Consider the following 72,089-nt stretch of genomic DNA (forward strand, 5'->3'; position numbering starts at 1 on the left):
TACCTTGTAACTGCATTGATTTCCCTTCCTTATTTATGACAGGTTCGTGTATCTTCCTTTCTTTACAGCCTTTATTTATTTCGTTCCTATTTCTCTTTTTACAGCTGTCAGGTCCGGGTTTTTTCCTCAGCATAACCCCGTGGATGCTTCTCCCGTGCCTTTTCCGCATTCTTTAACTCGTCTAATTAAGAACGCTACTTGTCCTTATATCAATATTCCAAGTATCATGCTCCGTCAGCTTGTTTATCGCCCACGTGTCATGTCTTTTTCCACCAATACATTATGGACTTGAGAATTGAATTTCAGTACCAAATCCATTTCCAATAGACCCTCCAATATCAGGTGGCCAGTTGTGTAAACTATGGAGTATTTTTTTCTTCCTTTTTCACACTCACTGGTGTATAATCTCGATATGGCGGTAGATCTAATAGACTTTGCGTTATAGTTTAGAAATATGAATGGTAGATTTTATGATATTAGCTTTTTTTATTATTAAATTGCGACATATTTGAATGAAAAATATAAAAATAGAAGATTCAAATAATTGACCACAAAATGGAATTGAGCTGTTGTTATTGTAGTAGAGTTTCAATCTGCTTCATATTTTTCTTAGTGGGATAATTTATAACTTTGATTGTTAAAAAACTTCTACGTATTTTATTTTCAACATATTTCGAATTTAAGAAAGAAAAAGAAGTCAATACTTCCACACTGTTACACTAATCTAACGGCCACGATCCACCGAAGAAATTGTGTACTTACACGCTCCACACCTTACAATTCCCCCCATTCCAATTTCAACTGCATCGAAAACAGAAAAAAAAAACGCGAAACCATAAACCGCTCTCTCATGGCTAACTCATCGCTCCTCACTCTGTTCCTCACCTCTCCATCATCTCCACCACCAATGCCGCCGTCAACTTCACTAGGCCCACCACCAAAGCCACTTCCACCGCCATCAACTCCACAATGCCCACCACCAATACCAACACTACCGCCACCGCTGCTGCCGTCAACTCCTCAATATCTACCGCCAACGCTAACACCTCCACCACCGGTGTCAAATCCACGATTCCCTCTACAAATACCACTGCCACCGCCGCTAACTCCACAAGACCCACCACCAAACTCACCGTCACCGCTGTCAACTCCACAAGACCCACCTCCAGAAACAATACCATTACCCCACAAGAACTGGACACACTCCTCGGAAGGTGAAGAGTAATGAAATTAACGTGGAAAGGAAACAAATACATTAGAGTCTTTTGTATAACTGATACGGGGTAACTATCGGTTAATGTTTATAATGAAATGAAATAAATAGAATGGGATATGATTAATTGTCCACTTATTAAATAATGGCGGCTGAAGGGTTTTTCGTTAGTTCTGATAATAACTACTGAAAATGTACTTATTCTTAGTCTATTAATTAACCAATAGCATTATGTTTACTTGATTTAATTACAATTTGTAGTAATGACTATTTGATCAATTAATAAGATATCGTGGTTCATGTATTATGGCGTACACTGTTTAATCAAATTTTAAAAATTCAATCAAATTAGACTTTTCAGTATCAAATGTTTAAAACGTATGTATGAGCTAGCTTAGTTCATATTCTTTGCCAATTCATGCCTAATTCTATCACGGACCTCCAAATCACATTCTGAACACGCTCCTACGTCCAAAATCACCTAACGGAGCTAACCGAACCATAAAAATCCAAATCCGAGATTGTTTACTCATAAATCAACATCCGGTTGACTTTTTCAACTTAAGCTTCTAAATAGGAGACTAAATGTCTCATTCCACTCCGAAATCACTCCGGACCCGAACCAACCAACACGATACGATAGAATACAGCTGAGAAATACAAAAGGAAGCGGAAATGGGGGGAAACGAGACTATAACTCACGAAACGACTGGTCGGGTCGTTACAAAATTATTAAAAATATTAGTGATCGCGTGCAACTCTAGTCCTAAAAAGGATAAGCGGTCGCTGCAAATATAATCCGGTCTAAAAGTCTGGAGTCGAATCCCACAGAGAACTAAGGCTTAGATATAACTGTTTGATATCACTAAGAAGACAAGTTTGAACAATTTTCTAAATTATAAAGATTGAAATTTATATTTCTAACTAATTAACTAGCAAATACTATAAATCGGTAAAATTATCAACTAACGAGACAAAGGGTTGGAGACTAAATTAAGGAGGTCTAGAGTTGTGATTTTCCCAATTGTCGAAATCTTTCCAGCTATATTTCCTACAATTTCGCCGATATATTTTCTACTGATCGTGATCACTTTAGGTGTCGTAATTCTCTCTCGAGCAACTACAATAATTTACTAGACGTATTCTCTCGAACTACGCTAGTTGGCTTCATCTAACCGCTCACTATGACCACGCTTGGCTTTGTTATTTCTGAACCTACCTTTAAACCCTCCGTATTGATCTCTCACATACATTAGGAGTGATTTGTTCAACAACTACCTAAATATATACTCTCTCTCGAGCAGTACACACTAAATAGGCACAGTCAATTGATTGTCATTCAATCAACAGTAACAAACACGTAGTTGAACATGTAGAGAAATTCAATGGCTCAATTATATAAAAACACAACAAGAAATCAGAATTCATCCTCCAAGAGGTTCCATCAAAATCCCTAGATAATAAATTAGCTATTCATAATAGTATGCAAAAATATAATATTAGAATTCATAACCAATAATAAAAATAAGAAGAAGGAAGTGAGAAAATTGTAGAAGAATTTTCCGCCTTGCTCCTAGTATGTTCTTGTCTCCTTAGGTCGAATCTTGCTCTCCTTAGCCTCCTTAGCTCTATATTATGTCAAAAGTATGTCAAAGGTGCTCAAAATACCATATTTTCATGTATATATATCAAGTAGGGTCGGGCCCAAACAATTATACCTTCTCCTACGCGAAAAAGGACACTTTTCTAGGTCAGGACATCCGCGGCCGCGGATTCGACCGTGGATTTTGCATAGTGTTCTGTCCGCGACCACAGATCTGACCGCGGACTGTTTGGAATTTGGAAAAATGTAAAACATAAAAGTTGTATCCCTTTGAATTATCTTTCCAACCATACATTGTGGAGCCCAAATGGAGTTCTGAGTGAAAAGTTGTGTGTATTTTATTAGATAGTGCGTAATATGCTACTCGATTCTTCGTTCGTTCTTAACTATCATCCGTTGATCCCCAACACGATCCCGACTTAATTCCTTGGGCGTTTACTCATACTTCAAAGCTCCAAATCACTTGAATTCATTCCATAACATCTACATAGCTCGGAATCACTCCTACAAGGCATAAAACACACAATTAGTGCAAAACACTAGCGATTAAAGCTCAAACTCAATTAAAGTGCAATAAATTAGAGTGTAATAAGCAACTAAAATACGTAATTATAGCCTATCATCAATAAGTACTCATAAAAAATAATAAAAAGGCTTATCTCTTTATACTTTTGATGAATTCATAATTAGAATTTGGTAAAAAAATATATTATTTAAATTTTCAGTAAATATAAAATGAGAAAACTAACCAAATATTATAGTATAAATGAATGCAGAAAAAGAGGTAGATAAAGATGATTTTATAATATTTATATTTTGAATTAATTAATAAACAAAATATAAATAAATAACACTCAAGAAAATTATTGATAAATTTAGACAATTGAAGAAATTTAAGCAGTATAACATAAGTATAAAAATATATATATTCAGAATAAGAAAATATATACGTATGTTCTATTAGAAGAGAAGTAGTATCAACATATTAAGCCAATTGACAAATTAATAAAAAATTACATTAGTAAATGTATAGTACTAAGTACTTACTAATTTAATAAAAAATAAATAATGAATAAATAATTTATTTGATTACTATAATGCTTTGTATCCTTTGATTTTTATAGATTTTATTATATATACGTACACTACATTACATAGTATAATAGTAACTAATATTTATTAAAATAATATAATATATTAGATCATAATTTTATAAGATTAATATTCCGTCAAATTATCCATGCATCTGCCCGGGTTCTAACACTAGTTTAAGAAAGAAAAAGAAAATCAATACTTCCACACTGTTACAATAATTTAACGGCCACGATCCACTGGATAAATTGTGTACAAATACACGCTCCACACCTTACAATTCCCCTCATTAAAATTTCAACTGCATCGAAAACAGAAAAAACCGCCAAACCAAAAACCTTCTCTCATGGCTAACTCATCGCTCCTCACTCTGTTCCTCATCCTCTCCATCATCTCCACCACCAACGCCGCCGTCAACTTCACAAGCCCCACCACCAAAGCCACTTCCACCGCCATCAACTCCACATTACCCACCACCAACACCAACACTACCCCCACCGCTACTGCCGTCAACTCCTCAATATCCACCAACAACGCTAACACCTCCACCACCGGCATCAACTCCAAAATACCCACTACAAATACCACTGCCACCGCCGGTAACTCCAGAATACCCATCACCAACACCACTGCCACTGCCGTCAACTCTACAAAACCCACCACCAAAACCACCGTCACTGCCATCAACTCCACAAAACCCACCACAAGAACCACCTATAAAAACAATAGCATTACCCCACAAGAACTGGACACCCTCCTCGCAGCCTTAAGGTATCGCGGTTACCCTCTCTTCAGCAACGCTATCGACACCTCCGACGTCCAATTACAAATGCTCTCCACAGTCGCCGACACTTCATCGGCATTCACTATCTTCGCTCCAAAAGACCATTTCCTTTACACCCTCGATATGGCCTCCGACGCCGATGCTTACGTGGCCGCACTCATGTGCCACGTCATCCCTTCTCGCCGACTCACCATCACCCAACTCCGTAACCTCACTTCTCCTTATCTCGAGACCCTTTTGCTCCATTACAGCATCCTAGTCGGGAAGAGCAAGAGCGACGACGTTTTTGTTACAGTTGATGGGGTTCGGGTTTCGGATCCGGATCTTTATCTCGGGTCAAAATTTGTTGTTCATGGGTTAGATGGGATTCTTCTGACTGGGTTTAATATGTATGAGGACACTCTCAGCCATATGGGGAAAGGATTCTTTGCTCCGGAGATGGGGGAATTCATTGGTTCTCAAACTGGAGGGAATTCTGCGGCGGCGACGCCTAAGAAAGCGTCGTTGCCGGCGGCGAAGATTGGAGGATTTTCGAGAATTATGAGGAAGCAACGGAGACTGCAGTATCGCCGGATTTGGAGGAGTAATTACAGTTTCCGGCGTAGCTATGATGGTAGTCGCAGTGATGATGATTTCTAGGGGCATTACTGTAAATCTCAGCTTTCTTCTGGGGCAAATGTGTCTTCTATGAATGTTGCAACAGAAGTGAAAATTAGTGAAAATGTAGAAAATGTGAATTCCCGATTGAATATCAATGAAATCGATAGGTAATTGTTGTGAAAATTCTCATTTTTGTATTTGGAGATCAGAAATCACTCTATTCTCTCACTTCTTATCTTCTATTTATTTGGGAATTCTGTACAAAATGAAAATGAACAAAGATCCACTTAATCCTCTTCGCTGAAACATCTTTTTTCTTAATAAAAAAAACTAATTAATGGAAGTTTATATTCTTTTTCAAATTAATCTTTGACTATATTCGTTTCTTCTCATTATGTGAAAAATAACGAAGAAAGCAAACTTGTTAAGTATACCGCGAACCACTTATTTCCTCTCGTTAATCCCATTCCATTTTGTTTATATATATTTATCAAATTTATTAATGAGCGATCTTATTGAAACTCAATGTATAATTCCACAATTTTGCTTCAATTATACAAGCAGGAATAATCATATAATTAAGAGTTTATGACCAAGTAAGCTAATGGTCATAAACTACCCCATTAGCTTTCGTAAGTAAACAAAGTAACATGACAAGAGAAAAAATGTGGAATAAACTCAAGCATCAAGCATGTTAAAGCTTTATATATTAATCTTTCATAATACTTGTGATAGATAAAAAACCCTTCATTTTTGTTTTGCAACATTAAAATTAATTGATTATCGAGCCAAAGGAGATGGTATCTCTGGGGTTGAACAAGACTCACTAGCATCACAATATCCATGTAGAATATCTCTTTCTTCGGATGTGAAACCAATGGATCCAAGCATGGACGGCCAACACTGGCGTTCAATAGTTCGTATGGCACCACAACAGTCGGGTCCGAGGTAGGTTTCACCATTAATGAAGAAAAGCACGATCTCCCCGGTGCATGTTTGGAGCTCCAACAATGAGTCCCAACACTGCGACGAACCTTCTTCGTCTTCTACCTTTAAACGTGCCAAAAGAGTTGTACAAGAAGCAGATTTATTAGTGGTTGAAGGTCTAGCTTGAAGAATATTGATCCATGAAAATAGGGTAAGTAGTAGTACAACTTTAAAGACCGTGAGACTCTTCATGTTTGTATAAGTTACAGTATATAACTAAGGAGTGGGATATATTCGTGTGATGATCGTAGGAGAAAGGAATTGTGGGAGCTGTTATATATATATATATATGTGTGTGTGTGTGTGATTTGTGAAGAAGAATTTTCGGAATTTATGGGGATCGGAAGGTGAAGAGTTATGAAATTAATATGGAAAAGAAACAAATACATTAAGTCTTTTGTACAACTGATACGGGGTAATAATTGATTAATGTTTATAATGAAATAAAATAGAATGGGATACGATTAATTGTCCACTTATTAAATAATGGCGTCTGAAGGGTTTTTCGTTAGTTCTGATAATAACTACTGAAAATGTATTTATTCTTAGTCTATTAATTAACCAATAGCATTATGTTTACTTGATTTAATTACAATTTGTAGTAATGGCTATTTGATCAATTAATAAGATATATATCGTGGTTCATGTATTATGGCGTACACTGTTTAATCAAATTAGACTTTTCAGTATCAAATGTTTAAAACGTATGTATGAGCTAGCTTACTTGGAGACACCGACATAACTGTCGTTGAAATTGTGCATGTCATTTTTTCTTTCTTTTTTTTGTGAATAATTTTTTTTTTATAGTATGAATATATAGATGAAGTAAAGCATCACTCCACCCTAGCTCGCATATATAGCTATATCACTACAAGAGAACAGGCCATTAGCATGGGAAATTAGCGTGGGACTTCAGTTCCCTAGCTAATATAAGCATCTACGCATGTAGCTAGAAAAGTCCGATTTCCATGCGAATTTTTTCGATTAAAAATATAGTCACAAAATAGCTAGGAATCAACTAGGACTATTCCTTGCTAAATAATAGCTACAGTTTTTTCCTAGCCAAATTTATAGCTAATATTTAGCGGGAATTCTAATTTGGCGCTAAATTTATTTTTCCAAAAAGAGCGTAGTTTAGCTAGGGACACAGTCCGTAGCGCATCCCTAGCAATGCACTAGCTAGGAAAGTCTCCTTAGCTAATCTATAGCCAAATATCAGCGGAAATCCTATTTTGGCGCTAAAAATTTTGCGGAAGATTTGTCTTTTAGCTAGGATTACATTCTGTGGCTAATCCCTAGCTAAAAAGTAGCTACAAATGTTTCCTTTTAGCGGGAAGTTAAATATGGCGCTAATCTTTTTTTGTCAATTTTGGTTGTTTAGCTAGCAAAGTAGCAATGAATCCAAGCTAGTCTCTATCAAATTATTATTATTATAAAAGTTTAATTACGGTCTTTGGACTTTTGGTTGAAATCCCTAAACTAAAGGCAGCCGTTTCCTTAAATTTGTAAAGATAGGCTTAATAGTTAAAATCCTTAGTAATCTTATTTTAGTTGGACTTTTGGTTGAAATCCCTAAACTAAAGGCAGCTGTTTCCTTAAATTTGTAAAGATAGGTTTAAAAGTTATAATCCTTAGTAATCTTATTTTAGTAGAATTACAGTATCTCAATTCCTTTAAATCCGCTAAACACCCACGCACTCTTCCACGTCTCTTCATCTTTATAAATCCTCAACTATCATCTTCCAATTCAGTGGAGGAAGAACTCATATTATCGTTGCCGCTTGTAAGCTTCCGTGAAGGTAAGAATTTCTCTTATACCTAAAGTATTTGTGCAAAGAGGTTTGTTGTGAGTGTTTAATTTGTTCTGTAATTATCACTTTTAATTTAATTTTTTCATTTTAGCAAGATACTGATTAACAAAATATCATCAAAATTCAATGAATCCAAACCTGTGGAAGATTGTGAGTGTTCATCAGTACCTTTCTTGCACCAGGAACTCTTGTCATTGTTTAATTTGTGTTAACTATGGAATTAAGAGAGGGCAATTTCCCCAACGATTTGCATGTGTTCCTACCTTGATATAGAAATTGAACTTTCAGTAATGTTTTAAAATGTTTCTACTTATATGTTTTGTTTGGTATTTGTTGTTTATAAAATTGTTATCCTTATATTTTTATTGAACAACTATTTTCGGGCTTGAGAGGAAAGTAATGAAGATTTATTGTTACTATTGTAAATCAAGTAAAATTATTTTAGACGAGGGCAACATGATAAGTGAAGAAGAATAAAATTAATATAATATTATACTTTTGTATATGATTGGAAAGAAAAAAAGTTTATATGCCCTTTGTAGGTTTAATAGCAAACAAAACTGAGGTGAAATAGTAAATTTCACTTAAAAACATGTGTCTAATAGAAAACAAATTCAACCTCTACTAGTTGTCTTGAAGTGATTTTTCTCTTAATTAAACAGTGATTCTGAATCCTTCTCAATTTGCTATTTGTGGTGTTGTTAATTTGTTTAAATTGGTGAACTAATAATATAAGAAGGTTTGGATCTCATTTACTTGGTAAAAAACTTACCCGCACTAGGTATCTACACCGGTTTAGTTAAATTAACCACACAAGACAAACTAAGGTCTAGAGGCATATTTTAAATAAAGAAAAAAATAAAAAACAAAAAAGAAGCGAAGTCATTAGCCTAACATTTACAATCGTTAGGTTGCCGTCAACGTTTGTTCTTCTTCTAGCGTTTTGGTATATTCTGAAGCTTTGGGTCATTCTTTCTTCAGTTTATTATTTATTGATTGCAATCAAAAGCCGTAATTCCAAAACTACTACTTGGTTGGAATTTTTCATGTAGAATGATTTAGTACTAGTATTTGAAACATTTGGGAAAAGAAGCTTATCTTTTAAATTTTGACGGTGTAATTTACACATTTAAGAAAATCCTTGATTACTTTTATAGACTAATAAAACTTTTTAGGAAACCCTTGGATGCTTTGTTAGCTAAATTAAACGGCCAATTACATAATCAAAGTTGCGCCCTTGACTTCTTTATATCGCTTGTTGAGTTTGTGAATGAAGATGTACCTTAAGTTTTTTGCTAGAAAAATTTCCCGATTTAAATGATTTTATCCTTTTAACTACTAGTTGCACACATTCTCATCTTAGAAAAAACAAATTCATTATTGCAAATTTTTTGGTTATTATATTCAGGTAGAACATTGGTTACCTATCACATATCATATTCTTAACTAAGTTGACGTTATGATATTGAAAATGAAATAGAAGTATGATAAATTAATATGATGATAAGTTCAAATTAACTAATCTTAGGATGGACGTAAATTCATGTTCATTCTGGTAACGATAGAGTTTAGTGGCATAGGAGTTTTATGAGATTTAATATTTCTAGGGGAAGTTTTTAACTACTGGAACAAGATGATGTGGATAACTGGGTATGCATCAAGATTTCAAAAGCACAACAGAAAGAACAAAAATATAACAAAAGTCGCATGTAAATAAGTTGCCGACATTTAGTTACCGTTGGATGTTGATTATTTTATATTGTTAGTTAAAATTACAAAATAGATGATAGTTAACTATAGTTATTCACTAATAGTTATAGTTAAATACATTGCCATTTGTCAAATATTTATTAGTCGGGTGTAAATACTCGGTGCGGATAAATTTTTACTCATTTATTTTGAATATTAACTAACTAATATATTATTACTGAAAATAGTATTTTGTCATTGTCTGAAGGAGATCTTACCCGAAGATGCTAAGTTACCTAATGATTACTATAGAACTAAACAAATGGTTGCCAAACTTGGGCTAGGATATGAAAAGATAGATGTATGCGAGACGGGTTGTATCCTATATTACAAGGATAACAAAGACAAAATAAATTGTCCAAAGTGTGGTCAACCACGTTATAAGCCTAAGAGAGGAGGCAGTGAAAGGCAAAAGGATGTTCCATATAAAGTACTACGCTACTTTCCTATAACTCCGAGATTACAAAGGTTATATATGTCAACAAAGACTGCTGAACATATGATATGGCACCAGAAATCTCGTCGAGAACCTGGGGTAATGAGTCATCCAAGTGATGGAGAGGCATGGAAAAAGTTTGATCAATGCCATCCTGAATTTGCAGTTGAGCCTCGAATTATTAGGCTTGGACTTGCAGCTGATGGGTTTAGTCCGTATGGGCAGATGTCTCATCCTTATTCTTGTTGGCCAGTAATCATCACACCATACAATCTTCCACCCGGAATGTGCATGAGTAGCCAGTATATGTTCTTAAGACTTCTCATTCCTGGTCCAAAAAGCCCAGGGAAGAATATAGACTTATACTTACAACCTCACATTGATAAATTGAAGCAATTATGGGTTGACGGGGCTGAGACTTATGACTCTTATAAGAAACAAAATTTTCAAATGTGAACTGCACTTATGTGGACTATCAATGATTTTCCAGCTTATGGAATATTGTCTGGCTGGAGCACCCACGGTCATTTGGCTTGCCCTTGTTGTATGGGAAAAAGTAAGGCATTTCATTTAAAAGATGGAAGAAAGGCTTCATTTTTTAATTGTCATCGTCAATTTTTGCCAGTAGATCATTCATTTCGTAGGGATAAAAAATTATTTTTAAAAGGAAGAGTTGAGCACTCTGCTCCTTCTCCTAGGTTGTCTAGTGAAGACGTTTGGAACAACGTGCGTGACTTGCCAAAGATTTTCGATAATTGCACCTCGGATAAGTTGCCAAGATTTGGGATCAGCATAATTGGACAAAACAAAGTATTTTCTGGGAATTACCATATTGGCACACTAATATTCTTCGGCATAATCTCGATGTGATGCATATCGAGAAAAACGTGTTTGATAATATATTTAACACAGTAATGGATGTAAAAGATAAAACGAAGGACAATTTAAAAGCTAGAATGGATGTGCAGACTTATTGCAATCGTCCAGAGCTTGAATTGAAGGAGCATCAAGGGAAACTTTTGAAGCCAAAGGCAGCATACTCACTAACAAAATAACAAAGAAAGTTAATATGTGAATGGGTGAAAAGTTTGAGGTTTCCAGATGGTTATGCCTCCAATTTGTCTAGATGTGTAGACATGGAAGATTATAAATTATCAAGGATGAAGAGCCATGATTGTCATGTATTTCTAGAAAGGTTGCTACCAATTACATTTCAAGATTTTTTGCCTGAGCCAATTTGGAATGCATTAACAGAGATCAGCTTATTTTTAAAGGTTTATGTGCAACTGTTTTAAAAGTAGAAGATCTACAAAAACTTGAAGAAAGCATAAAGATTACAATTTGCAAGATAGAAAAAATATTTCCTCCTGGTTTCTTTGATCCCATGGAACATCTGCCGATTCATTTAGCATATGAAGCAATAGTTGGTGGTCCAGTTCAGTTTCGGTGGATGTATCCTTTTAAGCGGTAAAAGTCTAAACTTAATCTTTGATTAGATAATTAATTTATTTACTTAAAAACACACTAAACTATATTTTAATTATAGGGAGCTACACAATTACAAAAAGAAGGCGAAAAATAGAGCTCGTGTCGAGGGATCAATATGTGAAGATTATATCATTCAAGAAATTTCAACTTTCAGTTCCTATTATTTCCAGCCTAACGTGCAAACTAGGCTAAACAAAGTTACTCGAAATGATGATGAAGATGAAGTTGATGCACCTGATGGTTGTTTGTCCATCTTTTTGCATCCAGGACGTGCAAATGGTGGGAAAGATGGTCAGTGTCTGACTGATGATGAGTGGGATGTGGCACGTTTATATGTTCTGTTAAATTGTGAGGAGGTTCAATAATTCGTCCAGTAAGTTAATTTTTTTACCTATTTAGTGCATACATATATATATGTTGCATGAAAGGGCTAGCATAACTAAAATTTTATTACTCTTGTAGTATTTTTTAAGCTGAATTAAGAAGGGATTCAGAAAATATTAGCCTCGAGCAAATTGAGAAAGAGACAAATAGTAAATTTGCCAAGTGGTTTGAAGCTTATGTGAGTAAATTACAATTAAATAAAAGAATTCGTAGTCTTTATTTGTCTTGGCTTAAAATTTATATTTAATAAAACATACTATTGATTTATTGTTTTATTAATAAGTTCTTAATGCAGCTAATAACATAACTGATGAGTGATTGAAAGACTTAGCTTCTGGTCCTTATAGGTGGGTGCAAACATGGCCTCAGTATTTTACGAATGGCTATAAGTTTGACACTTTTACATACGGCTCTAACAAAACAACTATGAATAATGGTGTGTGCATCAAAGGAACAAGTTGGAGTGACTATGAAAGTGACTACTATGGATTGCTCGTTGAGGTGATACAACTAGAGTATTCTAATTCGACAAAGAAAAGAATTACTCTCGTATTGTTCAAATGTGATTGGTTTGATCCAACAATGGGCCGAGGGCTGAAGGTCCATAATCATTATGGTCTAATCGATATCAATCATAAGAAAAGTTTCTCGAGCTATGCCTATGAACCTTTTGTGTTGGCTGAACAAGCACAACAAGTATATTTTGCAGAATATCCCAGTAAAAAAAAGATAGGGCTGAGTGGTGGGCAGTGTGCAAAATAAAAGCTAGAAGCCGTATTGATTCTCCAAATATCCCGTACCAAGAAGAAGAGGATTTACCCGCGGTACTTCCAAATGTCACTGATGATCTTGACCATTTACTTCATGAAAATGGTGAGCTGGAAGTACATGACTTTGAAAAAGAGACTGCTGAAATCGAAAGAGCACATGATATCGATGATATTGAAAGTGATGAAGAGATAGAAGAATCTGATGAAGATGAACAAAGTGATTGAAATTTGAGCTAAATTATAGTGAAAATAATGACATTGAATGATAACAAGGTGTTGAGTATAACACATGACTTTTACTGCAATATTTTTGTTTGTGTTCTTTATTGTGATTGCTGATATTTTCTGCATCTTGATGCCATTTATAAGTACAGATACTTAAGTTTCTCAGTCAAATTAAAAATTTACTAATATATATTCTTTTGAAATCTCTCTCTTTTCCACTCTGACTATATGTTCTGCTCTTGAGGCCCTCCATTCTCTCTATAAAAAGAAAACTTTGTCATTAGGTCCCCACCAGATTAAAATCATAATCTATCTCCCGAGTAGAAGCCTGGATATTTTCTCCCATTTTGCAGGGATTTGCTGTTGGTCTTATGCTCAGCATATCGTTCTTTTGGTCGGTCAGTTTTTTGCAAGTGTTATCTTTTTTGCTCTTGTTTCACATTTCATTCCAGAACCTACACTTGCACCCATTTCAGGTGCCAAAGGCAAAAAGGTATGATTTTAATTTGTTTTCCAAACTCAGAGAGTCTTGTTCATGCAGACTAAGTGAATGTGAGATTTTAAGATTCTGAGTGCTAAATATTGAGCGGTTGTTCCACACATACAACTTATTTACACGAGCAAGCATGCAACAGGTTACTGTAATTGCAATGTTAGTGGATGTTACAAGAGCTAATTCTATTTGTACTCTAATTAAGTCTTTGTTCCTTATTATTCTATTTCTTCTGGATAATAAGTGTTGTGCTTTCTGTTACATTTTCTTTCAAAATATTACATGTGAGGTACTACTGTAATTGTAGCGTCCACTGTAGTCTTGCTTGTGAGTCCTGCTTTTCTGCCTTTTAGTAACTAAAGTGTTTGCAATATTATGGATAACCATGACTCTGAAAATCTCCTCATGTTGGCTACAGTCAAAGTTCAACAGATACCAAACTTGACTTTATCTGGACAGCTTACCTTTGGATTTTCTAGATACTTTTCCCTTTCAAATATCTGCGTTAGACTTGTTTAGCTGCAAATTTCTTGTGGTTATTAAAGTGTTTTACTTTTCTGCTACGCCAAACTCAAATCTATGATATCATTCTCTACATTTTGTATTTCAAAACCTTATATTTTCCTAGTACTAGGCTACTAGCTGAATTCGCAATTCGCGCTCATAACATATCTTGTGAACAAAATAGACACCAAATTGTGATCTATGTTATTTGAACTCTTCAAAAATATTGTTGGGTGTGTATCGGATCCTCTAAATTTAGTGTATTTTTGAAGGATCCGACACGAATACGAGATTACTTTTGGAGAGTCCGAGCAACATAGATTGTGATAATCATCTCAAAATATCCATAAAATGTAACAGGCAAACTATAAACCCCTCTCCCACTAAAAGACAGAAAAATATCAGATCTTATCGAAGAAGATCTATTTAAAAGGCAAAAAGTAGGTGAATTGTTTTGCTAAAAGGTCAAATAGAGAGGTCTCTATTATGCTTGTTCTTGCAAAATATTTGGATGGTTAAATTTTTATATTTTATATGTTCTGTTATGCTTGTTCTAGCAAAATATTTGGATGGTCAAAATATTTGGATGGTCAAATTTTTATATTTTATATGTTCTGTATCGCTAGTGTATTATTATTATTATTATTCTATTCTTCTTGTCATTATTTGATCAGGAAGCATGACAAGGGGAAGAGGCACTAAGCTAAGTTGGGGAGCTCGTGGGGGCATGTCTAACAAAGGGAGAGAAGGCTACCAACAACTATCGAATACTTCTCATGCCAATATTAGTGAACCATCAACCCCTACATCTCAACAGGTTAGTTCAAACCAAAATATTATCTCGTCTCAAGATGTCCATGCTCAACAAACATCTTCTGCTTCTCAAAATGTTGGTGGTCAACAAGCAACTCCTGCTTCTCTGAATATTGTTCATCAACAAGCACCTCGTTCTTCTCAGTATGTTGGTTCTCAACAAGAAACTCCTTCTCAAGATGTTTCTGCTGAACAAACACTTGCATCTTATGGAAGTAGTAATCCACTGGCAAGACGAGATACTACTCATGGCATAAGATCTTTGAAAGTAAACGGAGACACGTAAGTAAATCTAATTATCCAAGTTGTGGTTAAATTCATTTTCATTTAATTTTATTCCAATAAAATGTTATATTAATCATTTTGTAGATTTTGCCCACATGAAGCTGTTCGGAATGTAACAATAGCCTTTAAAAAAGCTTCTCTGGATCATGGCATTGTTGGAGCAAAGTTTCGGAGCATGTACGAGATAGATGGTTCAATGACTTCGAGGTATTTATACTTAACTGTCGTAATTGACTTAACTTGATAAACGATGCCAAACTGAATGTTTACTTTCTAATTGCAAAAAAATTATTCTTTTCCTAGTGAGGATAAAGTTATTATTCGAAGGACTTTTGAGCATGTGGGGAGCGAAACGTTAAGTGATAGTTTGGGAAAAGCAAAAAGAAAATTTTCAAAAACAAAAGAAATGCCGGGATGGATTGCTAAAGATCATTGGGATGTTTTGATGCAATATTGGAACTCTGAGAATTTTAAAAAAAATCAGAAATCAACTCGAAGAACAGAATGTCATCTAATAATGGAGAAGGTCCTTCCTTACATACCGGAGGATCAACCATTTGCTGACTACAGAAGAAGACATGTATTTTTTTTATCTTTTAGTATTAATTAGTATTAGTCTAATTTTATTCTGTGATATGTTATGTTAATTAACAATATTTTTAATGATTGTAGAAGGAGCTAACGGGGAAAGATCTCCGTAATGATGAATTATTTCTGAAGACTCACAGAACCAAAAATGAAAAGAAGTGGATATGTGGAAAGTCAGAAAGGATGTGGGTACGTTTTTATCTCATTTCTTCAGTGCAACACCTGCTGAGTCTTCTACTTTCTCTCCTTTTTAATTGTCAATCTTGTCTTTGCCTTTATCTGTGTTAGAGAAATATTTTATTACACTGTCCTTTTTTTACTTTTGTAATATACATGGTCCACATTTTCATTCTGATTGTTGTTCTCATTATTTTGTGAATAACTTTGATCCTCAACAGGCTTCCCCGTTAGCAGCTCCTTTCACTTTACTATCAATAAATTGGTTATCAGCTACTCTATTTGTTGGATTCACATTATCATCTTCATAAGCCCAAGGAAAATTTAGCATCTAAACTAATGAAAAAATAAGAGAATATGATGGAAAGTATAACCTGAACGAAATGTAGGTCTAAAACACATAAGTTTATCTGATACACTTCTTTGCAGAGGAATAGAAGTCCAAGTGAAGTTCAGTATTTAAAGTAATGAAAAAAATAAAAGACAATGATGCAAACTGTATACTTGAACAAAGTCTGAATCAAAGTCAAACAATTAAAATTCACTTGATACCTTTCTTTGCAGAGGAAGGAAGCCCAGTGAAATTTAGCATCTGAAACTTAGCTCTAAGACTTCCACTTGATACATTTCTTCCGAAAGAAATGGAAGACCAACAGGAATTAGAATCTAAACATAAACTCTATGTCGTAATAACTCAATTTATTTTTTCTGAAAAGAGACGATAGTTACTATATGACGATATACTTCTGCATCACCTATAAAACGATATGTAATGTATTAACAAAGCAAATAACGGAAATAATAGGTTTCTAGGTCTGCAGATACAAGGAATATTCTAAAAGGAATGAGTCAAAAGTGATTGGTCACCGCAAACTATGAAGAAGACACAACAAAATACAGGATATACAATACTTATATGCTCTAAAAGGTAGATTAATCCATGATTTTTTGTTTATTTTACACTTCTCAAATTGAGAAAGTGAAAGTGGTTCAAGCTATCATTTTCTTCTATACATGTCATTTCATATATCCTTTCTCAAATATTTATGTATATGAAAGTATCCTGATCCCTTGGCATGATTTCTTATGTTGGCAATTGATTATTAATCTACAAGTGATGTTGTTGTTATTGGAATGTTGAAATCATGGAGTTATTGAATGAGTTAAGAAACTGGAGTTTTAGGCTACTATTGGATTCTGAGAATCTTGATGGTCTCTTTGGTGAGCATTGGCGAGTGTAAAAATCTGCTATAATGATACTAGGCTAGGAAGAAAAGTAGTAGGCAGCTTGTTAGGTGAAGTGGGGCAGTTTCTGGTTGTGACGGATGATAACAACCTTAGTCGTAGAGTAAGTTAAGCCTGGGCATGGAACTAGAAGGGTATTTAGATAGACTTAAACGATAGACATGTAGATAAAGTCAGCTGCCTTTTGATATCTTGTGAAGCAGCAATTTGATATCTTCTTATTGTTTGCCTTATTATTATGATGCCTATGATATACATTCTTGTGACAGAAAGATAACAATTTATATTTTAAGTACTTGTTGAAAAATAAGTTTGTTAAGTTAAAAACAACTTTCTTGCCAATGGCACTGTTTATATATATATATATATATAACTAAACTTATACATATATATATATATATATATATATAAACTGAACTTATACAAACGACCATACAACTCTGAGGTCATATTCTGCACTTGAGTGATCTCTTCTCTGATTTGCCAAAGTGGAGTGATGTTGCCATACAGAGGTTGTTTGCGGTAGACCCTCGGCTTAGGATAAAAAAATATTGCAACTGCTTATATAAACTATTAGAACTAAGCTTACGATGCAAAACAGCGGGACAGAGGATCTTGAGTGATGTATGGTACTGACTGCAATAGTGTCAGCTTAATGGATCTTAAGTGAGGTATGGTACTGACTACATAATAGTGTTAGCTTGGTCCATTAAGGTTCATTATTTGGCTTTCCAGCAAGTACTACAGTGTAGAATGGATAATATCTGGACATCACCAATAACAACCCCTAGAAACCAGGAAATCAGGTACGATATCCAAGATGATTACGTGAACTTCAGGTTTTTATTTGTTTTGGTTATGTGATCAAGACAAAGATCTTCAACAGAGATGTACATGAAATTACATATCTTTACTGAAAACTTATTGTCACATGCATGTTTTCCTTATGATGAGTGGATGAATGTCCTTGAACTAGTCGGAAATAAAAGATCAGTGACTATTTGGATAACTAAAAGTGAGTTAGATTCAATAGATTACTACGGAAGTTCTCTTATTAGTGACTAATATTAGTATATCACACCATTTTTTTAATGTGATCTGACTAGATATGTAACTTAAGACATTAGTATGACCCTTTTTTAGTCATAAACATGGTAATTAATTTTCTTTTGAGTATGGTAACTGAACACACACACGAAGATGCACACTTGTATAAGTTATGTGCATGTAAATGTATACACTAAAGCTGCAAGAGAGCTACCAATTATGTGCTAGATATGCCTACAGGGGTCCTTTTCTTCTGTCCCAAGAATGTTCTTTCATTACAAAACAATCTGACTGCTTCACACAAATCTATTCTATGTAACTTTGTAACTTTTCCATTCTATGTAATAACTAATTACTATAATTCTTTTCAGAATACATTTACAGATATTATTAAGGAGAAGGTAGGTGAGACTTCAACTTCAAGGGATGAAGAAGGTTTTGAAGTAGGTGATGAAAAGATGGAAAGAAACATGGCAACAAATGGAGATGAGGAAGGAGAAAAAACTAGCGAAGAAACTATTGTGGATTTGTTGAAAACTATACCAGATGAGCAACTATTGAAAACTTGGATTGAAACAGTTGGAGGCGCAAAAAAAGGAAGAATTTATGGTCCTGGTCCCAAAAATTACAACTTCTTGATCGTTCAATGGAGCAACGGATGGAGAACATGTTGGCATGAGTGCAAGCAGATATTCGGGAGGATATGCAAGAAGAAGTAAAAGTTGCGGCTCGTGCTGTCGTGCGTGAGATGCTTGGTTTACCTTTTCAACCACCACCAAGCGGCTCTGGTTGTCCCCCATCTTAGAATAGTAGACTTTATGTTATTAATTATTTAAGTTAAGACATGTTTTATTTACCAATAGACATATATATACTTCGTTGTTCTAGGTTTAATAGTACTATGATTATGCTTACGTTCAAATTAATGTATTTAATTACTTATTTCGTCTCATGGCGAATTATGTAGAAAATTACATTCGTATTTCATCATTTATAACATAGGAATTATTCCTAGCTAGATTTAGCCTGGAAAATATCCTAAGCCTAACAAAATATAGGCTAGGATATTTATCAAATTAGCTACCAAATTAGCTATAGACAAAAATCCTACTAGTAATCTAGCTAGAACGTTTGTAAGTTTAGCTAGGGCTATTCCTTGCCATGTTGTAATGAAATCAACGCTCACCACACAAAATTTGCTTGGAATTTAGCTACCTTAGTCGTAGCAAATATTAGCATGGAATAAGTCCCTAGCTAATAGCCTAGCTAGACTTCAACAAAGTCAACATTGACCAAACAAAGTTTGCATGGAATTTAGCTACCACATGTCCTAGCTAATGATTGCGAGGGATTAGTGCCAAGCAAATATCCCTAGCTATATTAACAACGGATAACATAATTTTCTAGCAAAAATTTAGCTAAGAGCATATTAGCTACGGAATTTAGCTAAGGACAATTTCCTTTAAATAACACTCTTTAAGGCCAAGGGCCTTCGCCAAAAAGAAGAGTTCGACCTTGATCGAACGACGACGGGTTACTATTTCGATAAGTTCGAAATAACACCCTTTAAGGCCAAGGGCCTTCGCCAAAAAGAAGAGTGTGACCTCGATCGAATGACGATGGGTTACTATTTCGATAAGTTCGAAATAACACCTTTTAAGGCCAAGCGCCTTCGCTAAAAAGAAGAGTTCGACCTCGATCAAACGATGACGGATTACTATTTTGATAAGTTCGAAATAACACCCTTTAAGGCCAAGGGCCTTCGCCAAAAAGAAGAGTTCGACCACGATCAAACGATGACGGGTTACTATTTCGATAAGTTTGAAATAACACCCTCTAAGGCCAAGGGCCTTCTCTAAAAAGAAGAGTTCTACCTCGATCGAACAACAATGAGTTACTATTTCGATAAGTTCGAAATAACACCCTTTAAGACCAAGGGCCTTCACCAAAAAAGAAGAGTTCGACCTCGATCGAACGACGATGGGTTACTATTTCTATAAGTTCGAAATAACACCCTTTAAGGCCAAGGGCCTTTGCCAAAAAGAAGAGTTCGACCTCAATCGAACGATGACGGGTTACTATTTCGATAAACTCAAAATAACACCCTTCAAGGCCAAGAGCCTTCGCCAAAAAGAAAAGTTCGATCTCGATCGAATGACGACAAGTTAATATTTCGGAGAACATCTGTTAAGACCATAAGCCATCGCCAAAGAAAAACTACAAAAAATCTGGGACTCGCTGTGCAGAAATCTATCTCGCACCGAAATCATGCGAAACGAAAACAAGGGTAGAATACAGGACAAATAACAATGAAAAATTCTTCTTTATACAAAGTCTCCACGCAAATGGTCGCGGATTACATAAGTCCCAAGTCAGCAACACAAAAAAAAGGAACTACGACAATCGACTACGAACGAAAAATGGGAAAGAAAATAACAAACGGAAAACAGATCAATATCACTGTCCCTCTACTCTGCATCATCATCGCCACCCTCTCCACTGACATCTCCGTGAAGTTCTCCTTCAGCGTCTGCGCCCCCATTGGCTTCTAGCGTCATCGCGTCATATCTGCAATTAACGTGAGCCTCCCCCACCTCTTCATATACAACCTCAGTCGCATTACCCGCCTCTCACAAACTCTTGTATATATCCCACCGGGCTTCGGCGTAAACCCAAAGCTCGTGCATATGACGGGGAACAATGGTGGAGGAAGATTCAATCTAAGCCAACAATCGCTCATTTTCTACCTCCAGTGCTGTGACCCGATCTCCCAGAACCGATGCCTCTCGGCTAATCTCGCTAATGCGCTCCTCAAGCCTTGCCTCCATAAGGGTGGTCGTCGCTCTCTCCGACTCCTGCTCGGACTGGACGACGCGGATGGTGTTCTCTAGGGCCGCCGCCCTCGACAAAGTCGCGGACCAAGCACTCTCGATGCTCTCCAACCCAGCAACCTTGTCCTCCAGCCAGCCAATTTCCCCATCCATTCCGCGCTCAGTGCCTCGACCTTGATCAAGTTATGATCCATCTCCGACTGCATTGACCTCAATTTCTCCTGCAGATGCTCGCACTCTGCGGTAACCCCCTTGACCAACTCGAGCTCCTCTTCCTTTATTCGAAGTTGCTCCTCAAGCACACTCTTGCTGCAGATAGCCTGCATCAATTTCCGGTCCCTTTTCTCTAACTCCTAACCAAGAGCCCGATTACCGGGGTTTTCCTTCAGCCGCTCATGCATCTCACGACACTTGTTACGGTAGCGACGATATTTCTCCAACATCTTCAAGAAAATCTTGGCCCGAATGTTGGCCATGCGAATGCTCTCCACTTCCACCATGTACGTCTAAAAAAATGAAAGGACGGGTTAGAATCTTATCATCAAGAAAGATGAAGGAAAATGAAAGTAAGCGTAACATACCCTTAAGACCATAGCGGCCACCTCGTCCATCAAGTCAGCATCGAGAACGGTCCGAAGGGCCGCGTTCTCGACTGTGGAGCATAGCATGCTGAACTGCAGCACCATATCCTCCGTTTCCCCCAAGAGATTGACATCCGAAGGGATCTTAAGAATACGGGACGAGCCTCTCGCACGAACCACCAAGTGAGTAAGGCCCTCCTCAAACATCCTGACATCATCGGGGTCGAGGTCCGATTCGGATTTATAATCATCGACCACCACGCCTTTTCCTCTTTTAGCAACTGAAGAGGAAGCACGACCAACTACGGAGGACGAGGGTACGTCCGAAATTACAATGGTGGCCCTAGAAGTCTAACCTTCTGCCACGACAGGTTGCTGACCACTGACAATGGTGGGAATCTCTGATTGAGCCGAGGCAACGGCTGGTTCCGTCCCTACGGGGGGAGCCATGACAACCCCTTCTCCAGATCCTGTCGTAGGAGAGTCGTCTAGATGAATCACTGTTGGGGCGCTGTCTTAAACTCCACTCGCCGTCTTTTTGATGGCCCTTCTTCTTCCCCAGTAGGTGAAGATTCACCCGTCGGGCGAGTGACACGGGTTAGAACTTCGGCCTAAGAAGCGGACCTCGCGGGAGTAACCACGGTCGCAGACTCAACTGAAGCATCCCTCGATGAAGGCCTGGCGGTGGGTACCGCGATAAGGCGAGTAGATGAGGCTGGCTGCCAGAAAGCTAATGGGGGAGCCCTCACTCTCCGCACTCTCCCTGACACCAACGAGCAACACATAAGGAATTAAATACAAAGAGGGAAAAGAGAAAAACGATGAACGGAAACGACATCTTACCAGAAAGGGGCCTGCGCCCATACTTGTCATAAAAGGCCGCCCACGTGCGGACCCCTGCCGTATGAGGGAGAATAACGTTCGTTGACTCACGGATATTTTTGACAGGTGGAGGCAGTAATTTCTCACCTGCAAGGACATAACAGGGTTTAGTACTGTGACGTAAAACGGTCGGGTATATCTCCAACTAGAAACATGAGACTTACGTGCAAAGTTCCATTTCTCAGGGAATCCCGTCGGATCTGCCACAATGTGCTCAGTTCGCACATATAAATAATTCTCATAAAAACGACGGTTAGTCCTGCCGTCCATTTTCACCACTAGATAAGTTGAAGGGCGAAGATACTGAGCAGATGATCCAAAGTGACCTCACGACCGGTGAGTTCTGCAAACTTGAGCAACATAAGGAACAACTTGTATAGGTACGGTGACAGTTGGGAGAGGTATACCTCATAAAAATGGCAGAAGTCTACCACCAGGAGAGGGAGAGGAAGTGTGTACCCAACAAGGAAGGGGTAGGCGTAAAAGACACAGTACCCAGGACGGTCAAAATGAACTATATCGTTTCATACCGCCGGCCGCATGTCGACGTAGCCGGGGATCCCCCATCTGGTTTTCAATTCTGCAATGCCTTCTTCTCTCATAACAGAAGGGACAGGCTCCGGCTCCGCCCCGACACGACTATTGAAGTCAGTCAATTCTCTCCCAGGGCGAGGCGAAATCTCAACTATCGACGGGACTTCCTCGTCTTCCACCGCATCTGCCCCTCCAGTGGCCTGAGCAGCATTTTCCGGTACCGGAATTGTGATAGGGAGATCTGTGCGAGAGAAATCACCAGCCATTTTGTCCAGAAGATGCGGCAAAAAGACAACGAAAAGAAAGGATGAAAATTTTCAGTCAACTATGGGCAAACGAAAGCTTGGAATGTCGGGAAAAAAGTATATTTGCATAATTCTTTCAAGTAAAAGGCAAAGATGTGTGTCAATCGAACGATAAGTTCCTTCTATTTATAAGAGACATAAATTCCCTGAGCACGAAACCCAAGAGTCGCTAATCGAACCTGATAGGGCACAAAATGTTTCAATTCCCCAGGAACGTGTGTCATAATGGCGGTAACCACGAAATAACGCTTCGATGCCAAACGACATTTCGGCTCCGAAACAGACACAACGATTCACGGGTATCGAAATAACGTCGCCACCAAACCTAAAACCCAAGTAACGTGACTAAGGAACGAGAAGTCAGATTTCGTCCGAATTCATAGCAATCATGATCCGTCTGCCGGGCCCGACAGGGAACGACCCCGACAGATGGAGGGACTAGCTGTATTGGTCAAAATCTGACTGTCACAGCCAAGCTAACCAACGTCCTGTCTAAGTGGCCGGGTAGTAAAATATAACATAGCCCACTCTACATCTCGTTCTCGACACCCGTCGAGCCATAAGGAGCAATGTGTAAAAGAACGACCAAGGCACACCTGGTGCGAGAGAACGTCGGACCAAGTAAATGGCAAGGATGCCCGACTATATATAGTGGAAAAAACTCCTGAAAAGGGGCGGTCTCCTCCCCTTTTCTCTCTTACAAGCTCTTTTCTTTTAATCAAAGAAGTAATCTACAGAAGAACATGTAAAGATATTTCCTCCATCGATCGATGGGAGTCACAATGTTGAATTTCAATAAAGATCGACTATATTTCTTTCACCCTATGTATTATCTATACTATTAGCTCTTTGATCTAGAATTTATTAAGTCTGACTAAGATTACCCCTTCACTTTTTTTGATTGATTTGTTCAAAAAGGTTTCGATATCTTTTGAGTCAAATGGTTATTGTTGTACTTTCCATCTATTTCGTGTTTCTTATGATGCTGTTATTTTTTCTATGATTTTATGATGGTATTAATATATCGTCTCTTTTTACCTTCTTGAGCTGAGGGTCTCCCGAAAACAGCCTCTCTGCCCTTCCGGAAAGAATAAAGTATGCGTACACATTATCCTCCCCAGACCGCACTAGTGAGATTACACTGGGCCGTTGTTGTTATCGTCGTCTTCAATTGTATCATAATCTTTAGTTTCCAATTGTTGGGGCAAATTGGTGCATGTTGGAATTGTCTTCACTTGCCGATGGTTGGTCTGTATACCTTTTTACTCTAAGAGGGTGTAATTAGTACTTGTAGTATAACTAACATGTGTTTTACCTTCTAAATATTGAGTGTGCAAAAAGCTCACTCTTTCAAGTTAGAAAAGTAATTATAAGTAACTTCTTATTCATAATAAATAAAATAATAAAAGAAGCCAACCCGCAAAAAATAAGACAAATAATATTTTATATCTGCAGGTTAGATTATGGTAATAGCATACTTTTTTTTACTACACCAACAGTGGGTGTAAATGAATTTCTGAGTAACATTGGAGTATTTGAAAAATGACAAATTCGATGATTGATAAGAAAGACACGAGGCAAGACGTGCATATCAAATTTTATCAGTTACTACATTTTTATCTCCGAGATAGTAAACCAAATTTATTGTGAAAAACGAGATAGCACCATAATTTCACATAATTAATTAACAGCCATAATATATTGGAGCTAGGGAAAAATACAAGATTTTCTCAACAAAACTACAGAAAACTCATTGGCATCCAAACCATGGTAAGAACATGGTCCTTAATTTGAGACTCCCTAATCACTCTTTATGTCCAAAGGCAGCACCAATGGAGAAGGAGCAGAACTAGAATTAGAAGAAACATTAGTAGTTGCAGAATTAGAAGCATCACAATAACCTCTCAAAATATTTGTTTGTTCAGGAGTGAACCCAAGGGTACTAAGCATAGCAGGCCAACAATGATGTGTAATGACAGAAATGGCTTGACAACAAGGTAAGTCAATATCAATTGTGCCAATTGTGAAATAAGCAACTATTTCATTTGTGCAAGATTTTATCTCCCCAAGTGCATTCCAACACTCTAGTATACTTCCTTCATCTGCTTGGTCAAGTCTTGCTAGTATTGGTCTTTCTCTAGCTGATTTAACTGGGCTTAAACCTGTCATTGAACAAGTATGATTAAGAAGACACTGCAATATTTCAAAGCCATTGTTGAAAAAAAATGAATTAATGGATGTGTATTATATTTTTCAGAAGGAAAATATGAGGAATATAATGTTGGATGTAAAATAGGGGATTTTATAGGGGTTTCGGGGGAGAGGAGAGGACTCTTTGAGTAAATGACATTTTGAAACTTATGTATTATTTGGTGTAATTGCGTCGCACCCAAAAGCCATGGAAGAAGATTATGGGATGCTATAATTAAGTAAACATTGAATGAGAAGTCCTATTACTCGGTAATGACCTAAGACATCCTATTTTGCCTCAAGTGCTTGTGTTTTGTGTTTGTTTAACAAGTGCGTGTTAAAGGGTGATATTTCCTCTAGTTGGGGGATTACATATGTTAGGAAGTATACAAAAAAAAATATACTCCCTCAGTTCATTTTTACTTGTTCACTATTGACTTTGCACACCCTTTAAAAAATAAAAAATAAAGTGCATAATTTACCATGATACACACATTAATTGGTGTATAGTCATAATGGATTTGGAAAATAGTTTGGAATGAGTAATTAATGCTAAGGGCAAAATAGAAAATATAAATTATTTTTCTCTTGATGCGAAAAGTGATAAGTAAAAATGAAAATTAATTTTTAGAATACTTGACAACTAAAAGAGAACGGAGGGAGTATATAAAATTTTGAAATTTTTACATAAAAAGCCTACTGAATGCAGAGCTAATTTTTTTAGCCGGTATATATAAATTATATATGATTACATATATTATACATAAATTATACATTCATCGATTATTTTTAGTTTAAGTGGTTGGGTTAACGGCTATTTAGGTAATTTTATAAAATGTGGGCTCTCATCAATTAGATTGTTGGGCTTTCATCAAGCTAGCCCCAAAGTCTTATTGGGCTTATAGCCCATTATTGAACAACAAACAAATTCCTATAGATCAAAAGAGCTCCTGCGCGAAACTGAAAAACTCCATTGTCGTTAACGGCAAAGATGACCGCTGTACAATTGCCAAAGCAAAAGGTACACGTGCTGGAAGGGCACGCCGGAGCTGTATTAGCGGCGAGGTTCAACAGCAATGGTGAGTACATCTTGAGCTGCGGCAAGGACCGTACCATCCGGCTATGGAATCCTCACCGTGGAATTCACATCAAAACTTACAAAGCTCACGGCCGTGAAGTCCGCGATGTCCACGTCACTCAGTAGCATTCTTCTCCCTTTCCTTTTCTTCTTCTCTCTTAATTTTTTTTCAATATCTGTATGTTGTGACTAGGCTGGGAATTAGTATAATATATAAACTTTCTTTTGAATTGCTTATTTTGTTGAATATATTCTTGATCAAGGTCAGTTTAACCGTACAAAAAGCAATTTAAAAAAAATGGAGAGAAAGGAATCATAATTTGTTCAGCTGGAGAATGTGAATAATCACATTTTTTTTGGTTCTGTAGTACAAAGTAGAGAAAAATAAAATGTCTGGACGATTATTAAAGGGTTTCCCTCGGAAAACCTTTTAGGATTATATTACATGTGATTATGTGAATACTTTATTCTAGCAAAAGTGGACATAATTCTGATACGAACTAAAAGATGAAATGTTGACATTGAAATACTGTTTCCATCTTCCCGGGAAAAAATAAATTGACATTGTATTTGGATCGAGGAAGTATATACTTCTTCCCTCATATCCACCTTTGGAGGGTTGAAAAAAGCTGAATATAGAAAGGTATCCAATCCATCACATATTCACTTATCCTCCTCTTTTACCTATAGAAGCAATATACCAAAAAAGAAAGAACCTACACCAATATATGGTTCTTACAAAAGCCTCCCAATAATCTATACAAGTAGTCGGCGCACCAAAAAGAAATAGCTCTCCTTCCACCCTTCCTCATTTACTCCAATCAAGCTCAGTGTTAATGCATAAGAAGATCCATGGATGTTTTACAAGAGCTGGTGAGGAAAACCTGAGACTTAGTTTTATTCCTGTTTAGATTAATATTTAGGTGAAACCTGTGAGTAAATATCTTAGACGGAGTGTGGCAGGTTCAGCACCTGAAGATAGAATATGAGTTGCTGTTTCATCTTGCTTCCAGACTTGGTGAAAAGATAAACTTTTTTGTATCAGTAACAAAAGCAAAGCACAGCACTAAGTAGTGCGTCTAAACATAATTACAAATTGTTAAGATCCCCATCTTTATCTTTTATGAAGATCAGATAGCACCCAAAAAAAGAGCAAAGAAAGATTTCTCAACTTAAGGCTAAGTGTATTTGTTGATCTGCCTTCAAAAACTCTGTAGTTTCTTCTTTCACAGAAAAAAAAAAGTTCTGTAGTTTTTGCCGTCCAAATCGTCCACTAAATTGCAATGGGAATCATGTTCTAGGTTTTTTTTTTGATTGAATGCTTAGCCTCTATCTGTTCTAACTCTTCAAAAACTCCACAGTGGAGTTTTGCATAGGCCAAGCTACTCCCAAAATACCAAAGAACATGATCCACAGCATCTGAGTGACCTTACAATGCAAGAACAGATTACCGACATCTTCAGGATGTTCTTCGCGAACGAGGGCATCTGCTACAAAGTTGGAGACCACATAAGGTTTATTTGAGTGAGGCAGGCTTCTCTAACCACTAACCAAGTTAAACAAGATACCTTCAGGGGCATTGTGTTGTGCCAAATCTTCTTCCATGGCCAAAATCTCTATTGTCAAAAGAGGATAGCCACTTTTAGCATGATTTAATCGAATAAATACCATTTTTTTAACCCTCCAGGTAATGGAATCAATCCTTAATTGGTTCAGAGAGGTGTTAGTGTTACCAAGCAAATGTAGAAGTTGACATGTACTTTGTACTTCCTAATCATTCAAGTTTCTTCTGAGAAGAGACCCCGCCCTTGAGCAGTAGATAACTCAGCTATCACAGCACTATGTAGAGAGGATATGATGTAAGTCTCATGAAATAAGTCTTTTAAAGGGGAGTGCCCCAACCAAGCATCTTCCCAAAATCTAATTTTCCTAACATTTCCAGGTGAGAAACCAGAACTTCATTAAAGTTGCTCCGAATGAGTGCATGTGCTTCCAGATTCCTACTCCAAAAGAAGCACTTGAACCTTTTGTTACCCAGGACTTTCAACTTTTCAACTAGAACCTGGTATAAAGCTTAAATTTCTAAGTGCTATACGTTTCTGTCTTTGTCAACTGGTGATTTGATAATGAATAAAAGAGAAAAGACAATCTACTGATTAAAAAGGGAGAAGTCAATGCAAAGAACAACATTTTGAGTTAAGAGTAGTAAATAGTTGTATATCATGCACACTTGTAGAAAAATAACAATAGATCATGCATGCATTTATATGTTTATGTTGGATATTATCTCCTGTTGTATAATCAAGTATTCAAGTCCCTAGATTTTAGCTTTTATGGTTTATTTTTATCATTCGTTTGGCCTGATTCCAAAGACGTTTTGGTGATGCAAATTTTTGATGGTTCGCATGTTTCTACTGTTTTAATATTGTAGGGATAATTCAAAACTTTGTTCATGTGGTGGCGATCGACAAGTATTTTATTGGGATGTATCAACAGGTCGTGTAATTCGCAAATTTCGTGGCCATGACAGTGAGGTTGATTCTTATTCCTAATTTAGAATGCAAAGAAAGCTTTGTTGGAAATTTTAATGAGTATAATACTCGAAGGTCTGTTCAAATGAGTATACTATATGGAGGCCGATCTTTTTCACAAACATTTTCTGAGAAAGTATCAGGTATAACCATTGAAACAATTTACAGGTAAATCCCTTAAGAAGGAATCTGTTAAAAAAGAAGGGGGTGCAGGGTGGGATTGTATTGTGGCGGTTTCAGGAAATATAGGTTGGCATTAAAGCTATACTAGGCGGTGATGGAGTGGTGACAGTGAATTGCTGATGATAGGATTAGCTGTAGAAGATTGTGTTAATTTGTAGCTGATAATTCTGATGGTCCATTGCAATGCTTAGTGGTGGTAATGGTGATTACTGAAGACGAGTCTTAGTATGAATTCTATTAAGAGCAAGCACGCAATAACTACCACTGGAAATGTGAATCACTATCCTTGTCGTGGTGTAATAGTTTCTTCACTCAACTTATCGAAATGATAATTATAATAATAATAGTGTCTTCATTACTTCATAAAAAAATAGTTTCTTCGTTCAAAGAGATTGTCCAAATAAGGCAACTAAGTTGTAGAAGGTTCTTGGAAGGGGTAAAACACATCTGAAAACATTTACACCATCATAAATGAAGCCGATGTCAAATAGGGTTAAAGTTCTTGATAATCTGTGTGTTCTAAGTTATTCAATGTAAACAGGTGGTAAAATGTCAAAGGTTCATGGCCCAGGAGTATATTTATCTTACTGTTTTAAGATTCCACTCTTTTGTGTGTGCTTTGATATGTTTGTTATTATGTTTGTGATCAAATTTCAATTTCATTTCGCTGTGGAGACTTCCACAACTGGATCACATTTAATGTGGTCCTTTCTTGATTACTTTTAGTATTGAAGTCTTAATCATGCTTGGTCTTATTCAGCACTGCTTCTTGCTTTGGTTAGCATGAACTTTAAATAAGAATCTGAAATTCGAATCTGGCCTAGTACGTAGACAACAAAAAATAGTCAAGAAGACAATACATCTACAAATTTATGCTGCACTTTTTGACAGTCTTAAGCTTCCTACATATCAATGTAGAATATGTACATGAATAGAAAGAAAACCAGCATTTTGTTAAAATGGCTGACTAGAAATTCTTTTAGGTATTCAGGTATATATTTGGCTATTAATTTGAAGGTATTGAAGCTATAGCTATTCTATCATCCTGTATCTCACAATAAAAGAATTTGATGATTACCTCTTTTGTTTGATTCGTGTTTGCTAACTTTATTAAAAAAACAGAAATTGTATATCTTGTTTGCCTTGAAGAATCAAGTTGTTACTAGTATCCTCTATTTGGAATTCTTTTACTTTATAACCATTACTTTTTCAAGAGCTTGTAATTCATATTTATGTTTTTGTAAAGCTCTATTTTACTTTTATGGATGCTTCAAAGCCTCAACTTTGGGTTAATCCTTGTGAATGGGTTCTTTGTGCTTTTCAAGTTCTAGGGTGAATCCTGGTGAATGGGTTCTTTTGTGCTTTTCAAGTTCTAGCAACAACAGCAAATCTGGCCCGTATTTGTTTCAATTATACTCATACCTTTTCCTATTGGCATTTCCTTCGTGATTGGGGCCTTGGAGGTCATTTTTCTGTAACCTTTTCTGAACCTTTCAGCGGCAGTTCTGATAAGTGTTTGTTTCACTATCTTAATGTATGATCTTATAATGCACAATTCTAAATCAAACTAATGTGATTGTGTATCAGCACCTTAATTTAGCTCAGAGTACTTGTAAGAAAAAGAGCCCTTCAGGTTTTTAAAGAGAGGCTATTTTGGTAGGTTTTGCTAGAAGCCAGTATCTTGATTTTAAAGCATAATCTCTAATTGTCTACCTTGCATCTAAATGATTCAGCAGTGCATCCACTGGTTGGGTAACAGTTTTGTCTTCTTCCATCTCTGCCAGGTGAATGCTGTGAAGTTTAATGAGTATGCTTCTGTTGTAGTATCAGCAGGATATGATAAATCATTGCGTGTTTGGGATTGCAGATCTCATAGCACTGAACCAATCCAGGTGAATAAATTCCTCTTTGATTTGCAAGATCTATCTAGGTAAACATTCTCAGTAGAACTAGAAAGTTAGGATCAAACTTCAGCTAAACCAAATAAGTTTAGATCTGAGGAAATAAATTGAGTGGACAATGAAGTGTAAAATCTTTTCTTGTTAAATATCATGTGTAGGCCGATGTGATTTGAGGATGGTTGTTGAGTTGTAAACGGCGCTTTGATCTCTTCAAGTGTTTCAGATGGAAGGAAGGACTTGTTCCATAATTGAACCTCAAAAACACCCATCCATTGCTGCCCTTGGAAGATTATTATCTCTTCTACTTCAGTGCCCTGTAACACTGCAGGGACCAGCACAGGAAGTCGGGAAAAAAAAAAAAGAACACATCTTCAAATTGGATTATGTTAATACTCTGTTCCTCAACTAATCTACTTTTTAACTTAATTTAGAAGTAAAACATTACAGGAAGAAACAAAAACTACTTGATCTTTAACTGGTAGGACGGTTCGGAAAAAAAACTCAATGCATAATGTAGTATAAGATACAGTCCATGGACTATTTTCAGTTTCAACACTCCACACTCAATGCAGAATGTAGTATAAGATCCAGTCCATGGACTATTTTCAGTTTCAACGCTCCACATGTAATCAAATGGGAACAAGGAAAACTGAGATGTGGGTTCACGTGAACAAGGAAAACTGAGAGTGAGTGAGATGTGGGTTCACGTGAACTCATGCTCCTCTTCTAAAACCATGTATAACAATGTTATATCTATTTAAACTTACTTAGATATATGTGTGTGCACCCAAGCTCAAAGACTCCTATGGTACAATAATTATTGGGTGAACCTCTACAAGTGAAATTGACGGTTCAAATCTCGCTCCAGACGGTCTTGTTTTCAACACGGATTATAGATATATATGTGAAAATCCTTATCAATTTAAAAGGAATATAATTTTGATACTATATTTTCAAAAGTGTAATGGGTTCATGCTAAGAACCTAAAGTTAAACTGGTCCAATGTAAATTCTATATCCACCTTTTCACAATAGTGCACTCATCCTCTTGAAATCCTGGATCCGCCTCTGGATGGATGGATGGATTTGGCCAAGATATGCCAGATTCCACGAAATGTACAAAGGAACATAGTGACGAAAATTTGTCGCCATGAGAAATTGAACAAAGGACTATTAAATTAGCCTACTTTTTGGGTGTCGAACAAATTTTCCTCCTTTATTACAAGGCTCTTGGTGGCCACCTTCTATTTGCTGGCTAAGAATTGAGCTCTTTTTCTTTGGTCTTTTAACGAAACACATATTTGAGCTTCTGTTTTGTTAAATTTGCAGATCATTGATACCTTTCTGGATAGTGTCATGTCTATTTGTCTCACAAAAACTGAGATAATTGCTGGAAGCGTTGACGGAACTGTTCGAACATTTGACATCAGAGTTGGTAGGTATGTACTGCCTGTATGTTGAAATTGCAAATTTCCTTTCACATTTCTGCTCTGGGATGTTATATTCGAAAAGGATTGTTAGTTAATGTAATGTATATTTTTACTGTAGAGAGATATCTGATAATTTTGGGCAGCCTGTCAACTGTATCTCTCTTTCAAATGATGGCAACTGTATATTAGCAAGTTGCTTAGATTCAACCGTTCGACTTCTGGATAGGTAATTTCTTTTGCAAGTCTGTCATCTTGTTCCTTTGCCTTTTGGTAACCCTTGTTATTCATACCATCTTGTTTTTAATTGCTTTTGACAGGTCTAGTGGCGAACTATTGCAAGAATATAAGGGCCATATTTGCAAGGTTAGGATGGAAACCTGGTTCTGAGTGGTGGTCTATTGTTCTTATAGCAATCATTTCTTCTATCTGTTACAAAAAGTAAAATAAATAAATAAATAAATAGGAACTGTTTTCTTAAAGGTCCATTCCCGGCTTTGGCACTTTGGCGGTTCTCCTTTTGCTTTTCTTGATTTTGTCTACTTTCCATGTAAAGTGGTGTAATAGCCCCTAGCTTATTCTGTTGTACTGTTTTCTCCTTGCAGTCTTTTAAAACAGATTGCTGCCTTACAAACAGTGATGCAAATGTGGCTGGCGGCTCGGAAGATGGCTATATTTACTTCTGGGATCTGGTCGACGCGTCAGTTGTGTCCAGCTTCCGAGCTCATGATTTAGTGGTAAAGTATTATTGTTGATGCATCTAGCTACACAACATATTCTATTTCCTGTAGGATCCCGCACCTGATTAATTAGGAAATAGCAATTTAATCCCAAACGTGGCTAGTTAGGAAAAATCAATTTAATCTCCTCATTGGGGCTTATTCTATTCTTTGCGCTATTTACTTCTGTTACACCAGATAGGGTCTACCGGAAATAGCCTTTCTACTTTCCTCAAGGTAGGGGGAAGGTACACACTACCCTTCCCAGACCCCGCCTGTGGGATTACATTTTTTTTTTTTTTTTTTTTTTTGTAGTACACCAGATAGCCTTGTATGCCTTCATCTTAATCATTCACTTCTAGTAAATTGTTAGAGCCCTTTAGAAGAATAATTTTTCTTTTGATAATTCATATCACAATATAATATTGGCTGATATGAGCTTAAATGGAAAGTTTGATCAGTAAGGAACTAAGGATTCATATAGCCGACCCAAACTTGAGTTTGGGGTTGAGGCTTGGTTGTTGTTGCTGTAATTGTTCAAATCACAAAAGCACCTTCCAACAACATCCCAGCTATTCCAAAAATATAAACTTTGTTTATAGCAAAGGAGAAAAGGAAGTCATTTGTAGCTTTTGTTCCTTTCTGTTTTGTTAATGGATTTAGGAATTCAAAAGCTTAAAACATTAATTGAGTAGGCAATTGTTAATTTTTTTTAAAAGAGCCTATTTGGTCTGCTTCATTAAGGATATGTTGACGTGTTAGATGTTCTTACTCAAGCTATTCTTACCGAAAGAGGTGAAAGAGTTGGTTCAGCATCGTAAGGTAGATCACCCACTACAAAAGAATAGAGAAGGGTAAAAATTAAAAAAAGATATAGGCTTTAGAGATAGAAGTTTTGAGTGCTTCTGATGTCCTTTATCCAATATATACTTGCAGATAGGCACCTAAATCTGTATGCCCCTACATGTGGCCCTCAGTTAGCTCCATCCATTTCAATGGCAGCATGCTGTGTATTGTGTACTGTATTTGGCATAAAATACTCTATACTTGGTTATCCTTTGATCCTCATAAATTCTTGGTCACCATCTTCTTACTTTTGGTTGAAGTTTTCTGGTCGACAAGTCAATAAGTTTTTATCCTGCAAATATGGGACAAGCCCACATACTGAAAGTAGAAAGAAAGTCCCTTCTGGCTAATATATGAAATATAATCATGCATTACTGCTTTCTTAACCTTCTTCCTGATCAGTATATTCAAAGTTCAGTCTGATGATTTCTCGATCCCATGGTAGAAGCTTTCTGACCTGAAGAAACTTGATTAAATGGTTACATTGTGCATAAGATTTTCAGGTGTTACATGTTCACACTCATCTCAAGTGGTCCAACGTGCTATAGGAATGATAGAAAAGCTTAAATAATTTGGAGTAATTTTAATGCATGAAGAGATCAAATAGTTGCTTCTCCATTGCAGGTAACTAGCGTAAGTTATCATCCGAAAGAAAGCTGCATGATAACTTCTTCTGTAGATAGCACAGTCCGAGTTTGGAAAACATGAGATATGGAACCAGATCTTTTTCTGATAACCGTACATGAAGAAAGTTGTGTACTCGAATCAAACCAACAGTGTATGTGAGAATACCACTCACATAGTCGTGCATGAGAATCATAGCAAAGCTAACACCTCAATGCAATCTCAAAGGTGCCAATCTGGACTTTGAACTTACAAGTTGGTGAGCTTGATTCTTTCCATTTCAAGTTTGTGATTACTATTTATGTGGTTCTAATGTGATCCTTCGTGATATGGTTTGTTTTTTGTGATGTAGAACTTATTGCACAATTTTTTTAAACCTCTCATTTCACCCCTTCTCTTCCCCGATGTGTGATCGGGGAGGGTGGTGGTTTGTATAGGATGATGTAGCTTTTCTATGATTGTGTAAACATAGAAAGTAGCTCTCTAACCAATGACAAATATAAAGGAAAACAAAGATTTAGACTTCCTGAATTTTTCATGCTATTGCCTATTAGTTCTGCTATTTTTGAGTCTATTCATTACCTCATTTTTGCCGTATGCCTCTATGATTAAACAAGTTATGACACTATTAGAAAGCCTAGCTGTTGAATTGTCCAAGAAATTGTGGTCTTATAGTGATGGTAATACCGTAATAAGCTGGAAAAGTATAGCTTCATCCATAGTTCCACACCATGCTTTTGGGCCTTCGGGTTCCTTCTCTGGGCCTTTTTGTAGAACAAAGGTAAATTAAAAATGAAATGAATAAAGGAAAGAATGGTCTAGTAGCATTCGTTTTAGCCTTCCTAAACTGTCTTATTAGCTACTAATAAATTATTGAGGTACCAGTTTCTTGTTTGTTCCAGAATTTTCTCACGTGCCCTCAACTATTTCACAGGGTACCTGTTACATCCCACCGGCATAGGTATTTGGTAACTTTATCCATCAAGATATGGACAGATAGAGTGAATCACCTAGTGTTCTTATTCTCCGTTGGGATTTGAACCTGAGATTTTATAATTCTCTACCTACTTTATTGATCATTAGGTCACACTCTTTTTTTAAAAAAAAAAAAAAAATCAAATCGAATCACGATTTTATTGCCACTTGAAAATAAATTACAGTTGTTGAAGCATTAGGTCACACCCTTAGGTGTATAGAACATATAAAGAATTTTCTCACGTTTCTTTTCTCGTTTTTGGATACTAAAGTGATTTACCTCACTCTTTGTTTTTTCTAATTATACTTTTTATACCTCCGACTCCGACGTATTGCTTTGTAGAAATGACATTAGGTAGCCACTTTGAAGGGCCGCTATTTAGGACCTAGCTTGTGTATCCTGAATTTTAGTTTTTTAGTTTAATTTTTAGGACAAAAATATCATGAATTGTCCGAAGTATTTTAGTTGAAAATTTTGGCTAATTCAGTACTGATGATATTTTTACTTTTTCTGCCAGACATATAAGTCAGGTACTTTTGTAGAGCCCATATTAATATTGTATGCCAATTTAAATACTCCTAAAAATGGTCTATTTTGAGTTCGGCTTCAAGGGAAATCTCACACTCAGAATTTGGTCAAGTTAATATAGTTGCACTAGACTTCGCCAAGTCTATGGCATCAAAGTCTCAGATTTTTGCTTCTATGAAAACTACATAAGGGAATGGAAATAGAAAAAAGTTAGAAAGATGAAGGAAGATAGCGAAATAAAATACAGTTCCTTTCCCTTGTTTTGTTCTATGAGAAAAATCACAAAGAACGCAAGTATTTAAAACTAATCAAGAAAGGAGAAAGTTTACGGCCACACCAGGTAAAAAGGATTTTATCATATAAAGAACTCCTAAAATATATTGTGACCAACAATTTTTTTAGTAATATCTATATTTTAAGTATTTGTGACCAAATATCAACACTATATCTAATTTCAAATGTCTAATATCGTAATATGCATCATAAAGCATCTAAATTGAAGTGGCAAAATAATTTATTTAGAAGATTATATTAAATTCTAAGTCCCAAAAAAGACAACTTTTTGTGACATATATATATATATATATATATATATATATATATATATATATATAGAAACGTGATGTAAGTTTTAAAAGATACTCTTATTAAATCGAAGAGGTGGGGTTTGGAACTTAGGATTGTTTAAGATATTACTTAACGGTCTGCAAGACTAATAAATTGGGGAATTTTGTCAACAGCATTCTTCTGTTTTTTTGTCTTTTTAAAATCTTTGACAAAGAGAAGCAAAAGCCTTTTGTTTTATAACGTACTTTGCAATAATTGGCGGAAAATCATTCAGCTTAGCACAAGGAAAAAGATCGGTCAATTTGTCACATTCTCACATACCAAAAGTGGCTGGAAATTGGACCGTTACAGCTGTTTTCTTTTTGGCAAATTGGATGGTGGCTGAATTAGCTGACCTTACACTTTGTTTTCTTTTGGATTGATAACATTCCTTTTAGTCAATTACAATAAGGAACTTTTAATCAAACAAAAAAGAATATTATCATAATTCCCTCTGCATCAAATTGTAGTGTAAAGGTGTAATATTCCAGGCAGATCTATCAATAAAACATGAGATGTTGTGTATATAAAGAAGTATACCTTAAACTAGGGTGTGCAGAGGAGACCGATAAACCGCACCAACCCGATAATTCGAGTCAAACCGAGAAAAAATATTCGACTATGGTTTGGTTTGATTTGGTTTGGTGTTGGAAAAAAAATTCGACCATAATTAGTTTGGTTTGGTTTTAACTAAAGAAAGTCAAACCGAAACCAAATCAACCCGACATTACATATATAGAAATTTTAGATATATTTAATACTATATAAATATACTTATTGTGATGTAATTTATAAATATTTCTTAAAAAAATTTATAATTTTATCTTTTAAGGTATTATTTCAAGGTTGGACTTAGAACTTTTGAATGTTCCAATAAGTTTTATAGCCATTAACATTAGTACATTAAATAATGCTAACAAAAGCCGAAACCAAAATCAAATCAATATTAATGCTAACAAAAGACATTCAGTTCAATACTACAAATGAGAATGTATTGAATATCTATTTTTTGTTTTGCAATAATTTAAATAAAAATGCATAGCCTATTTTTATTTTTTCTTTAGTGTTTAGTCATGTAATTAATACCCCCTTATTAGTCTACTTATTTTAGCATGAATACATTAGATTATGTTTATTTTTATTGTGGCTTTTTAATTAGCAATATTTATATTACATAATTTTATTGTCTTTATTGTTGAATATTTTAGGATAATACCATGACACATCTCTTATTTTGTATTATTTTCTTGGAAAATACTTTATATAGTTGTATATAGTTATATTAAAGAAATATTTTGAGCACAAATTATATGTTTTGTTCTACGAAGATTTTACCGGAAAAAAAATCCGAAAAAATCCGAGAAAAAAATTCGAAAAAACCCGAATAACCCAAATCAAATCGAGTTTTATTGGTTTGGCCTGGTCTTTAGATTTAATAACCTGACACAATTGGTTTGATTTGGTAATTGTAAAATCCGAACCAACCCGACCTATGTACACCCCTACCTTAAACCATAGTTATGTGTATTAAACATGTGAAGGCCTAGGCTCAAAGTGAACAATATCATTAATGGGTTGAGTTGTTACAAATAGTACTAGAGCTACTTCGGTCCAACCTTGGGCAATGATAGGACAAACCTCAACGTTCAACTGAGTTTAAGCAAAATCCCAGTAAGGTGAGGCAAATCTCAACAAGGATGCTGAGTCCTTAATGGGGGTGTATGTAATAGCCTAGGCGAGTCTCACATCGGCAAAACACAGGAGATATGCTGAGTATATAAAGGAGCATGCCTTAGATCCTAGTGACGCATATTAAACCTGTGTGGGTCTAGGCTCAAAGCAGAAAATATCACTAGTGAGCTAGGATGTTACAAAATAAACCATCAAACAGTATGGTGGTGGATGAAAGGAGTTAGGATATGAAGTTTATGAATTTTAAACATGTCATCGAACCTGTAACTTGTTTTAATTATTGAGTTTATAATTAAATATTTATATATATTTAATGAATTAACTATTTATGGTTACGCCTGTTTGGTGGGAATTGGGAAATAACCGAAACGATAGTAGCAAACCCAAGGTTGAGTTATTTGGACTGGAATTGAAAATGCCAAATTAGCTTTCATATGGTCGGTGTAGACTAGTAGCAAGTCACACGTTATATCTTAGTCATATCAAACTAAGTTTTACCGCGGAACCAAAATGCGATTTATTTTTACTCAAAATACTCAAATAGGTGTAAGAAAAAAAAAGTTACCAAACTATATATAACGTCACAAATAGTGGCGTTATACAGTAACGTTAACTGCACCGTTACTGTATAGCGCCACTATTTGTGGCGTTATACTGACACATCTTACATAGCGCCATTAATAGTGGCGCTATACGCCTTATTACCTGACCCCACCAATAATTTCTGGGTTCAATAATTTAAATGCGTATAAAGCCACTTTTTGTGGTGCTATATACAAAAAAAAATAACCCGGCTAGCCATTTCCTATATAAACATCGTAGAATCGCCACAACTTCATTCAAAATTTTTTTTAACTCTTGTTGGTTTCTATTGTTGTTAAATTCTCCAACATTTTTTCATTATGTCTGAAGAACGTAGAATAAGAGTATCATTATATTGGGGGGTGAGGTTGTGATGGAGAATAACTCTGTGGGCTACAGTTTACCTGCTAAGTGTAATGTTAAATTGCCACTTTCAATGGAGTACGAAACATTGATATCGTTGTTATGCAAAAAAATGAGTGTGAGAAAACGTTCAGTGATACTCAAAGTAACCGGAAGATATCCGTATTCCGTTACGCCGCAAGGGGTTGCTTTTTACTCAGAGTTTAACATCGACGATGATGACACTTTGAGTGATTTCTTGAGGACTCCGGACGAATGCCGGGAATTTCTTGTAATCACAATGTTGGAGATGTACGTGAAGGTCGAAGACGTTCCAAAAAATGAGGTTGTGCGTAGTAGAGATAACCCCCAGTCATCGGGTGGTTATTCTGGATCAGTTTTTGCCGGACATGTTCCAGATGAAAGAATTTTTCTTGATTTAAATTTATCACCGTCGGCGAATGAGCAGCGAGAAAATAATTTATACCCTGCTTTCCATAATTCACAAGAAGAGTGGTAAACTTCAATTTTCATTTGTGTTAATTATGTATATTTTTGCGTATTGAATTAATTTTAACGCTCATTTATTTAATAGGGGGTACCGGCCGGATATGAATTTTACAAGTGGCCCATCCGATAGTCATCACCTAACTGAAAACGTCCATCATGGTATGTCATCACATTATAACTTGTAAGTGAAAAGCTACAGCCATATATAAAGCATTTATTAATTTAGTAGCTTATATTTTTGTTGAAATGTGCAGTGAAAACGAGCAAGTTGAACTACCCGTACTCACTCAATTGCCCGAAAACGACGTATTACATCAGGATCTGGCAGATGAACAGAGTGAGGAAGAGAACAACGATTACGATAACAATGCCGATGAATCGGGAGACGAGACACCATTTGCTCGTGAGGATGGTGATGAAGAGGACGAGGAGGAAGGACCCGATTTGAAGAGAGCCCCCCATAGACGAAAAGTGAACGAGTCTGAAGTGCCGTTTCATTCAAGGGAGATTCCTTATATTGATAACTTGCCAGTCGTGCCGGATGTGGAAGCTCTCGCAAGGGATTTTGATGAAATCCGGACAGCAATGTGGGATGAGTCTAGACCAACGGTGCTTGCAAAGGGGATGCTTTTTCCTGATAAAGCACGCGTAAGCAGGGCTTGTAAAATGCACAATGTTAAAGAGTGTCGTGAGATGCAGGTATCGGAGTCAAGTCCGACGGTATACAAGGCTATTTGCCGCAGGTGGTTTTGGCCATGTAATTGGATGTTGCGTGCGTCGAAGAAGAAAACAGGTATGTGGAAAGTGGGTAAATACATTCCCACCCACACATGCGAAATGGACACTTTCAACGGGAATCACTTCAACTTGGATATTGACTTGATATCTCTTGTACTTATTCCGCACATCGAAGCGTCCATAAGGTATAAAATCAAAGAGTGCATTACAGCAGTCTACCAGGAATATGGCCACACAATTACTAAAAGAAAGGCATATCTTGGGCGCAAAAGAGCGTTTGAAATAGTCTATGGTAACTGGGATAAGTCATTTGCAGATCTGCCTAGCTACATGGCTGCACTGCAGCACTTTAACCCCGGAACAGTTATTGAATGGAAGCTTGAGCGGAGTCCGGGTAAACCAGAATATATATTCAATTACGTGTTCTGGGCGTTTAAGCCAGCAATTGATGGTTTTCCGTATTGCCGGCCCGTAATATCCATAGACGGAACTCATGTCTATGGAAAGTACGATATCAAGCTATTGATAGCCGTGGCAGTGGATGCTAATGGACAAATATTTCCTCTAGCCTTTGCTATTTGTGCAAATGAAAGCACAGAGACGTGGACAATTTTTTTGAACCACTTGAAAGAGCACGTTGTCAAACATCGTTCAGGTATTTGTCTAATATCTGATCGGCCGGGGGTATATTAAGTTCTGTGGAGAACCTTCTCTGCCTAGCAAGAACCTTATGCATACCACCGTTACTGTGTGAGGCACTTTAAGGCCAATTTCAAGAAGGCACATCCCAAAAAAGATCTACATGATTTGATGTGGATGGCAGCAACAGACCACCAACAACATAAATTCCGGAGGCATATGGATTCTATCAGGCAAGAAGACGATGCAGCATATCGTTGGTTAATGCGACATGATCCTGAAAAGTGGACGTTGCATGCAGATGGTGGCAGACGCTGGGGAATTCTTACTACAAACGTGTCAGAATCCTTCAACGGGTTATTAAAGTCGGCAAGAGGATTGCCCGTCACAGCCATGGTGCGTATGTTGTTCAAGCAGATGGCGAAGAGGTTTGTACAACGGTCTGCAGCTGCAACGGAATTGATGGAAAGGGGTGTTGAATTTATGCCAGTTCCTATGAAGAGATTAGAGAAATACAGACGGCGAGCACATTGGCATTCCCTTTTGCAATATGATAACGAACGAGGTATTTTTGAAGTTCGCACCGCTATCCATAATAATCGGGGTAATAATGTACATACTGTAAATGAATCCACAAGGTTATGCTCATGTGGGAAATGGTCAATCTACCACATGCCTTGTTCACATGCCATCAAGTGTTTTCAACGTGTTGGTTATGCGGAGACCAACTATATTGATCAACAATATAGTGTTTCCAAATACCTAAACACATATAGTGGTCAGTTGCAACCAGTGGGTTCTGAGCATTACTGGCCCCCAGAACCATTTAAAATGGTGTGTAACAAGTCCTATTTGCGTAAAAGACAGGTGCAGAAGAGAACGCGTATACGGAACCAAATGGATGTTAGTGATATCGTATATGCACGCAAATGTGGTATATGCTCGCAAACAGGCCACGACCGTAGAAAATGTCCTTTGGGTGGCAACAATAATCAAGCTCAGGGCGGGTGTTCTTCTATTGTACCTAACTACCCATGAGTTCATGTTGTAATAATTAGTTGTTATGTATACGATTTAAGTATTTATGAAATAATATTTTCTTGTTTGTTAATTATGATTTGTACTTTCCCTTTTTACCTATTTAAATAATAATTTAATATAATTATCGGTATATTTATTATGTGTGTTGTCTTGTCGCTATCACGATATTTAATACACAAAATATACATATGGCGCTATGTGTGTCTTGTCTTGTCGAACTGAAAAAGCTGAAAACATCATGATATGGCGCCATTAGATATGTGTGACCGGCTGACATAAAGTCGTCTCGTCAACATCATGATATGGCGCCATTAGATATGGCGCTATCTAATATAGCGCCATTAGATATGGCGCTATATGTGTCTTGTTTAGCCTATAAATAATGGGGTCATTGTAGTTATTTTGTGTGCTAAAAATTTCCCCCAAGAAATATTTCATTAAAAGTAAGTAAGGTTTTTATTATAAGCAAATAGTTCACAAATGGCTCAACCTGGTCGTCCACCAATTTGCTTATGTGGAAAACCATGCATGATGGATTGTGGGTGGGAAGGTGCTAACGTTGGACGCCGCTATTGGTGCTGTATGAACAAGTTGTACAAGCAACCCGACGAACCTACTTGTGAATTTGATGAATGGGCTGAGGAACCATGTTATCAGGAAAGCTACAGGGATAGATTACAGGAATTTCATAATATGTTGTTATACCAGCATAGAATACAAAAGGAGGGAGATAGAATTATTACAGAAATGAGGGAGAAACTGAAGGAGGTGGAAGATAAAAAATGGAGAGCAGAATGGAATTGTGAAGCACACAAGGAACGCAACGAAAAATATAAACGGGAACTTGCGGAGGTGAAGGCGAGAGTGAAAGAGTTAGAAGAAGAAAAAGAACAAATGGAAGAACGATTTAAGTGGTTGGAGCGAAGAATAAATGACAACTGAGGATGGAGCATTGGCGTGTATGTGTTTAGTGTCATTTTCATATGTCATGTATTTTTATTATGTTGGTCTGTTATGTTTGTGTTTGTGTTGTAGTAATGTTTTCCTTGTTTGTTGTACTAAATTTTATTTTAATTTAAGTGGAAGTTAAGTTTAAGTTGTTGTGTTACTATACCAAATACTATAAAACGAAATGAGAACTAAAAAAAAGTAACTGTCATATTCGACTAAATATTATTTACACCAAAAAAAACAAAAAAATGGAAGACCGAATCAATGTGTCCCGCATCCGGTGTATCTCAAAGTAGCCGTTGGCCTGAGGCGCATCCCCTGCCGCCCGGGTACGCTATTAGGATCATCATCATCAAGTCGTCTCCTTATGACCGGATGCGGCACAGGATGACATGTATCAGTGGTGTTGTCAGGTCCAGTAGAAGGCTACATAATAATATCAAACTTAGTATAGAAAACTACATAACAATTCACAAAAATTTATATTGGCTTACCATAATCGTGTCTGGATCCTGAATGTAGTCATCTGTCGCAGCATCGCATGAAGCCTAAAAAAGTAAATTAATAAAGTTAAAACAAAATAAATAAGTTATAGTAAAAACAGTAATAAAATTAATACTAATAAACTCATACCTGCGCATGTGATGAGCTGCCATAACTCAGTCGGTGCCCACTATCAAAATCTCGGATCGGTCGAGACTCATCAGTGGTAGACGGGCCAGGGAAATATCTACCCAACTCCACTCCTTGAAAATCCGAGCCCATGATCAAGAATTGACCCGATGGGGTCACCTGCGACGTCCCTGGAGTGTCATAAATGCCAAGGCTGTAAGACGGCATGTCGGTCTCATGCATGCCACCTCCCATATCAGCAGCAACATCATCAGCAGGAGCCTCAAAGCCCCCTTTCTGGGGACCTCCTCTCCGCCCACGACCACGTCGTCGTACACCAGCAGGTCGTCGTGGAGCAGCAGCAACTCGTCGGCCACGACCTCGTGGCATACCACGACCTCGCTGGTACGTGGCTGGGTCAACATAATCTGGCTGGTGTGCCAAACGCTGATCCGATCGGCCTTGCTGCAGTGTCTGGGCAGCCACATCCATTAAGCGACGACTATAGTCCTGCATGATCACAGGGTCGTGTACATAACTCTACATCTGCTGCCCCATACGATATACGGTATGCAATCCAATCGCCTGCACAAAAGTTTTTAATATAAACTACGTATTTGACTAGAGATTACTATTAATGTAATTGATAATAACAGAAAACACACCAGAGCCTCATGTCTCCCAGCGTATGAGACGTACCGACCATCTACCTGATGAATTGGGTTCCCGATAAAAAGTCGGGATCCAGTGCGGTACCATGCCATATAAACTTCGATAGGAAAGTGTTGCGGAGCTGGGGTCAAGTCCCCTCGGCTATCCCAAATACCCAACTGCGCTGTCAGCCACTCAATAAATGTGTCGTCCACTCTCATCCTATCATCCCTCTCATAATGTAAAGGATCCCATGCAGGCTGAGTCGGTATAGACTGCGGAAATCCAAACTGACGAAATACTCGCTCTGAGGCATGATGCTCAACAATATCGAGGCACGTGAGAGGGACGGAATCCCTCCAAATATGGCGACCGTGCGTGCAATACGCTGGCAGGGTACCTATCAGCTCTTCGTTGTACGACGTCCAGATGAACTATCAAATAATAACACAAACCGTTAGTATGCGCAACACCTAGTTAAACAATAATTGGTAAGTTTAGTTAGATATTCACCTGTGCATCCTCCAGAAAATCCAACACATCCCTACAGAAGGGGAGATTATGATGGCCATGATACTCTCGTGCAAGTCTACGATGCAATACCCACCTACAAGCTATAGGGAGATCAGGAATATGTACATTAGCCGATAGTTGTGGTAGAGGTGGCCGAAGTTGCAGAAATCGCTCCCACACCCAAACCTAAAACAGAAAGTTGACGTAAAGATTAACTATAACTAGGAAGAATTGTAACTAAACGACAAATTATTTGAATAAGTTGTCACCTGTAGAAGTGGCAGAAAGCCAGAAACGTCTCTCTGTGTGCCCATGGATGCCCGGCACATCTGCCTGTACAAAAAAGATAGGACAGCACCACCCCAGCTGTAGCTGACTGTATCATCGAAGTCCGCAATATGATGCAGAAAACGAAGGCTCACTAGGTTCCCCGAAGTGTTCGGGAACAAGACCCCCCAAATAGAAGGAGCAACAACAGCCTCGTATATTGCTCCACATCCACCTCCGCTGAGTCGTCGGTGATAGTATCGTAAATCTGCACCAAGTTGTCTCTAATGGGGACCAACTGCATACGACTGCTCCCAATTGCTACATCTGGGTCCTCGGACCTGAAGCCCGTGAGCCTGTGCAGCATATCCATATATGAAGCCCGGTTAAAATATCTCATGTTCCCAGGCAGTAAAACTGGCAAGCCATCGGTGGACAGGCCATATAAAATCTCGACGTCCTGGAGTGTGATGGTGGCTTCGCCGATGGGCAGATGGAAAGTGTGCGTCTCCGGTCGCCACCGCTCAATCAACGCCGTGATCAAAGCATAGTCGAGCTGTATCCGGCCAATGCTAATGATCCTATATAATCCCATCTCCTCCAGGTGATGGACCACACGGGGATGTAGAACGCGGGGAGGAGTCAAAAACTCCCACAATAAATCCACTCTCCTGCCCCGAAAAGTCTGCGTAAGCAACTCTCCCCCCATATATGCTCGGATCTATGCTGGGGCTGTAGGGGTAGTAGATCCGACGTCCGAGGGCCGGGATGTATAGGTGCATCCATGTCGTCAACTGCAAATTCATAATTTTTAATAATTATCATTAAAATTTATGTGTGTTTTTTATAATTTAAATTCATATTTTTTAACAACTTAATTGTAAAAATTATATATATACTTATGGGTTTCGTGCTTGATTTTCTTAGGCCCAGTGGTACCAAACTATCATTAATAATTTTATGTTTTTTTAATAATTTTTATTCATATTTTTTAATAACTTAATTGTAAAAATTATATATACCTATATATAATTTTTATAATTATGGGTTTCGTGCTAGATTTTCTGAAGCTCAGTGGTACCAAACTATCATTAATAATTTTATGTTTTTTAATAATTTTTATTCATATTTATTTAATAACTAAATTATAAAAATAATATATATATATATATATATATATATATATATATATATATATATATATTATAATTATGGGTTTCGTGCTAGATTTTCTGAGGCCCAGTAGTACCAAACTATCATTAATAATTTTATGTTTTTTTATAATTTTTATTCATATTTTTTAATAAATTAATTGTAAAAATTATATGTATATATATATATATATATATATATATTTTATAATTATGGGTTTCGTGCTAGATTTTCTGAGGCCCAGTAGTACCAAACTATCATTAATAATTTTATGTTTTTTTTTTATAATTTTTATTCATATTTTTTAATAAATTAATTGTAAGAATTATATATATATATATATATATATATATATATATATATATATATATATATATATAATTATGGGTTTCGTGCTAGAATATAAGATAATTAAACAATTATTACACAATACTACGCTACAAGACTCTATATTTTACTACGCTAAAAGGGTCTACGTTTTACTACGCTAAAAAGGTCTACGTTTTACTACGCTAAAAAAGTCTACATTTTACTACGCTAAAAAATAATCTAAACTAAACGGCATAAAAACACATAAATATACATGAGGATATTAACAAACACATTTTTTAGACTAATTTACATATTTTTATACAACACTAAAATTAAATCCGGATAAAATTTAACATGCTAGTTTCGGAAAAAATAAACACAAACCGAAATAGAACACATACAAATCAAGTAATATGCATTGTTATAAAAGTTTCAACTTAAAATAAATCGAAATACCTCGATTTAGAATTTTCGGAATGTAGATAGATCGAAATTTTGACTCCGGAAGAGTGAATCCACAATAACACGAAGCTCTACTCGACAGTGGGACCACAAATATTAAACTTTTATGTGACGGGGGACCCAATTTTTTTTTTTTTAAAATGGGGGCAGAATCGGTGGTGGTGGTGGTGGTGGTGGTGGTGGGGACCAGAAATGAGAAATGAGGGAGATGGAACGAAGAAGAAGAAGATGGAGGATTTGTATTAAGGGGTATAGCGCCACTATTAATGGCGCTATGTGTTCAGGTAATAAGGCGTATAGCGCCACTATTAATGGCGCTATGTAAGATGTGTCAGTATAACGCCACAAATAGTGGCGCTATACAGTAACAGTGCAGTTAACGTTACTGTATAGCGCCACTATTTGTGGCGTTATATATAGTTTGGTAACTTTTTTTTTTACCCTTATTTGAGTATTTTGAGTAAAAATAAACCACATTTTGGTTCCGCACTCGTTTTATTATGTAGAAATTATTTATTCAATCAGCTTAATTAAAAGATAATTATAAGAAAGCGTCTTCACTAAATACGGATTGCTAGTCAAATTACACCGAGCATATAAATTCAATGCCTATTTGAATCTTCCCTTTGGTTTACGTTCTGTAATCTGAGAAACACTTGAGACCCCTAATTTTTTTTAGTTTTAAATTATATTTTTAAGGTACTTTGTAAAAGGATTTAAGTGCAAGTTGCGTATTTGTAGAAGAATTTAAGTTATGTGCATTGAAAATGTAAAGATCTGTCTTACATTTTTAGTGAATTTTAACAAATAGTAACATGTTAGTCATCATTTTTACAAGATTATGATTAATGGTTATCAAAGGATTTACTTGAAATTATTTGTATTTTCTACATCGTGCAATTAAAAACTCTTTATAGAATGCTAAATTGTAATTGCGAATGGAATTTATGGTGTTAAATTTCTATAAATACCTTCAAGTGTTTCCTTTATTTCAACTAATGATTTACAAATCAATCATAGCCCCTCATATAAAATATTTCTTAAGAGGGAAAAGGAGTTGTTGACATGTTGTTTCGTCTTACACTAAGTTGATGGTGACATAGAGAAAGAAACAACTAATTAAGGAAAGTATTAAGTTTAAATTTCGCTCGGACAAAAAAGTATATATCTTAATGGGGGATATATACTTTAATTTATGAACCACTTTCTCGTTGTAAAGTATTTATTGTCCTTTATTTAGGGGAGAGCACAAATTTACTTTTTTATTTTTATTTTTAAAGCAAGATTAATGCAAGAAAATTGAAGGGTACTTTTCTTTTTCTTTTTCTTAGTAAGTAATAATCTAATAATTCAAATGCTTATTATATGCATTTAAGTAAGTTGTGTCATGTGTGCCAACAAGTTAATTAGATGTGAGTGCTACTTCAGACGGGTTATTGAAATGCTACATTACTCTAGTTGTGGATGTACATCGTCGGCACATATTTTTTAACTTAATATTCTAGATCACCTTTACTTTCTTTCTTTTTTTTGGTCAAAATTAAAAGTTTTTATTTCAACCAAGTATAATTATATACCACATTTACTTTCCTATTTGGCTGACAAAGGACAACTAACACAAAATGCTTCTCAATTTTTATTAAAGTACAAAAGGAAGAAGAAAAAAGTCATTCTAGCGCGGTAGCGCCTTCTTGGACTAAAATTATTGTTATTATCGGTATATAGTGGTTAAATCTAATTTACAAAAGAATATTCGAGAAGGAACCTACTAGAAGGACTCAACAACAACAACAACAACAACGACGACCCAGTATAATCCCACAAGTGGGGTCTGGGGAGGGTAATATGTACGCAGACCTTACCCCTACCCCGAAGGGTAGAGAGGCTGTTTCCAGGAGACCCTCGGCTCAAAAAAAGCAATAGGATATAATATATTAGTACCATAAAAATGCGTAATAAAATAACAACAATATATAGGGGATACGAAATATGAAATACAGGATACGAAATACGAACTACGAATTAGATGGCTGGTATAGTACAACTAGAAGGTAAAGCCCTGCATCAATAGACGACCACTGACATTCCTAGTCTAACTCCTAACTAGATAGTCTCTCTCAGTTGTGCTGTAGAAATATTCACCCTCTCCCCTAACCTACAACCTTAATGCTCGACCTCCATAATTCCCTATCAAGGGCCATGTCCTCCGTAATCCTAAGTCGCGTCATGTCATGTCTGATCACCTCTCCCCAATACTTCTTAGGTCTCCCTCTACCTCTCCGCGTGCCCACTACAGCCAGTCGCTCACACCTCCTCACCGGTGCATCAGTGCTCCTCCTCTGAATGTGCCCAAACCATCTGAGTCTTACTTCCCGCATCTTGTCCTCCATGGGGGCCACACCCACCTTCTCTCGAATATCTGCATTCCTAATCTTATCCATCCTTGTATGCCCGCACATCCACCTCAACATCCTCATCTCTGCTACTTTCATCTTCTGGGTGTGTGAGTTCTTTACCGGCCAACATTCAGTTCCATACAACATGGCAGGCCTAACCACTGCTCTATAAAACTTACCTTTTAGTAACGGTGGCACTTTCTTGTCACACAAGACTCCCGACGCTAACCTCCACTTCATCCACCCCACCCCTATACGGTGTGTGACATCCTCGTCAATCTCCCCGATCCCCTGAATAACCGATCCAAGGTACTTGAAACTACCTTTCTTGGGAATGACTTGAGAGTCAAGCCTCACTTCAACTCCCGCTTCCGTCGGCTCAACTCCAAATTTGCACTCGAGGTATTCGGGTAGAGGGAGGTCAAAGGTGTTATGGACATCACACCGCTAGCGAATAATTCCATTTCATTTTAATTAGCTCAAGTTAACAAAATCATGTAGGAAAATTTATGAATTACTCTATTTATTATTTAGAGATCTGAATAGAACTAAAAAGGTAAAAAGAAAAAAAGAAAAAGAGAAAGAAAAGATAAATAAGTATACATGATTCGGTTACTCTAAAAACAAGTATTGGTTTTGATCTTGTCCGATTGTGCTTGCTTCAATATATTGACTGAGAGTACCTAGATTTAAAATTTATTCTTCTATTTTCCCCCCACATAAATCGATTATCTGTTGAGGATTGTATATGAGCTTATTTTGAACTTCAATTCTCCATCTCATAAAAGCTAGACGTTCCCCTCTCAACTTTACAGAAACAAGAGAAGAAAAAAATGGCAAAATATCACGATAGAATCAACTTTAACATAGTACTTATAAAGAAAAGATTGTGTAGAAAGACGTCAAGACCTGAGCTCGAATCCAAGCAGCCCACACTTGTTTTATTTTTCCGGTTTCACAGTTTTACTCCGATAGAATCAACTTTAACATTAGCATGAAAACTTATTACTTGACTCTTGAGTTGTAAGAAGTTTACTTTTTTCCACGTAAAATTAATTTCTAGTCAATTACTACAAACGGAATTGAGCTGACATAGGGAATCTTTTAGTGCAAATTTTGAAACATCCATAAAAATCATATCATATGTTATAGAACAATAATAACAGCTCAAACCTGAAGTAAAGGCCGACTGTAAAAAATCTTTACTAATTATGTCGCTACATTCAAGCTTATCTCAAATAATAGGAGTATACACAAAAAAAAATAGAAACTAGATATATGTTTTGTAGTTTCTACTCTATAGTCCATAATACATATCATACGAGGATTAAGAATATGACGAATTGAATGCAATTATGTTATTCCTTTCTCAAAAAGACTGAATTTATGATTTATGTTCAGGCATTAATTCTTGTATATTTACATATATAACTTTATGAAAGTATTTCAGATGAAAAAAACTTCATACAAAATAGTTTGTTAAGGTTTTTTCCACGTAAAATTAATTTCTAATCAATTACTACAAACGGAATTGAGCTGACATAGGGAATCTTTTAGTGCAAATTTTGAAACATCCATAAAAATCATATCATATATTATAGAACAATAATAACAACTCAAACCTGAAGTTTTTTTCAGATGAAAAAAAACTTCATAAAAAACTTCAGGTTTGAGCTGTTATTATTGTTCAATAACATATGATATGATTTTTCCGGTTTCACAGTTTTACCCCGATAGAATCAACTTTAACATTAGCATGAAAACTTATTACTTGACTCTTGAGTTGTAAGAAGTTTACTTTTTTACACGTAAAATTAATGTCTAGTCAATTACTACAAACGGAATTGAGCTGACATAGGGAATCTTTTAGTGCAAATTTCCACTCTATAGTCCATAATACATATCATACGAGGATTAAGAATATGACGAATTGAATGCAATTATGTTATTCCTTTCTCAAAAAGACTGAATTTATGATTTATGTTCAGGCATTAATTCTTGTATTTTTGCATATATAACTTTATGAAAATATTTCAGATGAAAAAAACTTCATACAAAATAGTTTGTTAAATGTTTCAAGGTAATCTTTTAAGTATCAAAAAGTCACCAAAAGGAAACACTTTTGAGTTGTAGCCAATAAGCCAAATGAGGCCACTTTTTTCTTCAACAAAAGAATAAAATTAGGATTAAGAAACAAATTGCTATGATTTATTTGCATAAATCATAATTACTTTCTTATGCGTGGTCTCTTTGCTGCTACAGTAATCATTTTTCATTTGTTCCTCATGGTTGCTTGCTCTTGAAAAATATTGAAAAAATCATACAAATCGTGGAAAAGACCTTTTATTTTTGAAACAGATGGCAATGTTGTAAACAATAGCAGAAGAAGAATATTATTTGGAGACCTTTGCTAGCCCAAGATCGTTAACTAAGATTGGAGGATTCAACTAAGGAAGAGAAAGCTTGAAAAAAGAAGATAAATTTTAGATAAGAGAACTTGTTTTGGAAAGAAAACTTTCTTGATTTTTGGCTTCCTTACAAATGAACAAGATACCCCCTATTTATACTAGCCTATGGATGATTCTAGATATGATTCTAGATAATGTACAAAGAAGATTCTAACAACCTTATCTTCTAACAACACTCTAGAATATCTAGATATGTCTTATCTTCCCACAACATTCTAGAACATCTAGATATGTCCACTAGATAAATATCAAAGATACTAAACTAGGACATTCTAGAGAATTTTATATTATTCCAAAAAATTAACTTTTTTTTTCACACTCCCCCTTAAAGTGATTTTTTGGAAACTACTCCAAGCTTGTCACGGAAGAACTCGAACGAAGCTTTAGCAAGTGACTTGGTGAAGATATCAGCGATATTCTCCTGACTTCTCACTTTCAAAGTATTGATCGTTCCATCAAGAACCTTTTCCCGAACAAAGTGATGTTCCACCTCAATGTGTTTAGTTCTTGCATGGAATATTGTATTGTTTGCAAGCTTGATGGCATTTTGATTATCTCCATAGATCACAGTTGGCTTTGATATAGGTAGATGCAAGTCTTTAGCAAGTCTTTGTAGCCATACACATTCTTGAGTAGTTAGAGCAACTGCTTTATACTCTGTCTCCGTGGTTGACAAGGAAACTGAGTCTTGCTTTTTGCTACACCAAGAAACACTTGTTCCACCGTAGAGGAAAATATAGCCCGATGTTGATCTTCGGTCATCCAAATCACCACCAAAATCAACATCCGTATAACCAGCTAACACCAAATTATTATTCTTCTGGAAGAACAAGCCCATGTCTAATGTTGAGTTGATATACTTTAGAATCCTCTTTGCAGCTTCTAAGTGAGGCTTTCTTGGCCTTTGCATAAATCTGCTGACATATCCCACCGAGAACGCAATGTCCGGCCTTGTAATAGTCAAATACAGGAGACTTCTAACAAAAGATCGAAAAGGCTTGGGATCTGCAAGAAGTGAGCCTTCGTCCCGCCTTAACCTTGTGCTTATCTCAAGAGGAGTAGAACATGTTTTTCTTTGCTTCAATCCAAACCTGTCAACAAGTTTCTTGGCATATCCTTCTTGAGTGACAAAGATCCCTTTGTTCATGTTTGTCACCTCTAAGCCAAGAAAATGATGTAGTTCTCCCAACTTCTTGATGTCAAATCTTATGGAAAGCTCATCTTGAAGCCTAGCAACTTCATCTTCATTGTTTTCTGTTATTTGATTATCATCCACGTACAAAAGAACAACCATATGCAAGTCTCCTTGTTTTTTAACAAATAAGCTAGGATCTGATTGTGATGCATCATAGCCACAAAAATGTAGATACTGAGAAATTTTTCCATACCATGCTCGTGGAACTTGCTTGAGGCCATAAAGGGCCTTCTTAAGTTTGCAGACATGATTAGGATGTAAGTTAGAGACATACCCGGGTGGTTGCTCCATATAAATATCTTTGTCAAGCTCTCCATATAAGAAAGCATTCTTCACGTCAAGTTGCCATAACTTCCAATTATGCGAGGCTGCCAAGACTAGCACAACTCGGACAGAGATCATCTTAACCACGGACTTAAGGTTTCTTCATAATCTTCACCATACTTTTGAGAAAATCCCCGAGCAACTAGCCTTGCTTTATATCTATCTGTGCTGCCATCGGCTCTTCTTTTGATTTTGTAAACACATTTACAAGAAATGGGTTGTACATCCTTCGGCTTTGGTACAAGGCTCCAAGTTTGATTTTTCATCAGAGCCTCCATTTCATCATGCATAGCAAGATCCCATTCTTTGACTCCTTTAGCTTCTTCGAATGAGGAAGGTTCTTCATCATCAATTGATCCTACAAAGAAACAAGAATACGAACTGACAAAATTTTCATCTCTAAAGCGAGCTGGCTTGATAATAGTTCTTTTTGGCCTTCCCGAACCACTTGAATCATCTTCTTGTTGAGTTTCATGTTGTTGAGGTCCAGGACTCCCCCTTTCTCTTAACTCCTCGGTAGTTGTATTATCTAGAGAAGCACCTGCAAAGGACAAGCTTGAATCTCCATTATTTAAGGTTTTTGAACTCGCTCCATCTAATGCAACTCCATAATACAAGACACTTCGTCGAATATGACATCCCTTGAGACAACAAAGAGATGAATTTTAGGATCCATGCACTTCTATCCCTTTTTCCTTTCATCATATCCGACAAAGATGCATTTCCTTGCCTTGGCATCTAACTTGCTCCTTTGAGAATCCGGAATGTAAACATAACAAATAGAGCCAAAAACCCTGAGGTGTTTCACGCTAGGCTTTTCTCCAAACATATTCATAGGGAGACTTCATATTATTTGGAGAAAGCGGCATCCTGTTAATCACGTACGCTGCACATTTCATACCTTCAGCCCACAAGGCTCTAGGTAAATTCTTGGCATGAAGCCAACTCTTACATGTCTCAGTTAAGTGTCAGATCTTCCTTTCAACCACTCCATTTTGTTGTGGCGTATCAGCGCATGTCAGCTCTCTTTTAATGCCATGCTGACGAAAAAAGAAAAGAAACTCATCTGATGTAAACTCACCGCCATTATCAGTTCGTGGCTGCCTTATTCTGGAATCGAGTTCACCTTCAATATTTTCTTTGAACTCCACAAACTTACTGAAAACTTCTGACTTGTGCTTCACAAAATAAATCCAAGTGAATCTAGTAAAATCATCAATGAAAATTAGCATATAAGAGTAGCCTGAAAATGAAGGAGTTCTCGTTGGCCCCATCAAGTCACTGTGAATAAATTCTAGTGGGGCATTGCACCTTGACAAGGATCTGTCAAATGGAAGACAATGTGCCTTTCCATATTGACATCCTTCACAAACCTCTCCTCCATCAAAATTTCTTAAGTTAGGCAAACCTTTTACTAGATTCAACTTTACCATGGCTTTTAATTTATCCATGCTTAGATGTCCAAGTCTAGCATGCCAAAGATGTTTCCAGCATCATTGCTACTCATCTTCTCAATATATGAATTAGAGGCAGATAAGACATATAAATCGTTAACTCTCTTACCTGAGTGAACGATATCTGCCTTGAATACCTTGATATTTCGGAGGAACTTCACATCACGTGGGCCAAATAGCAAATAGTTTCCAGCATCTACAGCATTTGCAACTGAAAATAGATTTTTCTTCATACCTGGAACGTGAAAGACACTGTTGAGGGTGATAGTGTCTTTTTGCTTCTCGTTGATCACAACAGTGCCTTCCTTCTCCACATTATGGACTGTATTATCTGCTGTAACAATGACATCATGTCCGTTGTATTCGCGAAAGGTGGAGAATTTGGATTGATCTCCAGTGAGATGGTGCCCACATCCTGAATCCACGATCCAGTCTCTTTCAAAATTTATGAAAGCCATGGCATTTATTGCTCGAGTCTCCACTGTGAAGCACTTTCCCCAGTTTTCTTCTTTTTCTTCTTCTTCAACAACTTCCTCGATTTGAGCTATATTGCTCTCTTTGGATCGACAATATCTTTTTATGTGCCCGACTTTGCCACAACGGTAACATTTTAAAGGTTTTTTACCATTGTTGGAAGACTCTCCCTTCTTTCCTGGCGAGCTCGAACCACTTGAGGATTGAAAGTGCATTCTATCTCTTGATTTCCCTTTAAAGTTCCTCTTATCGGCGACAAGAGCATTTTCTTCCCCTTCTTTGATAGATACACCATCCATCTGTTTGGCTAATAGCTCTTGTGATGATAGCAAATTCTCAAATTCTTCCAAAGATGGTTGTTGAACCCATCCTTGAATCGATGTAACAAAGGGAATATATTCTGGCTTTAAGCCACGAATAATAATTCTTCTTATTCGTGCTTCAGAGATAGCCTCGTTCGGATTCAATAGAGAAATTTCAGAACACAGATTTTTAACCTTAAAAGAATACTCAGCGATCGAGAGATTACCTTGAGTGGTGTTAGCTAACTCATTCTCCAAAATCTGTAGCCGAGCTTCATCCTTCTCGTTGAACAGCCGATCGAAGGTCCTCCATATTTCATGTGCTGATTTACACCTTATAATATGATCAAATAAATCATGGGAGATGGACCTCTTTAGGATAAACTCCGCCTTAGCATTAATCTGCTTCCACTTCTTACGTGCATTGCTATTTTCCGATGCGTCAGCAGGAGGACTTGTGTTACTCCCATTGACAACTTCCCGCAAATCCTCACCAACAAGGTATGACTCCATACAAGTCTTCCATACCTTGTAGTTGGACTGGTTCGATAACTCAATCCCCAGTCCATTAGCACGACCACCCAAATCCATTTAGAGAAACCAGTTGAATCAACCACTAACCCGACCTTGAAATCCAGAAGTCGACTTATGGCTCTGATACCATGTAAAGAATAGCAGAAGAAGAATATTATTTGGAGACCTTCTGCTAGCCCAAGATCGTTAACTAAGATTGGAGGATTCAACTAAGGAAGAGGAAGCTTGAAAAGAGAAGATAGATTTTAGATAGGAAAACTTGTTTTGGAAAGAAGACTTTCTTGATTTTTGGCTTCCTTACAAATGAACAAGATACCCCCTATTTATACTAGCCTATGGATGATTCTAGATATGATTCTAGATAATGTACAAAGAAGATTCTAGCAACCTTATCTTCTAACAACACTCTAGAATATCTAGATATGTCTTATCTTCCCACAACATTCTAGAACATCTAGATATGTCCACTAGATAAATATCAAGATACTAAACTAGGACATTCTAGAGAATTCTATATTATTCCTAAAAATTAACTTTATTTTTTTCACAAATGTAGTTAACTTCTCTAATCATAGATTTATTTGTTTCTCTATCTATTAGATTTAAATTATAAATACTATCATTACAAGAAAAAAAATATTAGATTGCTTATCATTATTTCAAGTTATCAATCAATGCAATGCTTATTATATGAAATTATATAACTAACTGTATAAAACCTTTTATGCCATTAGTGCATGAAATTTATACTCTTTATTTTTATTTTTCCTATTTGAAATCGAGTTAGATCTAACTCTTTATCATTTAGGCTTGATTTAGTATTAGGAAAGCATTTTCAATTACATAGTAGGTCTGTTCACCCAAAAAATTTAAAGGAAGTATATAAAGATTTGCTAGGTCTTAATTAAATCATAATCTTTCTGCAACAAATTAAGTGGAAGAGTTTAATTGGGGATTTTAGAAACAATGATTTGATCCAATAGAAATTTACATTTTTTCCTTTCTCAATTGCACATCCAAGTGTTAGTTCAGGAAACAATTACTTCAGTTTCAGCCTTTGATTTCTAGATTTCAGAAAAGCAGAAAGTCGAAATAATGTTTTCCTACTTTTAATAAATAGCCAGTGATATATAAGCACATGTGATTAAATAATCATAAGCTCCTTTGCTTGCTTAGCTTAGTTCTCAAAATTGACAATATCACAAGCTTTCCTTTTTTCACCACTTTTTAGGATCTATGGCTACTTTCATGCATTAAATAAAGTAAGACATTTAAATAACAAGAAAAAAGTTTGTAGGTGGAAATGGCAAATTTCTTGTGACTTAACTCTTAAGGTGCCTTCGAAAATAGATGGAATTAATCAAAGTAAAAGAATATAACAAAGAGAAGGAAAATGATGGAGAAAAGTGAAAGAAAGTAAGTTTGTTTCCTTTGTTATTAGGGAAAGGAATTTAGAGAGGAATAAAACTTCTTAGTTTTCTCTTTATGCAAAAAAGAAAAAAACACATTTTAATAGTATAAAACCTTTTAGTTTTCCTTTTTGAACAAAATAGCTTTATTTTCATTTGTTCATGAACCCATATGGAGATAGCTACTTCTTTCATAAAGAACCCACATTATCAAGATCTGGTACCAATCTTAAGCCAAACAAAAATGTTATCAATCATATTCATGCGCACCTTTTAGCTTTTCTATATGAAAGTCACAGGTTGTTAGCTTTCTAGAGGAGAAAAAGGATGTTCAAGTTTGGAGTTTCCAATCCAACATTCTTCCTTTCTTTTTGTTTTTGGTTTCTTTAAAACTACCTATTCCACTCATAAAACATTCAAAAATCTTTTTAAAAAAAATTACAAACTATCCAAACACTTCTAGTTTGCACAAACTTTTCTTCTAAATTTTTTTTTAAAATGATTTTAGCTGCTTTCGTTTAAAGGTGTATTGTGGGTCGGGCCCAGCCCGGGACCGCTAGCAAACGGGCCAAACGGGCCTGTTCAAACGGACCGGTCCCTAAAGGTCCTAAAAGCCCACTGTGAGCCGCTCCTCCCCAAATAGACCGCGAGCCCGGGAACGTTTAGCCCAGGACCGGCAGGCGGGCTTGGGACGGTTCAACCGGGCCCAACGGCTATTTCTCAAAAAAAAATTTAAAAAAAGGCCAACGGTTAGAAGTTTAAAAACTAATCGTTGGCCTGCAATTTTAGCCATTTGGCTTTTTCAAAAATAGCCATTTAACCCCAAACTTTTTATAATTATACTTTTTCCCTATTCTCAACTATAAATACCCCCTCATTCTTTCATTTTTACTCACAAATTCATCAATCTCTCTCTAGTTTTCTTCTATAGTTGCTTACTTTATTATTGCAATTTTGTGAAAAATTGTGAAGTTGGTGAATTGAAGTATTCAACTCTTCAACGATATACAATTTTCAAGAAGTTGTACGTCAATACGGTAAACTCGTTCCAACTCTTAAGTTTTAATATTATAATTTTGTTTGTTTTAGTTTGTATAATTATAATTAATATGGCCTTTTCTTTGAAAAAAATGTATGGTGGGAAGGGAAAATCTAAAATTGGAGTCGCCAAGTTACTTCTCCTCCTCCGGCTCCCCGATCCAGACATGTTACTCGTCCTCCTCTACCTGTTATTCTTGATAGTGATAACCCTTATTTTCAATTTTTCGATAGTCAATTTTGCCATGATGTTGCACCAGGTCAACAATTAAATGATGAAGTTATGAATGCTCTTTATCCTAATCAAACTATCTTTGAAAATGATGAGGAAAATGATGACTTAGATGAAACGCAACCAGATTTAGATGATACACCTACTAGTCCTATTAATAACTGAACTGATAATAATCCAAATGATGCCCTGTCTGACCCTCTTGTAGTAACCCCTACTTTTAATAGACAACTTTCTAAACGGACCGAAACATCTCTTGTTTGGCACTTTTTTACTCAACTAAGAGAACAAAATAAGGCTAAGTGTAAAACTTGTGGGTCTTCGATGGCTCATAAATATACTGGAGACCGTAGCGGTACGGGTACTTTGACTAGACACATAAAGAAAAACCCTAGAGATAAAGCTAGATATTTACAAATGAAAGCTGCGCAAGAGGGGAGAAGTGTAGATACTTAGGTTAACCCTAGTACAGGGTCAAATCTAGTTCAACCGGGAATTAACACTGTTACCGGTGGTATATTATATTATGATCCAAATAAAGATCGTGAAGAATTGACAAAAATGGTTACTGTTATGTGCTTACCCTATAGTTTTCCTTCTAACCCTCACTTTGTGCATTATATTAGAAGAGTTTTTAATCCTATTTCTAAAGGATGGCCTCGCGCAACCGTAAAGAGCGATATTTATAAATATAAACATGAATATGAACAATATTTGCGCTATTTATTTACTCATATAGATTGTTGCATTGCAATTACTACTGATATTGGTAGAAGTGGTAATGACTGTGATTATCTAACTGTTACAAGTCATTGGATTGATGAGGACTGGATAATGCAAAAGCGCATTATTGCTTATAGAATAATTAATTCACGCCACACATGTAAGTTTATTGCTAACACAGTTGCAGATATTTGTAGATATTTTTGCATTAGAGATAAAATAATGTCAGTTTCAATGGATAATTCTTCTAGTAACACTAATGCTATAGACTTGCTTACAACTACACTAAATCCTTCATTTAGTAATATTTTCCATGTTAGATGTATTTGTCATATTTACCTTTTAGTCGTCGGTGATGGTATGAAAATTTTAAATATGGAAATTGAAAAGGTTAAAATGGCTCTTAATTGGCTTTTTTATTCAGTAGACTTAGAGAATATTTTAAAAAATGTGATGAATTTGGCCTTAGAGAAAGAAAGGTTCATAAACCTTGTCCGACTAGATGGAATTACATGTATAAAAGTTTAGTTGTTACATATGAATATAGAAACCCAATAAACGCAACGTTTAATGCTCATGTTGGTGGTGGTGGTGATGATGAGCACCTTACAAATCAGGATTGGACTAATGTTAAAATGCTTGTAGACTTTTTAGAACAATTTCATGTTGCTACAAATGAATTATCTAGGCAATATTATCCTACTATTTCTAACTGTTTAGTTTATATTGCAGCACTTGCAGATTTGTTTACTCAATTTTCAGAGTGGGGTAATTTATCAACTTGCTATTAATTCTATGAAAGATAAGTTTAAAAAATATTTTTTCCCTATCCCCCTGTTTTTGGTGTTGCTGCCATGTTAAATCCTACCATGAAATTAGGAGGTCCTCACTTTTGGTACACAAATATTTATAAGGCTTTATCACTTTCAGATGAGAAATTTGCTACACTTGAAGATGCAAAAGCCTCAATTAAAATAAATGCTTAAACAATTTATAATGCTTATCAACTTGCCTTAGATCATGCTAGACCAAATGTTCCAACTCCTACTTCGTCTAGTTCGCAATCATCTAAAAGAACTGCGGGCCTAAAAGCACTTAGTTCTTGGATAAAGTTCAGGGGTTCTCAAGGTGATAATATTGGTGATAGTTCATAACTAAATGAGCTTCAAGTTTATTTGTCGCAGGGACTTGAATCAGAGAATCCCGACGGCTCCTTTGATGTCTTGGAATGGTGGAAGGACAAACAAAAACACTATCCAGTTCTTTCAAGGATGGCTCGAGATATTTTAAGTGTTCAAGCTTCAACAGTGGCATCAGAGAGCGCTTTTAGTCAAGCGAGATTTCAAATCGGTGATCATAGAGTGTCTATGAGGGAGAGCTTGGAAAAATCAGTACTCTTCAGAGATTGGATCCGTTCGGAAAGAAGAAATTTTGGACTTGTAGAATCACAACCGGAGATAGACGAAACTTATAAAGAAATGCTAGCGGAACTTGCGCAGGATGCTGCTTCGCCCGGAAGCGGTGATGAACAAGCTTCTTTTCCGCCACCACCAACGGAAATTCCTCCGGACCTTGAAGGATTTATGAAATTTGTTAGAGATAATACATAGACTAATATGTAACTTGTATTTTGGCACATCTTCCTTAGTTTTTTTTCCTTTTAATTGTGGTATTAGTACCTTGTTGTGCTCATTCCATTGGGGAGAGGAAGACTAAGAAAGATATTGCCATTTTGTTAATGTCGTAATCATAAAAATTATAAGACATTCCCTTGAATATTTCTTTGCAATTTATTTTGTGTTTAAATTTGATATAGTATATATATTATAGATATAGATATAGTATATATATATATATATATATATATATATATATATATATATATATATATATATATATATATATGTCACGACCCTAACCCCCAAACCCGGTCGTGATGGCGCCTCTCGTGAAGACAAGGCCAGCCAGACCAAAACAAAACACCTCATTTAAACAGTTAAATACCATAAATAGTTCTAAAACATGATATAACAACCATAATTTGCGGAAATAACGATAATAATAGTAGAAACCATCCCGACACAACCCAAACCGGGGTGTCACAAGTCATGAGCAACTAATAAATTTGGATACCAGTCTACTAGATACGAAATCCGATACAGAAGTTCAAAGACATGAAAATAGTAAGATAAGGGAGGCACGAGGGCTGCGGACGCCAACAGCTACCTCGTAGTCTCCGAAAAACACTGCCTGGATTGGGAGGATCAGCACTCAGGAGCAGACTCTGCAATGCCTGAATCTGCACACACGGTGCAGGGAATAATGTGAGTACTTCGACTCAGTGAGTAATAATCATAAATAATGGCTGAAAGCAAGAAAACATGTAAAGGCACAAAGCAATTCTATATCAAGCAGTAAAAATCACTTAAAGCAGTAAATCAGCGAGGAAGTCAAATGAAATTCCTTTAAACCAAGTAAAACAGGTAATTTAGCAGGTAAATAACAAGTAGAAATATGCCCATCGGGCACAGTAAAAATCGCTCAGAACAGTATCAGCCCCTCGAGCTCACTCTCAGTACAGTATCAGCCCCTCGAGCTCACTCTCAGTACAGTATCAGCCCCTCGGTCTCACTCTCAAATCATGATGGGTACCCGCGCTCACTGTGGGCGTGCAGACTCCGGAGGGGCCCTTTACGGTCCAATCGCTATATCAAGCCACCTCGTGGCATCATCTCTCGGCACTCGGCCTCGCATCATTCAAGCCACCTCGTGGCATATAAAGTATCTCAGTCCCTCGGCCTCATATCACTCAGCATATCCTCACATATGGCCCTCGGCCTCACTCAGTCCGAAAATCATCACAAGCTCCTCAGGCATTTGTAAAACAGTAGTGCTCATCCCAAAACATCGTTTAGAAATATCATTTATGTCTCAAAACTGAGTAAAAGTGGCTGAGGTGTAAAATAGTGGGGAAAAAAACAGGACTGAGTTCAAGTAATAAATCAATACAGTGAGGAAAAAGTGATAAAAATCCCCGGAGGGTTCAAATTGTTGACACGAAGCCCAAATATGGCAATCAACCCAAACCATGATGATAACAACAAGTTTCAGTCAAATACCCGGTAAAATCATCAATCGGGACAGACCAAGTCACAATCCCCAATAGTAAATGACTCCACACTCATCATCAAGCGTGTGTCTCACCTCAATATAGCACTATGATGTGCAATCCGAGGTTTCAAACCCTCAGGACATCATTTACAATCATTACTCACCTCGAGCCGGCTACAACTCTAGCTCGCGACGTCTTTGCCCCTCGAATCGGCCTCCACACGCGTCGAATCTATCCAAAATTAGAATGAATACATTATAATATTCTAAGGGAACAAAGCCCAAGCGAAAACATTCGAAAAATAACAAAATCCCGAAATTAGCAAAACCCGAGCCCTGGGCCCACTTCTCGAAACTCAGAAATTTTCACATCATTAGATTCCTTATCACCCCACGAGTTCATACATATCAAAAGTTCTCAAATCTGACCTCAAATGGTCCTTCAAATCCCAATTTAAAAGTTCAAAATCCCAAGCCCTAGTTCTTCCATTTTTAGCTTAGGTTCCACGAATTTCTAGGCTAATTTCACAATAGAATCACATTTTATGTTCATAAATCTTACCTCCAATCAATTCTCCTTGAATCACTCTTCAATTTCCCTCAAATAGATCCCAAAATACTCAGCTATGGTGGAAAAATGGCTCAAAATCGCGGATGAAATGTTTTATAAACTCACCGCCCAGTTCTGATATTCCTTCTTCGCGATCGCGGCCCAAGCCTCGCGATCGCGAAGCACAAATTTTAACTTCCCAAAAATAACCCTATGTGAACGTGACTCAATCCACGCGAACGCGAAGCTTCAGGCTTCACACTTACGCGAACGCGTTCCCTCACACCCGAACGTGAAGAACAAACTCCACTGGGCTCCAAATCCTTATACGCGAATGCGACCCTCTCACTGCGAACGCGAAGCACCAATTCTCAACCTTCCGCGAACGCGAGCCTTAAAGAGCGAACGTGAAGGTCTAATTCCTGGCCTTCCAAAATCCTTCTACGTGATCGTGACCAGCTCCACGCGATCGCGAAGGCCAATTCTTCTGCAACAGCTGATGATCAATTTCTGCAACATTTCAACATGGAAAATGGTCTGATTGACCATCCGAAACTCATCCGAGGCCCCCGGGACCTCAACCAAAAGCACCAACACATCCTAAAACCTCATTCAAACTTGTTCCAATCATCAAAACACCTTAAACAATACCAAATCCATCAATTCACATCGAATTCAAGCCTAAGTGTTCTAAAACTTTCGAAATACGCTTTCGATCAAAAACCCAACCAAACCACGTCTGAATGACCTAAAATTTTGCACGCACATCACAAATGACATAACAAAACTACAACAACTTTCGGAATTTCATTCCGACCCTCGGATCAAAATCTCACTACCAACCGGAAATCGCCAAAATACTAACTTCGCCAATTCAAGCTTAATTCTACACCAGACCTCCAAAACCAATTCCAATCACACTCCTAAGTCATAAATCACCTCCCGAAGCTAACCTAACCATCAGAACTCACATCCGAGCCCTCTAACACATTAATCAAACACCCGGTTGATTTTTCCAACTTAACCTTCTTAAAAGAGACTAAGTGTCTCATTTCTTACCAAATCCACTCCGAACGCAAACTACCCAACTCGCTCATATAAAACACAGATAACAAAGCATAATGAAGTAGAAATGGGGAAACAGAGCGGAAACTCATGAGACGACTGGCCGGGTCGTCACATCCTCCCCAACTTAAACAAACGTTCATTCTCGAACGAGTCAAGAAACATACCTGAAGCCTCAAATAGGTGAGGATATCTGCTCCGCATCTCCCGTTCGGTCTCCCAGGTAGCCTCCTCCACGAGCCGACCTCTCCACTGCACTGTCACTGAAGCTATATCCTTTGACCTCAACTTCCGGACCTGATGACCTAAAATAGCTACTGGCTCCACATCATAGGTCAAATCATCATCCAACTGAACTGTGCTGAAGTCCAAAACATGAGACGGATCTCCAATATACTTCCGTAGCATAGAAACATGAAATACCGGATGCACGCTAGACAAGCTGGGTGGCAAAGCAAGCTCATAAACCACCTCCCCAATCCTCCGAAGCACCTCAAAAGGCCCAATGAATCGCGGACTCAACTTTCCCTTCTTCCTAAATCTCATAACACCCTTCATGGGCGAAACCTACAGCAAGACCTTCTCACCAACCATGTAGAACACATCTCGAACCTTCCGGTCCGTATAACTCTTCTGATGCTACTGCGCTGTACGAAGCCTCTCCTGAATCACCTTTACCTTCTCTAAGGCATCCTGAACCAAATCTGTCCCCAATAGTCTAGCCTCGCCGGGCTCGAACCAACCAACTGGAGATCTACACTGCCTCCCATACAAAGCCTCATACGGAGCCATCTGAATACTCGACTGGTAGCTGTTGTTATAAGCAAACTCTGCAAGCAGTAGAAACTTATCCCATGAACCTCCGAAATCGATAACACAAGCACGCAACATGTTCTCCAGTATCTGAATAGTACGCTCAGACTGCCCATCCTTTTGAGGATGAAAAGATGTGCTCAACTCCACATGAGTACCCAACTCTCGCTGAACAGACTTCCAAAACTAGGAAGTAAATTGAGTACCCCGATCTGAAATGATAGAAACTGGAACACCATGCAGCCGAACAATCTCTCGGATATATAACTCTGATAACCGCTCTAAAGAATAGGTAGTACAAATAGGAATGAAGTGCGCGGACTTGGTCAGCCGATCCACAATCACCCAAATAGCATCAAACTTCTTCAAAGTCCATGGGAGTCCAACAACAAAGTCCATAGTAATCCTATCCCACTTCCACTTGGGAATAACCATCTGCTGAAGCAAGCCACCCGGCTTCTGATGCTCATATTTCACATGCTGACAATTGAGACACCGAGCTACAAATTCCACAATATCTTTCTTCATTCTTCTCCACCAATAGTGCTGCCTCAAATTCTGGTACATCTTCACGGCACCTGGATGAATAGAATACCGCAAGCTATGGGCCTCCTCCAGAATAAACTCTCGAAGCTCATCCACATTGGGCACACAAATCCGGCCCTGCATCCTCAACACCCCATCATCACCAATGGTCAATCTCTAGCATCATCATGCTGAACTCTGTCCTTAAGGACAAGCAAATGCGGGTCATCATACTGGCGCTCTCTGATGCGATCAAATAAGGAAAACCGAGAAACCACGCAAGCCAACACCCGATTGGGCTCCGAAATATCCAATCTCACAAACCGATTGGCCAAGGCCTAAACATAAACCGCAAGAGGTCACTCCCCAACTGGAATGTATGCCAAACTCCCCATACTCACTGCCTTTCGGCTCAAACCATCGGCCACCACGTTGGCCTTCCCCGGATGGTACAGTATAGTGATATCATAATCCTTAAGCAACTCCAACCTTCTACGCTGCCTCAAATTAAGATCCTTTTGCTTGAACAAATGTTGGAAACTGCGATGATCGGTGAATACCTCACAAAATACGTCATACAAATAATGCCTCCAAATCTTCAATGCATGAACTATGGTAGCCAACTCCAAATCATGAACGGGGTAGTTCTTCTCATGGGGCTTCAACTGACGAGAAGCATAAGCAATAACCCTACCCTCTTACATCAATACACAATCAATCCCAACTCTCGAAGCATCACAATACACTGTATATGAACCTGAAGCTGATGAAAAACCAGTATTGGAGTTGTGGTCAAGGCTGTCTTGAGCTTCTGAAAGCTCTCTTCACACTCGTCCGACCATACAAATGAAACACCCTTCTGAGTCAACTTGGTCAAGGGCGATGCGATAGATGAGACCCTGAACAAACCGGCGATAATAGCCTGCCAACTTTGAACCGCCAACTTTCTGGGCCAACTTTGTTGGGAAGTCTCTGTGGCTGAGGACGGTCTGGGCCAACTTTGAACTGCCTCTATATTCTTTGGGTCAACTTGAATACCCTCGCTGAACACCACGTGCCCCAAGAAAGTCACTGAACTGAGACAAAACTTACACTTGGAGAACTTTGCATAAAGCTTCTCCTCTCTCAATCTCTGCAACACAACTCTCTAATGCTCTGCGTGCTCCTCTTGACTACGCAAGTACACCAGAATATCATCAATGAATACTATAACGAACGAATCCAAATAAGGCCAAAATATACTGTTCATCAAATGCATGAACACCGCTGGGGCATTGGTTAGCCCGAAAGACATCACAAGGAACTCGTAATGACCATATCTGGTCCTAAAAGCAGTCTTAAGAATATTTGAATCTCTGATCTTCAACTGGTGATAACCCAAACGAAGATCAATCTTGGAGAACACCCTCGCTTCCTGAAGCTGGTCAAATAAATCATCAATGCGAGGCAAAGGATACTTGTTCTTAATTGTTACCTTGTTCAATTGCCTATAATCAATGCACATTCTCATGGTGCCATCCTTCTTATTCACAAACAGGACTGGCGCACCCCAAGGTGACACACTAGGCCGAATGAACCCCTTATCTAGGAGTTCCTGAAGCTGTTCTTTCAATTCCTTCAACTCCGCTAGTGCCATACGATACGACGGAATAGAAATGGGCTGAGTGCCCGGCACCAGGTCAATACCAAAATCAATATCCCTGTCCGGTGGCATGCCCAGCAGGTCTATTGGAAACACATCGGGAAAATCCCTCACAACTGGAACAGAATCAATACTGGAGTCTCAGCTCCGACATCCCTCACAAACGCTAGATATGAAAGACAACCCTTCCCAACCATACGTTGGGCCTTCAAGAAAGATATCACTCTACTAGGAACATAATCAGTCACACCACGCCACTCGATCCGCGGTACACCCGGCATAGCCAAAACGACTATCTTAGCATGACAGTCTAGAATAGCACGACACAGAGATAGCTAATCCATGCCCAAAATGACATCAAAATTCACCATGGTCAATAGCAGTAGATCTACTCGGGTCTCCAGACCCCCAATAGTCACCTCACATGACCGGTACATACGGTCTACAACAACAATATCGCCCATTGGGGTAGATACATGAACAGTTAAAGCAAGAAACTCACAGGGCGTACCCAAATAACGAGCAAAGTATGATGACACATAGGAAAAGGTGGAACCGAGATCAAATAATATAGAGGCATCTCTGTGGTAGACTGAAACAATACTTGTAATGACAGCATCTGAAGCAATAACATCTGGCCTGCCTAGAAGTGCATAGAAATGGGCTTGACTGCCCCCTGATCGACCTCCCCCTCTGGGGCGACCCCTGGTTGCCTGATCTCCACCCCTAGCTGGATGGGCAGGTGGTGAAGCAACTGGAGCAGAAGTCGAGGGCTGACCCCTCTGCTGGGACGAACTAGCAATACGATGAGGACACTGCCTCCACATATGCCCAAACTCTCCACACTCAAAACAACTCCCAGGTGCTGGAGAAGGGGACTGAAGGGAACCCCTCGCACCAGAGTGGCTAGCTGATGCACTCGGCATAGAACAACCCTGAGCCGACGTGGCACGAGATGAACTCTGAGCTGGTAGGGCACTGAGTGATGACTGGCCCCGCTGAGATCCATGATGACCATGACCCGAAGATGCCCGGCGATACTCTGGACGAGCCGACTGAGCGAGCCTGAAAGAACGACCTCTACCATGCTGGAACTGGCCCCTCGAAGGAGCACCACTGTAACTGCCCGATCCTCGAAGCCTCTTGGCCTCCCTCTCCTCTCAATCCTGACGGCGAACCGTCTCAATCTCGCGAGCGATATTAACCACCTCCTCGAACGTAGCACCCAACACCCTTTCTCGGGTCACAAGAATATGGAGATGATAGTTAAGGCCATCAACAAATCTCCTAATCCTCTCCCGATCTGTCAGAACCATCCAAACGGCATGACGAGCCAACTCAGAAAACCTCGACTCATACTGTGACACAGTCATATCCCCCTGTGTCAACCACACAAACTGTTTACGCAGCTCCTCTCTGTGAGACTACGGTACATACTTCTCCAAGAAGAGAGTGGAGAACTGCTGCCAAGTAAGGAGCGCCATACCAACCGGCGTACGCCTCTCATACGCCTCCCACCAAGTGAAGGCGGCCCCAGAAAACTAAAAAGTAGTAAATGCCACACCACTAGACTCAAGAATCCCTGCTGTACGGAGCATCCACTAACACTTATCCAGAAAACCCTGGGCATCATCGCCCTCAGCACCACTGAATGACGGAGGCTAGAGTCTACTAAATCTTTCAAGACGACGCTGCTCATCATCCGGCATAACTGGCACAACAAACTCCTGAGTTGGTGCAACCGACTGGGCTGGAGGTGCCCCCGGTGTCTGAAGACCTTGCACTACCTGCTCAGGCGTGCGAGCAGCGGGGGTTTGATTGCCTCCCCAGCCTGTGAAGTAGCTGCTGCTGTAGTGGCTGAAACTGCCTGAGCCAGGCCAGTACAAACTGATAAGATATGTGCCAAGGCCTCCTGAAGACCCGGAATCACGATGGGCACAACTGGTGCTTGAACTGGTGCTACTGGAGCATCCATAGCTGGAGCCTGATCCGGAGCTAGGGTAGCTGGTGGATCTACAAGTGCTGCCCTCGCTGCTCTGCCTCTGCCACAACCACGACCGCGTCCACATCCTCTGATGGTCTCAGCTGGAGGCACTGGTGGTCGTCCACCTCGTACGATAACTCGCGTCCTCACCATCTGTGAGAGAATAGAATAATAGAAGTTTAGTTCTCGGATTAACAAGGTCGCACGACAAAAATTTCAAGGATATGAAGTTTTTTTTCCTAAAGGTTCTGCAGCCTCTCGAGGATAAATACAGACGTCTCCGTACCGATCCGCGAGACTCTACTAAACCTGCTCATGACTCGTGAGACCTAAGTAACCTAGGCTCTGATACCAGCTTGTCATGACCCTAACCCCGAACCCGGTCGTGACGGCGCCTCTCGTGAAGACAAGACCGCCCAGACCAAAACAGAACACCTCATTTAAATATTTAAATACCATAAATAGTTCTAAAACATGATATAACAACCATAATTTGTGGAAATAACGATAACAACAGTAGAAACCATCTCGACACAGCCCAAACCGGGGTGTCACAAGTCATGAGCAACTAATAAATCCGGATACCAGTCTATTAGATACGAAATCTGATACACAAGTTCAAGGACATGAAAATAGTAAGATAAGGGAGGCACGGGGGCTGCGGACGCCAACAACTACCTCGTGATCTCCGAAAAACACTACCTGGACTGGGAGGATCAGCACTCAGGAGCGGACTCTGCAATGCCTGAATCTGCACACACGGTGCAGGGAGTAATGTGAGTACTCCGACTCAGTGAGTAATAATCATAAATAATGGCCGAAAGCAAGAAAACACGTAAAGGTACAAAGCAATTCTATATCAAGTAGTAAAAATCACTTAAAGCAGTAAATCAGTGAGGAAGTCAAATGAAATTCTTGTAAACCAAGTAAAACATGTAATTTAGCAGGTAAATAACAAGTAAAAATACACCCCTCGGGCACAGTAATAATCGTTTAGAACAGTATCAGCCCCTCGGGCCCACTCTCAATACAGTATCAGCCCTTCGGGCTCACTCTCAAATCATGATGGGTACCCACGCTCACTGTGGGTGTGCAGACTTCGGAGGGGCCCCTTACGGCCCAAGCGCTATATCAAGCTACCTCGTGGCATCATCTCTCGGCACTCGGCCTCACATTACTCGGCACTCGGCCTCACATCACTCAAGCCACCTCGTGTCATATAAAGTATCTCAGGCCCTCGGCCTCATATCACTCAGCATATCCTCACATATGGCCCTCGGCCTCACTCAGTCCAAAAATGATCACAAGCCCCTCAGGCATTTGTAAAACAGTAGTGCTCAGCCCAAAACATCGTTTAGAAATATCATTTATGTCTCAAAACTGAGTAAAATTGGCTGAGTTGTAAAACAGTGGAAAAACAACAGGACTGAGTTCAGTAATAAATCAATACAGTGAGGAAATAGTGATAAAAATCCCCGGAGGGTTCAAATAGTTGGCACGAAGCCCAAATATGGCAATCAGCCCAAACCATGATGATAACAACAAGTTTCAGTCAAATACACGGTAAAATCATCAATTGGGACGGACCAAGTCACAATCCCCAATAGTAAATGACTCCACACTCATCATCAAACGCGTGTCTCACCTCAATATAGCACTACGATGTGCAATCCGGGGTTTTAAACCCTCAGGACATCATTTACAATCATTACTCACCTCGAGCCGGCTACAACTCTAGCTCGCGATGCCTTTTCCCCTCGAATCGGCCTCCGCGCGTGTTGAATCTATCCAAAATCAGAACGAATACGTCACAATATGCTAACGGAACAAAGCCCAAGCGAAAACATTTGAAAAATATCAAAAATCCCGAAATTAGCAAAACCCGAGCCCCAGGCCCACTTCTCGATACTCAAATATTTTCACATCATTAGATTCCTTATCACCCCACGAGTTCATACATATCAAAAGTTCTCAAATCCGACCTCAAATGGTCCTTCAAATCCCAATTTAAAAGTTCAAAATCCCAAGCTCTAGTTCTTCAATTTTTAGCTTAGGTTCCATGAATTTCTAGGCTAATTTCACAATAGAATCACGTTTTAGATTCATAAATCTTACCTCCAATCAATTCTCCTTGAATCCCTATTCAATTTCCCTCAAAGAGTTCTCAAAATACTCAGCTATGGTGGACAACTGGCTCAAAATCGCGGATGAAATGTTTTATAAACTAACTGCCCAGTTCTGATATTCCTTCTTCGCGATCGCGAAGCACAAATTTTAACTTCCCAAAAATGACCCTATGCGAACGCGACTCAATCCACACGAATGCGAAGCTTCAGGACTCACACGCGAAC

The 72,089-nt window shown here is 37.7% G+C and overlaps 4 protein-coding genes across 5 annotated transcripts; 2 read left to right on the forward strand and 2 right to left on the reverse strand.

Annotated features, from left to right (window-relative positions):
• Window positions 1-4,221: 4,221 nt before the first annotated feature.
• LOC104218029 (cell wall protein DAN4-like) lies at window positions 4,222-5,429 on the forward strand. The gene has a single exon (XM_009768423.1). The coding sequence runs from the start codon at window positions 4,255-4,257 to the stop codon at window positions 5,329-5,331; it is 1,077 nt and encodes a 358-aa protein (XP_009766725.1). The 5' UTR covers window positions 4,222-4,254; the 3' UTR covers window positions 5,332-5,429.
• A 625-nt stretch (window positions 5,430-6,054) lies between these two features.
• LOC104218027 (egg cell-secreted protein 1.1) lies at window positions 6,055-6,500 on the reverse strand. The gene has a single exon (XM_009768422.2). It carries the CDS (start codon window positions 6,469-6,471, stop codon window positions 6,073-6,075), a length of 399 nt encoding a protein of 132 aa, XP_009766724.1. The 5' UTR covers window positions 6,472-6,500; the 3' UTR covers window positions 6,055-6,072.
• An 18,727-nt stretch (window positions 6,501-25,227) lies between these two features.
• On the reverse strand, window positions 25,228-25,596 carry LOC104229213 (egg cell-secreted protein 1.4-like). The gene has a single exon (XM_009781801.2). It carries the CDS (start codon window positions 25,594-25,596, stop codon window positions 25,228-25,230), a length of 369 nt encoding a protein of 122 aa, XP_009780103.1.
• Window positions 25,597-26,571: 975 nt separating this feature from the next.
• Window positions 26,572-35,456, forward strand: LOC104229212 (uncharacterized). Of its 2 annotated transcripts, XM_009781800.2 has the most exons (9): window positions 26,899-28,554; window positions 28,638-28,760; window positions 29,127-29,229; window positions 31,194-31,301; window positions 32,639-32,748; window positions 32,858-32,965; window positions 33,057-33,102; window positions 33,342-33,473; window positions 34,926-35,456. In XM_009781800.2, the coding sequence occupies exons 2-9, from the start codon at window positions 28,672-28,674 to the stop codon at window positions 35,007-35,009; spliced, it is 780 nt and encodes a 259-aa protein (XP_009780102.1). In that variant the 5' UTR covers window positions 26,899-28,554; window positions 28,638-28,671; the 3' UTR covers window positions 35,010-35,456. The 2 variants fall into 2 exon arrangements, with proteins under 2 accessions (XP_009780101.1, XP_009780102.1); XM_009781799.2 differs by lacking the exons at window positions 26,899-28,554; window positions 28,638-28,760 and adding an exon at window positions 26,572-26,817.
• Window positions 35,457-72,089: the final 36,633 nt, after the last annotated feature.

The sequence above is a fragment of the Nicotiana sylvestris genome, chromosome 5 (genome assembly GCF_000393655.2).
Source record: "Nicotiana sylvestris chromosome 5, ASM39365v2, whole genome shotgun sequence".
NCBI classification, from domain to species: Eukaryota; Viridiplantae; Streptophyta; class Magnoliopsida; order Solanales; family Solanaceae; genus Nicotiana; species Nicotiana sylvestris.

Bases quoted from the DNA above. Each gene is read 5' to 3' on its own strand.
- LOC104218029 (XM_009768423.1), top strand. From the start codon at position 4,255: ATGGCTAACTCATCGCTCCTCACTCTGTTCCTCATCCTCTCCATCATC.
- LOC104218027 (XM_009768422.2), bottom strand. From the start codon at position 6,471: ATGAAGAGTCTCACGGTCTTTAAAGTTGTACTACTACTTACCCTATTT.
- LOC104229213 (XM_009781801.2), bottom strand. From the start codon at position 25,596: ATGACAGGTTTAAGCCCAGTTAAATCAGCTAGAGAAAGACCAATACTA.
- LOC104229212 (XM_009781799.2), top strand. From the start codon at position 26,609: ATGACCGCTGTACAATTGCCAAAGCAAAAGGTACACGTGCTGGAAGGG. The intron at 29,230-31,193 runs GTTGATTCTTAT...CATCTCTGCCAG, and splicing joins TTCGTGGCCATGACAGTGAG to GTGAATGCTGTGAAGTTTAA. The intron at 31,302-32,638 runs GTGAATAAATTC...TTAAATTTGCAG, and splicing joins ATAGCACTGAACCAATCCAG to ATCATTGATACCTTTCTGGA.